Consider the following 71,245-nt stretch of genomic DNA (forward strand, 5'->3'; position numbering starts at 1 on the left):
TTAGGCCATATTTCTTTTCCCTAGGTCATCCCCAAGATAATGGGCAAGTGGAAGTCACCAATCGCTCTCTTTTGAAGATCATCAAAACTAAACTAGAAGCCGCTAAAGGACTCTGGGCTGAGGAATTACCGAACGTGCTTTGGGCTTATCGGACGACCGCCTGAACCCCTACTGGGGAGACCTCTTTCCGCCTAATATACGGTGCTGAGGCCGTCATCCTAGTGGAAATCGGCCTACCAACCTCCCGGATTTTACTTCCAAATCCAGAACTAAACGAAGAGTTGCGTCGGGCAGACTTGGACTTGATTGAAGAACTCCGAGACACAACTGCTGTCAAACAGGCGTCATATCAGCAGAAAATGAGAACATATTATAACCACAAGGTCCGACCTCGAGACTTCGCTGTGGGCGACCTAGTCTTGTGCGAAGCAACCCTTGCCACTAAAAATCTAACCAAGGGCAAGCTAGCAGCTAAATGGGAAGGACCCTATGTTGTTAAGGCCAAACCCCGCCCGGATACTTACCGTCTCCAAGATATAGAAGGCAGACACCTCTCCTATCCATGGAATGCCGAGCATTTAAAGCGTTACTTCCAGTGAAATGACGTTTCTTGCTTTTGTATTTTTCAATTATTGTATATGCTCTTTTCCTGCTCTGTACACTTCTTCATTTACGCCTTTTCCATACATGGTGTAAACTTGTGATTAACAGGCTGTGCCTTAAATGACAACAATTTGGCATCTCCATTATCTGTGTTGCGTTTCAATGACAACTTTTTGACCAAGCCTCAGCCAGGCTGAGCATGAAGAACTCAGCCAGATTGAGATAACTAAAGCCTCAGCCGGACTGAGCCCTTCAAGCCTTAGCCAGACTGAGCATGAAAAACTCAGCCAGAATGAGATAACTAAAGCCTCAGCCCGACTGAGCCCTTCAAGCCTCAGCTAAACTGAGCGTAAAGATCTTAGCCAGACTGAGATGACTAAAGCCTCAGTCCGACTAAGATAACTATAGCCCCAGCCCGACTGAGCCTTTCAAGCCTCAGCCAAACTGAGTATGAAGAACTCAGCTAGACTGAGATAACTAAAGCCTCAGCCCGACTGAGCCCTTCAAGCCTCAGCCAGACTGAGCATGAAGAACTCAGCTAGATTGAGATACCTAAAGCCTCAGCCCGACTGAGCCCTTTAAGCCTTAGCCAAATTGAGCACGAAGAACTCATCCAGACCAAGTATGCAATTACAATCAGTCGCTGCCAGACTTGGATAAAATCAGTCCATAATTATCCATTTTTACTATTTCGTACTATTTGTACAAGATAGCTTGCTTGTCCATTTTTACCAAATTTATCAAATTTCACATTCTCAAATTTTTCTTACCCATTTTTATCCAATTTTACTTAGCCATTTTTTCCATTAAAACTTTACAAATCCAAGCAATAACAACAATAAGAGAACTCGTTGTTTTATTAACACACTTGCACTTTTATACAATTCATTACAAAAATTACATGCACAAAAAAAATAAAAAATTACAACGATTAATCCCCCTCGCTAGATGCGAGATCTTCCTCTTCAATCCCCTCATCGAAGGGAGTCTGGGCAACATCGTATTCCCCTATCTTCACACAACTGAAGTTCACATCTGGGAACAGCTCTTGTGTCTTGTACTTGAAGATCATCCAGCCGCTGTCCCAGTACTGGCTTATCTCATGCTTGTAGAAGTCTGACCGTTGAAAGCTTTGGATCACTTCGTCTTCACTCTTACTTTCAGCGACCACTCTCGACGTCCTAGCACCCCCTTCCCCCTCCTTTGCCAAGCTCCACACGACTGTGGCGTCAATGGCCATCTGGAATTCGACAGACCCCTTAAATTGCTCCACAGCAGCCACACATAAATCGGGGTACGCCGCCCTCTCAAATGCCAATTTGGCTCTCTCTTTTGCTAAGGCCTTCTCAAAGTCTACAATTCACCCTTCTGCTTCTTCCTTCTCTTTAATCGCCTGGTCCCGCAGCTCTTCATTGTTAACCAGGGCTTCCTCTAATATTTCCTTGGGAGTGGTGCAGGCCTCCTGGATTTTGCCTACCTTCTTCTGCTCGCCCTATAACTCAAACTCCAGTGATACCGCCTTGTGGCGCACCACTTCCAGTTCTGATTTGGTCTGAGCGAGCTCGACAGCAGCACGATTTGCTAAGTAGTTTTGCACCACCGTTAGTACCTCCATCTTCCCTGTCCTCTGAGCATAGTCCAGCCCCTTGACACACACACTCTGCGTGGCTTTCCTCCAGCCCGCTATCTCCACCCTTAAATTTTATAATTGCGCCTTCACCCCTTCTGGCTGGGCCCTTAACGGCTCTCCCTCCATCTTCGCGCGCGCTGCCTTATTCATCAGGGCAGCCGCCAGGGTCATCGCCTCTATCTACGCTGAGTAGAACCTTCTCAGGAGGTCGACCTCTGTTAATCACGCCATCGATCGCACGACCGCATCCTCCACTACTCTAACGAGACGGTCGGTAGCGACCCTGGCTTCCCCCCCTTCTCCTACCGACCGACTTGCCAACGCGCGCGCACGGTATATAGCGGTCTTCAACGCGACACTCGTTCCTAGTTTGCTAACCCCAGTTTTTCCTTCACCAGGACTGGGGGATACTTCTGGCGCAAGCCCTATTGTCGTCACCACTTGGGCACTTGGGTCCATGTCTTCCTTCCCCACTTGGGCACTTGAGCTCATGTCTTTATTCAGCACTTAGGCACTTAGGCCCATGTCTTTTTTCACTACTTGGGCATTATTATTTTCTAGAGCTTCCTCCGTCCTCCCCTCCTTCATCTTCTTTAAAATAGGGACGCCCTTCCTCCCCTCTGCCGCCGCCCTATTTTTCTTCATCTTCTTTAACACTACCTCTACCTCTTGTTTTTTCCTCTCCTTCAGCAGGTCTACTGGGGGCGGCAGTGAGGCGAAGTCAGTTAGGTCTTCGTCTCCCAACGGTTTGGGCCATGGTCGGACCCGCTCCCTCATCACCAGTTTAGGCGTAGGCCCCAACTGTGTTTCCTTATACCTGTCCGACTTGGCGAACGCTCTCTGCTTTTCCGCCTCCTCCGCCTTCCTCCTTGCCTCCAATTCCTCCCACGCAAGATCCTCCTCCGTCGGCTGCAGCCCCAGGCTCAAGGCAAACAGGGTTGAAGGTCGGATCAGGTCGTCCTACTTCACACCCTCCTTCTCCCTCCACTCCTTCACCCGTTTCACTCTGTTCTCAGCCTCCACGTTTAGCCTTGGCTCCACTAACTTCGTGAGGACTTTCCACATTGTGCGAACCTCCCTCCCACCGTTCACCGATACATAGAACCATCTCGGCCTCCACCCCTTCACCGAAGATGGTAAGCCTACCACTAGACCTCGGCCCGCCACCGCATGTAAGGTCACACACGTTTCTTGTTAGCCGGAGGCCTTGGAGCAAGAGAAAAATTCCTCCACTGTCATAATCGCCCCCCGATCACCTATGGCCATATGATCGTGCAAGCCATTAATATTTTCCAAGCATTGGGCATCAGCTACCCTGGCGCTACCTCCAACCGGTTCAGTACGTCCACCACTATTTGGGAGAGCGGCAGTCTCAGCCCCCCCTCCGCAATGCCTCCTCATACAACGCAAATTCTGTTGGTCGTGCATCTGACGTCCTCTCCTTAGACGTGGGCAACATCAGCTCTATCTCTACCGGAACTTGATACTTCCTTCATACCTCCTCCAACTCCTCCGTCGTGAACGTAGACTTGTCGACCTTGGTATGCCAATGGTCCAGTTCCACTTGGCTAATTGGCCTAGTGGCTACGATCATCGTCGTCGGGCGAGCCTGCGTCGCTTGCCTAGCCCCTCTCTCCTCCTCTCAGCTGTGTATTGTTCAACCAACTCCACTGCGTTGTCCTCTCCCAATGCCTCTAGCCTCATGGCTGGCACTTCATCTCGAGTCATCCCTCCTACATGTCTGCGTATCGCTTCGGACGCTGGCACAAGGAAGTTCGCAAAGTGTTGTAGAGGCGTGTCACACGAAACAAATGAGTTCAACTCTAGGATGTGTTGGTTTTTCGTGAAAAGATAAGTAAAATGAATAACTCCAAATGCCCATGATTTGCTTATATTACAAGGATCAAGCTTAAATTTGGCCAGTTTGAAAATTTTCAAAAGCTTCCGCCCCCGCCTTTTCTACGCCCTATATTAATCCTACCTCTTCGTTTCCTGCCAACGCATCACCTCCTTTATTATGGGATCATGCCACGTGTAGGACCACGATTCACTACCCTCTTCCCCTTCCCTGTCTATTTCACTTCACATCACCACGTGCCCCCACCACTCCTCGAGCCCCGCACGCCGTCACTTTCTTCCTCGGCCCCCTTTACGGTCAGCCATTTTCTCGCTCGGTAACCCTTTGCGGCCGGCCCTCTTCTAAATTGGTTTTCTCATTCGGTAACCCTTTGTAGTCGGCCCTCCTCTCAGTCGATCTTCTCGCTAGGTAACTCTTTGCGGTCGACCCTCCTCTCAGTCGGTCTTCTCGCTCGGTAACCCTTTGGGGTCGGCCCTCCTCTCAGTCAGTCTTCTCGCCCGGTGACCCTTTGCAGTCGGCCCTCCTCTCGATCGGTCTTCTTTCCCGGTCGCCTTTCGCCGTCGACCTTCTGTCGCTCGGCCACCCACAATCCCCGTCTTCTTCCTTATTCCCTTCGTTGGACTGAAGCTGCACTTGGGAATAAGAGACTATTAACATTAGTGGGCCTATAGAGGTTTTTGGCCCACCACTTAGAGCCCAACATACGGTTCAAACACTAAAGCCCAACATTATTAGAACCCAACGTTACATCAAGAACTAATGGCATCTAAACACTTGTCAAGAGGAGAACCAGCTACGTAAGCAAACAAAGATCCTGCAGAGTTATTGCACCACACATCAGCCATTAATGAAGCCCCTGCAGCATTAAATGCAATAATCCCTTCACGTCGGAGCAGGCAGCCTCACCATGAACAAGGTAAGCTAAAGCGTAGACTTTCGGCCAACGTGACAGGTCAGAATGGACAAGGAAATGATGAACGAAGAATATAAGAAGGCCTCGAAGACACAAAAAGGTCAGGAGCCCTATCGTTATTCTCCTATCATTCGCCATAAACTCCTCTCTCTTCTAACTTGACCATCGGAGATTCCACTGGGGGACTCCCGTTCCCTGCTGGGCTTTTGTGCAGGTACCCCGATGGGCTCAGTGATCAGGGAATGACATTGGAAGCGTGGGCCTGCGATCTTTCAACACTATCACTTTCTTTCCTACATTATTTTTTATAATCACAACTCATGTGAAGAAAAATCTACACAAAAACGATACTCTTGAGGAACCTCTATAGTTTGGATTTACTGCTTGAGTTACTTTTTCAAGTGTTGAACAATAAGTTCTTCTATATTTTGACATCATATTATAAATAATTAATCACTTCACACACTGAGATATACCTATCATTTGAATGTTTTTAAATTATTATTATTTTTGGTTTAAATATTGTTATGTGATTCTTTATTAGTTAGTCGTTGTTAATTTTTTTTATATAGTTGATATTTTAATATAATTAAGAATATTTATTTTACAATCTTATAATTTAATATATATATATATATATATCATATAAAATCATTATATAATAATCCAACTATAACATATTTATATTTAATTTTTTTTAATAAATTTTATATAATTTCTATTTCTACATATTTTTATTTTCCAAACGAATATAAAAGAAAATTAAATAGTTAGAATTAATTTTAATTTTATGTTACTAATTCTTCTTCTATTTAAACTATTATTTTTAATATCAAAATGAGTATTTATTTTATTATTTTACAATTTAATATATATCATACAAAATTATTATATGATAATTACACTCTTATAATATGATAGAATTAAAATCATCAAAATACACAAATAATTTAACTAAAATTAATATATATAAGTATTCAAGTAATAATTTTCAGAATGATAGCGCCAATATTATCAAAACAAATAATTAAAATCATACTTTAATTTTAAATTAAAATTAAAATTATTTTTTTATAACACACATTATTCCATCAAATATTTTTTTAAAAAAATAGAACGCGTATTGCATGGGTTAAATCATAGTTTGTCATAAAAAAAAAGAATAGGCAATTCATCAATTTTTGTTTATCACAAATGCAATAAATTGAACCGACGATGAGTATCAAATCAGCCTAATTTTTGTATGAATGATATACATGAAATTTTTTATAAAATGAATGATTTAAATTATCAAAACGATATATTTGATGTATGAACTTAAACGACACCTTTTAATACAATCCAGTGAAACGAAGTATATCCTTATATTATATTATATTATAACCAAACCAAACCAATCCTTAAGTCCTATCAAATAGAGTCGGCTACTTGAATCTTTCTTCTCCACTCGACTTTATTCAAGGTCATTTCGTTAGTCAAATTAAGGAGACTCATATCTCTATTTACTGTACTAGTTTACGTCAATCTAGGTTTACTCCTTCCCCTAACTTTACTATCTACCGTCACTGTATCGCATCTCTTCATTATTACCTCTGTTGGTCTCCATTGTTTATGACTAAACTATCCAATGTATTACTCATACTCATTCTCGGATATATTTATTCTTAACTCTGTCTTTTCTAGTTTTGTCATACATCCACCTTTGCATCCTCATCTTAGCAACACCCATCTTATTTATAGGTTGTTTCTTAGTTGCCCATCATTCTGTCCCATATAACATTGTTGGTCTAATAGTCGTTCTATAGAATTTTTCTTTTAGTCTAATGGGTACTCGTTTATCGTACAATATTTCAAACGCACTCCTCCATTTAAACTACCTCACCTTAATTTTGTGGACCACATCTACTTCAATTTCTCAAATTATTGTGATAATCGATCTTAAATAACAAAAATATTTACTCTTAGATAATTCTAAATTCTCAATTTTCATTTATGCACTTTTGACTGTTATTAAAATGATTCAGAGGACCCTGACTCCATAACTATCTTAAAATACATCTCTATCATTCTATCACTTCAATTTTGAATTAGTTAATAGTTAGACCATTAAATTAAAAAAAGGGACAAATGTTTCTTGTATGGAAAGTTGAAAACAATTAATAGTTGGGGTTGGGGAATTTAATAACAAATTTGAAGTTGAGTGCTAAAATGACAGTGATAATTGAGCGGTGTTTGTGCAATTAATCATTTTACACAATTATTTAAAAATATTTGACAAAATATGTGTGTGTATGTGTGTTTTTTTTTTTAAAGCCATGTTGAAGTTGTAATTTTGATTTGGAGTCAACATTACACGTTCGACCTATGATTTTAATTTGGTCTACAAAGTTTTTTTTTTTTTTTTTTTATAACTCAGGGTGTTTGAACCAGTTTGCGCGCATCTCGACTAATTTCTAGGAGTCCAATCCCACCGTCCATAAGCGGGGGATTCATTTAAAGCCAAAACAAAACTCTGTATAGACTAACTCAACACATAGATTGATAGTACCTAGAGGTTTTTGAACTTGAAATCTAGAGAGGAGCAAACTCCTAAGTCCCAAACGTACACCACTAGGCCAACCTTGGGGGTTATTTGGTCTATAAAGTTGATGTTTGGTCAACTCAGTACAATTTTTTTTTTTTATCAATTTTATTTAATAAAAATAAATAAATAATTTAAATTTTTAAAAAATTATAAGATTATAATTTAAATTGATAATATTAAAAATTATTTTGTTACGCGATGGTCTCTTGATTTTTTTGTTTGAGAAAATAATCTACTAGTGGTCGTAAAAAAAAATGACAAATATTGTAAATATTAATAATTAAAATTATAATATTTTCATTAATGAGTAATAATTTTTAAAGGTTACTCTTGAATGATAATTTTCTCTGTTTTTTTGGGTAAAATTTTCAAAAATATATTTTGCCAAAAAGTCGTTTTTGTTGGGCACAAAATGTACAACATACGAACCAGGTAGGCACAAGCATTAAGCACACTCGAGGAGATAGGGCGATGAGCCCTCTTTTTTTTTTTTTTTTGATGGGGAAACTGATTTGCATTAACAAGAGAAGGCTAAAGCCTTGCACAAACCAACAGGGGGATTACAAACCCAACTGGGTGGAAGAACACTGCTAAGAAAGGCCCTCGCTACCCAATTGGCAGCTCTGTTAGCCTCACGAGGAGTCCAAAAAAAAGAAAAACTACACTGAATTGCCAAGCTTCGGATATCTGCAATGATGGAAGCACATTCCAATGGAGGGACCGCTTCGGAGACACACAGAGATATCACAGATTGGTTATCTCCAGCAATTTCCACCTGTGAAAGATTGAGAGACCTTGTCATGAGGCATGCCCATCGAATCGCTAGAGCTTCACCCTGCATTACTGACTGAACTTCCTCAAAACGAGCATCTCCGTCCACCAGCAGGCCACTGCTATCCCGAAAAACCACTGCTATGGATGCATTAGCAGCTCCGGGCGTCATAGCCACATCGCAATTAGCTTTCAATCTGCCATGCTGAGGGGGAATCCACACTGTCACCGCAGCTCGTAGAGAATTCCGTGGAGTAGGAGTGGTCATTCACCGAATCAGGTCAGGTAGACACTATCTAATAAGAAATTTTGTGTCTGTCCAAACTTGCTCAACCTGAACATCGGATCTATATAATCATTCCAAGCCCAACCGTAATATAAATTATAATTTTTAAATATATTCATCGAGCTGCATACATAAGTTACTAAAAAAAATTACCTATTATTTTTTCATAAATAAACAAAGGCCTATCGAACAAATAACAGTTAGATATTCAATACTATATCAATTAAAACATTATAAAAAAATTTAAACCAAACATACCCATGATTCTATAAGCTCCAAGTTTTTAGGACCAAATTGTTAGTAGTACATCAAATTAAAAAAAAAAATCATAGTTTAAATTTCAAACTTCTTCATTTGTTTTTAGTAATTTTTTTTTATTTCTTACAAAAAGATGCGTAGAAAAATAAAGATAATGATGTGACAATTTATAGTGACTTTTTGACTAAAATATATAATTTCCAAACGAGACTTTAGAATCACCATTAATTATTGTTTATTATCAACAAATAAATTATTAACATCAAATAAAAAATAAATTAAAAAATTATACAATTAAAAAGGTGTATATATATTTAATATATTATATAAGTTTATTTATTTATTAAATTAAATATGTAATGGGCGGACCAAAAATATAATTTTCAAACTCAATCAATTTATTAAGGAAAATGTTTAGTGGTTCAAATTTTTGTGGATCGAATGTGTCAAAACGATATCGTTTTATACTCAAAACGACATCATTTTTGATGTTTTGAACCATTTGAGATATGATTTTTCGGGACACCTGTCATGGTTGATTTATTAATCACATTGACAATATGAATCCAATCCAATTTTATATGTTAAAATTATTATAATTCTAATCCCTAAAAAAATAAAATTGGATTCAACGGGCAACAGGCCTATGCCCATCCCAAGCCACGGGTCATTTTCTTTTTCTAACAGATTCTCAAAATTTGGCTGGAAAACCATTTTCACACTCTATTGTAAAGGTAGCCCCCCTACTCTGATGTCTGCTAACATAAGCCTCTCCGCCGACACACCCGTCATTGCTAACCTAAGCCCCGTGCATATTTTTACCATGCTATTCCTCAAATTCTCAATCATTTCCTCTGTTTACGCCAAGCCCTATAAAATCCATGCGCACTCCAACAACCACCACCACCACCACCACCACCACATCCTCCTCCGCCGCCGCCGTAATAACAAAACAGAGGTGTTCGGCGGCCGGGTGGAGGATAACGCCGTGCGCACCCCTCAGCCTCCCGGCACACGATAAGGTCTTTCGTAGTCAGAGAATTTCCAAATCAGGAGGGTTTAGCGGTGTAGTGAGGGAGATGGGTTCCGAGAACAAACGCGATCACTGGCCGCCGGAGGAGACGCCGACAATGGCGGTGCACAACCACCATCGCCGCAGCCAATCACCACCACCACCACCACCAGAACAGCATCCACAGTCTGCAAAATTGCTCACATTGCCCACTGTCTTGACCATTGGCCGTGTCGCCGCCATTCCGCTTCTCGTCGGCAGTACGTTTTGTTCGATTATTCATTATTGATTTTCTATTTCTGTATTTTATGGATCTGTTTGATTTCCCGGGATTTTTTTTTTTTTTTGTGTCAAAGGGTATTGATTATTTCATATACAATTCGTTCACATTGTTCTCCCAAATTCTATTGACAATGTCTAGATTTATTTATTTTTATTTCTGTGGAGTTGATGCGCTTGAGTTTGGACGCACACAGAGGTGAAGCAAGTAATTTGATGCATTTGATTTCCAGGGAATCTTTATTTAGGGTGTGGGATCTACAATATCATGCTAAATATTCAATTTTTAAGGTGGTTATTCTGAACATTATGTAGCTGAAGTTTGACAGATATTCTGTTCGGTTGTGGGTCAATTATATGTGTTGTTTTTCATGGTTTAGTCACCAATTGTTCTAAAAGTACAAGCCGTATCAAGTTAATACTTCCCCTCGCGTGTTACCTTGTATCGCACATGGAAAGGAAAACAAACCGAGTGAATAAGGTGCATGAAGATAAATAGAACAAAGTGCACAATGATAAATAATGGGGCACACTGATATATGTTTTGTTTTTCATGGCCAAGTCACCAATTTTTCTAAAAGTTCAAGCTGTTTGGAAATGGGGACCAAGAATGTATATCAAGTTAATACTTCCCCACACGTGTGACTGTGTAACACACATGTAGTGGCAAACAAATTGAGAGAATAAGGTGCATGAAGATAAAAAGAACAAAGGGCACAATGATAGATAATTTTTTTTTTTTGGGGGGGGGGGGGTGGGTTTGGGGGAGGGGTTGACAAGGTTTCCAAGATTTCTTCATACTAGAGTTCTGATATCATGTTAAGTCACCAATTGTTTGAAAAGCTTAAGTTGTTGGGAAATGGGCCCAACAATGTATATCAAGCTAGTGCACCTCACGTGGAGCTAACAAAGATATGAGACACGGTAGAAAATAGATTCGGGTGAAGAACTAGCCCACTAGAGACTACCCAAGACTCAACTCTTATACCAATTATTGAAGGCATCCAATGGGCAATTGATAAGGGTGGGAAGCGTGTCGTGTTGTGTTTGGGTTGTGTTATATCGGATTTGTGTGTTGAAAGTGTGAACATGAACACGACTTGTTTAATAAACGCGTCATATATGCAAACATTAACATGACCTGTTAATAATCGTGTCAACCTGTGGGTGACACGATTGACGCATTTAATTTCTAAACCTATTTATTTACAATGATACGATTGATCCAATAAAAAACATGTTTGAGAGAGAGAGAAGCAAATATGAAAAATCTTGTTTGGAAGAAAAAGAAAAGAAAAAATCTTATATATATCAATTAATTAATATAAATATCTATCTATATATATACCTACACTTTATATATAAAGTTACACAGGTCGTAAACATGCAATTTTTGGGTCGTGAGTCGTGCTCATGTTAACGGGTTACACGCTAAAATAAACGGGTTAGATGTCATTTTCGGGTTTTATGGGTTCAACCTGAACACGACCTGTTTATTATATGGATTCACGAGTCATGTCATATACGTGTTCGTGTCGAAAAATACTCAACCCTAACCCGCTAATTTCGTGTACGGTTCGAGTCGTGTTATCATGTCATGTCAGGAATTCCCACCCCTAGCAATTGATAATGGGTAGAGGAGTCTCTAGATTATATGAACTGAACTCAAGTGATTTAGAAAAGCAATGTTTGATAAGTCTCTAACACTCGTAGGCTAAATCCAATTGGTTCTTTGTTGGATGCCAATAATTCTAATATGATAAGTTGGGTTTTGCATGGTCTCCTGTGGGCTAAGTTGCTCGCTTGAGTCTATTTCTCGTCTCTCATCTCCATGTTATCTCTTCTTGTGTGACCGGGCGCATGTGCAAGAGAGTGTTAGATACGTGTTCCACATTGTTTTTCTATGCCACCCAAGTTCAATTTATATAATCTACAGGCCCTTGCACCTATTGTCAATTAGTTTTGAGTTAGATGCCTCCAATAATTTTAATAGTAATTGCAAACTTTAGATTTTGATATGCATGTTTTATCTATATCTTCTTAAGTTCTTGTTGGTTATGTGTTGTCTTCAACAGTCTTCACTTCATTTATTAAAAAAAAAATTCTTGTGGGGACTGCCCAAAGATTTGTGATGTTCAGGGGGTAGTTTGGTTGCTTTATTTGTTTCCTGTTTTTTGTTCTTTTTTAGAAAAATTTACCATGAGAGTTTGAAGCGGTAATGGCCTTCCATTTACTATGCATCTGCAGCGAAACAACTCTTTTGAGTCTCATTTTTTGATACGTTTTGAGAATAGTTATCAGAAAGTTAGAACTAAAAATGTGCACCAAACATGTTTTTGTTTTGTTTTCGAAATTTGTTAAAATAAAAACACAAAATGTGAACCAAATGCGCCCTAACTTTATGTTACACGGGGACAAAACTTTGTGGCTATGCTAAATTAAGGAAAAAGATTGTTAATGTTAACTTATAGAAGATATGTTTGATGTATATCTGTTACATCGTGACTGGATTCTTATCGCTATTGATTGACATCAGCAGTGAGATCAGTAGGTGGAGGCAATATTCAAGTATAAAGTAGAATAAAATAAGCACTCCCGTTTTACTTATAATGATAAGATTCTATAATTGGTAGCTGATTTGTGTTGAACAAATTATTGTGCAAGTAGAATAAAATAGCCTTCATTTACCAATGCATAGTTGCATCTATTCTGCTTTGTGTCTGACCTATGTTTCTGGAAAAATATATCATTCTACTTCTTCAATTGCTCTACTACGTTTAATGGCCATGGCACAGGCCTCGTTTGGCAAGAGGCTATTTTAGCCAATTAGCCAAAAAGTTACTAAATTAGCCAAAAAGCCAACAACTTATACCAAAAAGTCAAAGATTCTCTTTTCTCTCTACTTTTTGCACATCTTTTCGTAATTAGCCAAAAAGTCATCCCAAACATACAAGTTTTTTTTACCTACCTTTTTAGCCAAATAGCCAAAAAGTTACTAAATTAGCCTGTTCCCAAACGAGGCCTAACATACTGCTCTTGTTTTCGATAGCTTTTTACATGGATGGTTGGTGGGGAACAACTTCTACAACAAGTATTTTTATTGTTGCAGCAATTACAGACTGGCTTGATGGGTACATTGCTCGGAAGGTGAGCAATACCTTTGTCTTTAAAACTGAATGAGAATTGGTGGGACCTTTCTTATATACATAATACACACATTATTCTACAAACTTATCAGTTTTGCATGCTTTAATGTGTTCCAGATGAGGTTAGGAAGTGCATTTGGTGCATTTTTAGATCCAGTGGCTGATAAGGTACATAATCTCTTATTTGATGTACTTTATGAGTTGTTAATTTGAACTGGTTGAGTTTATGAAGTTTTCTAGACTTGCAAGAGAAAACAAAGATTTTGATTTTTACTTTAGGAGTCATGTAAAGAGCTCCTTATATGATTATCATGCATTCATGCTTACTGATTGCAGCTTATGGTTGCTGCCACCTTGGTCCTGTTGTGTACCAGACCCTTCGATGTTGCTATGTTTGGACAAGTGTCATGGCTACTGACTGTACCTGCAATTGCAATAATTGGTAGAGAGGTCAGTACTTATCCTGTACTCATTTGTTATTGTTATGGATCTTGAGTACTCATTGGATGCTACTCTGTAAGTATTTAAAGTCAGAAGAGTGCACATCTGTATTATTTGTCTTCAATGTTTGCCCCTTTCATCTGGTTCTTTTCTCTTCGTTGCTGTTCTGCTGCTGCTGCTCCTCTCTCTCTCTCTCTGTGTTTTACTGGTTGATTTAGAATATAAGTAGAAGTGCTTATGAAGAAGAGAATGCTTTCAGTCATACTAGCTTACCTGTAGTGTGATATGTATGATCCTTGATGTCATCCAAATAACTTTTTTTTAGCCATTGACTTTCTAAAATAGTTAGTATACTGTGGAATTGTCAGCATTAGATTCTATCATGTTTATTTGTTTCAGACATCAACACAAAAACCGGTCTGGGACTACTGCTTAGGCATTGCGGTTCACGGAGTGCATACCAAAAATTTCTCTCTAAAGGGAATTTTTTATTGAAAATGAAACATAATCAGTTTGGTCAAATAAAGTTTTCGTAATACTGAAGTATGCCAGTGCCCATTGTGGGTCCCTCCGATGAAGGGTGCTGGGCTGGGAGGGCTGGATGCATGTAGATCTGGCCTTTGACATCATTTGCACAAAGTGGTTGCACTTGGATTTGTCCACTCCACATCCTTTGCATCCTTAGCTTTTACCATTGCACGAAACTACAAGCCAATAGGTGCCCATAATATTACCAAACCAAGCCAAGCCTTAAAGTCCCATCAAATGGAGTCGGCTACATGAATCTTTCTTCTCCACTTGACTCTATCAATGGCCATTTGGTTAGTCAAATTAACGAGATTCATATCTCTATTTATTACACTTGCCCACGTCAATTTAGGTCTGTCTTTTCCCTTAACACTTCCATTTACCGTCACTGTAACATCTCTTCACAACTGCCTCCATTGGCCTCCTTTGTATATAGTCAAACTATCTCAATTTAGCCTCTCTCAACTTATCTTCTATCGGTGCAACTCTTACCCATTCATAAATAGACTCATTCCTAATTCTATTTTTTCTAGTCTTACCACACATCCACCTTGGCATCCTTATCTCAGTAACACTCATCTTATCTACATGTTGTTTTGACATTCCGTCTCATACAACATCATTGATCTAATAGCCGTTCTATAGAACTTTCATTTTAATCTAGTGGGTATTCGTTTATCATACGGTACCCCAGATGCACTCCTCTACTTAAGCCACCCTACCTTAATTCTATGGATTACATCAATTCCAAACTCCTTTACTATTGTAATAATCAATCATAAATAATGAAAATGCTCAATGTTAGGTAGTGATTAGTTCTCAATATTCATTTATCCTCTACTTTTATTGTTACTGTTACTAAAATTACACTCCATGTACTGTGCCTTTGTTCTGCATCATAAATCTTTTAGATTCAAGTGTTTCTCTCCATGTCTCTAGCTTAGCTTAATGTTAAGTCATTCTCCAGTCTGATCCACTAACACGATATCATCTGCAAAAAGCATACACCATGGCACATCATTTTGAATATTTTTCGTCAACTCATAATATTATAAATGAAAAATTATTTCTATAAAACAAATGATTATGCCCGCCTCATGAATATTTTCTTGTGTCTTATACCTCAGCTGGATTCTCATGGCTTCTTGTGGCTCAGGACTTGTCATGTCCTGGTGAATCTTTTTTCTTTTTTTTTTTCGTTGAATTTTAAGTCTGGCTTGTATTATGCTTCCACTCTTTCCAGTTTTGAAATGCTGGATACGATGCTACTTGATTGGCTTGTCTATGTAGCTCTGAGTACCATTAGTTGTGGATCTGAGCTGGTCAGCTCCCACGTTTTAGTCGGCGAATATGAGGTCATGGTACTCAGTGCTATTTATATCTACTTATTTGTATACAGATTAAGTTTTTGGTTGTGAATTGTACATTGAACACACTAGTGAGAGCTTTTCACAAATTATTTTTCCACGAGAATTTATCTCACATGGCATGTTTGTTACTGCTTTAATTATTATTATTTTTGGTTCATATTTTGTCTGATTTTATGTGTTACTGTGTGCTCTGATCTGGATGTCTTACAAATCAACTCGTGACCTAATTGCAGATAACTATGTCTGCAGTTAGAGAATGGGCTGCTTCTCAAAATGGTCGACTTTCAGAGGTTTGTGTTTGCTTCAATACTTCTCTACCACCTATGCCTCTTCGCAGGCGATAATAGCTTCTAGCTTCATTTAATGAGACAATCGTTATAACCGTTTTCAGGCTGTTGCCGTGAATAATTTGGGGAAGTGGAAAACAGCCACACAGATGACTGCACTAACCATCCTCCTGGCAACCCGTGACAGCAGGTTTGTCTCTGGCGCTTTTCTTCTACTGGAAAAAATTGCCAAGAAATTTGTCCCAGAATGTCTTGTGTGGTTTAGATTCAATTTTTGTATACTGGGACCCATACCACTTGAAATGAATCTCCACCACACATTATTTTTCTGGATAAATTTTCCAGCATTGCTGTTCTTATACAGGATTCTCATTTTCTATCCTGGTCAATGTAAATGACTGTTCTTTTGTTGTTGTTCATCTCTCTCTCTCTCTCTCTCTCTCATTTTACAGTCTTTCAGGGGCAGCCACTTTAGTAGCTTCTGGTGTTGTTTTGCTTTATATCTCGGCATGGCTTGCTGTGTGGTCACTAGTGGTGTATATGAGGAAGATATGGAAAGTGTTGCTGAAGTAGCAATGGTGGCCTTCCAATTCGGTTAGGCTTTCTAGTCACCGAGGTTTTGTATCAGACGGTTTCTTAGAGGTACCTGGTATACTTAAAGTACCTTATTAACAACTGATCAACTTCATAGTAAGACAAAATTTCATATGCGTGGATAGAGGACGAAGCTGCCTGGAAATGTCCTATCCAAATTAGTTTGGAAAAATCAGTTTCACTATTTTGTCCTGGGCCTGTTCTAGTGTCTTCTAAATCTCATGACCTTGAGGTTGGTTTGTTTCACCTAGGGAACAACCAAATATAGATATATACATGAACAATGGTTGGTTTCGTTGTCTTTTTATTTCTTCATTATTTTTCTTAGGGAAGTTGGTGGGCTTGAAGACCAACCTCAGAGGATGCTGGATCTTTAATGCTGTAGTCGACTCAACATAGTTGTTATTGCAGTCTTGTGAGGAGACTGGGATTTGAAGTTGGGAAATGTTTATACAATGACTAACAGACTTTCAGACGGTGATATATAAATTTTGCATTTACTTTACTGTACGGATTGTGATTCAATTGAACCCACATCGGGTTTCTTTGCTGCCAAACAGGTTCTCTACCTATGCTTGTGGCGAAAAATAGTTTTGTGATTAATCTGTTGTATTTATTTTTGTTATGCCTGCAATTTTACATTTTGTTGAAACAACTTGGTTGGTTGAGTGGTGTGGAGTTGAACACATGCCAGGTTTATATAGAGCTAGGAAAATTAATCTTCTACAACCAACTCCAACTCTAACTCTATGTAGCCCAACAACTAGCCTCATGAGTTAGCCCTTTTTGGGCTCTAATCCAAAAGATGACTCAATGGAGGTGTCGTGCACCATTTTATAAGTCCATTCTAAACATCGGCTGCAATTGATGTGAGATGCTTACATAGAATATTTTAGTATTAGATTGTTTTGTTTTTGGAAAGGAGAGGCAAAAAATATTCCACGATGTTTTTAAAAACATTGTCAAAAGTCATTTTTTATATTAAAAAAAAAAAACCTAAAAATTTGGTAGAAGATCACAGAAGAATTGTGTTAGCAAGTGAGAGAGGTCCGACTTGTGCACTTTTTTGCCCCACCTAAGCCTCTTTTCACATTTGAATAGTGAAAAACATTTTTTTACCTAAATTTAATTTTTTATTGATTACTTATAAATATTTTTTGTTGATTTTTATTTTTCGTCATGATAAACATTAAAAAATACAGAACATGTTTTTCACAAAAATAAATGGAATTTTATATATATATATATATATATAAATTTTGAAATTTCATTTAAGGTGGCAGAATTCCAATGAAACTGGTATTAGTAAAACCTAATCTAAAAGGCTTACTAAATTATCCTTTATTTGCACCAATACAGTGTCGAACCACTAATAATTTTTAAGAAAACAAATAATCATGTCTTGAATCATTATAAAAATGTCACTAACAGGAAGAAAAATTATTAATTGACAACTTTATACTTTTTTTTAATATATAAATTATATTGTTTAGACCAATAACAATGGCACATAGATTTTTAATAATTTCTCATGTAGCCAAACATAAAATAACTTTGGGAGAGTATTATTTACAAGCAACAATATATAACTCTAAATTTGGAGTTTTAACCAGGGCTCTAATAAGATAGCAAGGTATAAAAAAAAATAATGGTGATTAAGAGTTCTAATAATAGAGCTCTAATAAAAGCACTAGTAACATGGTAGCCTAAAAAAAACAAAAACAAAAACAAAACAAAAGCCAAAACATCAAATCACATACTGGGACCCACAAGTTAGAGTTCTTTTAGAGCTGGTCTAAAACATTTTTCTAAAAAAAATATTCTAAACATCAAATCAATGAATAAGTCCCATCCATTAGAGTTTCTTAAGAGCTCTTACTTTCGATCTCTCAAACATTTTCTATTACAAAATGAATAAAAATGAAGGTTCAATTTCAATGTAAAATAAATGAATAAAATTAATGTCTGTTTTAACCCAATTCATTTACCAATCTAAGAATAAGACCATGAGCTCGCTCGTGCCAAAAGCGCAAATGGCGTTTTGTCTGTATTCGCAACCAAACAGCCCTCCTCTACTACTCAGGGTGAGCCCAAAGTACACCACCCGCCCAATATTAATCAACTCCAGTTCCAGGTCCCTACAGTTACGCGCCGTCGCCGCCGAGTCAGCCATGGCCAACTCAGTCCGAGTCGCCGCCGCTCAGATGACCTCCATCAACGATCTCGCCGCCAATTTCGCCACCTGCTCTCGCCTTGTCAAGGTTCTCTCTCTCTCTCTCTCTCTCTCTCTCTCTCTCTGTGTTGTAAATAATTGTGTGATCTCAGTTTGGAATCATCTATGGTGGTATGTTAAAGTAGCACGGGCAAATGATTGATGTGTCGTTGACTATTTTGTATGTGCATTTTCAAGTAACTTTGATTCTATGTCCTGTTTGGCTGATGAGAAAACTAAGGAAAATAAGACAATTTGAGATTTCCTAGTTTTACATTTCTTTTTAGTATGTTACTAAATGATTGTAGTGTTAGTATGTTTCCAACTCCTAGTGCTCAATTTACAGGAATCTGTGTTTAATCAGTTAAAATAGTGTGTGTTTTATTATAATCAGTTCTTTGATGTTGTTTTGAACACAATCAAACAACATTTAAATGTAGCTTTGTTTGTTGATTGAGTTTGAGCCCAAGTATATTGATCAGTTAGATAAATGGATGATACTTTTTGTGTGTTTAAACATTTCTTAATTTATTTGTTGGAATTGCATTTGCAAAGGAAGCTGCCGCTGCCGGTGCAAAGATGCTCTGTTTTCCTGAAAATTTTTCCTATGTGGGTGCCAAGGATGGGGACAGTCTTAAGATCGCAGAACCTCTAGATGGAACTATTATGAAAGGGTATTGTTCTCTTGCAAGGTGAGACTACTGTGGTAAATTTACCACTCTCTCTCTCATTTTATTGCTTCTAGATGTAAATACCTTAGGTTTATGACTCGAACATGCTAAGATTAATATTGATTGATTTCTAGCTCAATCAAATTTATAAGATTATTTTAAGATTTCTGTGTTTCGCTTTCATTGTTAACTATGAATATCCCCTGCTAGTCCTTTAATTTTTTTTTCAGCAATGCATTTTTGTAATAGTGACCTGTGCAGTGTTTTATAAGCTTCCATGAATGTTATGTCATGACTTCTTTAGTTACATAACATACTAGCTTCCATAATTTGCAGGGAGTCAAGCATTTGGTTGTCACTTGGAGGATTCCAAGAAAAAGGATTTGATGATGCACACTTGCGTAACACTCATGTTTTGATTGATGATGCTGGGAATATTAGGAGCACTTATTCAAAAATGTTCTTGTAAGACATTTGATCTTTGCTTTTCCTTACTCATCCCATCTTTTCTCACATGTTTCAGCTAATAAAAAATGTTCATCGGACCAAGTTGCTTTGTGCTTGTCATGATTCTTATATAGTTTAATTGACATGATACTTCAAGAAATATATATATATTTTTTAATTTTTGAAGATTTGATGTGGATGTTCCTGGAGGTACTTCATACAAGGAAAGCAGCTTTACAGAAGCAGGTATGCATTACTTTACTTGTATAGCTGATATGCACACTGGTTAAATGTGTTTTCTCTCTTCTCAAATCCTCCTTTTTTGAAACACAATCGGAACTAAAAACCAATTAATTTGGTTTGCTGCACCGTTGAATGTGATTCATATGTAACTTGTTTTCTTAGTTTGTTTGCAAATCTCTTGGAAAACACGAAGGAACTGAAAGTTGCTTCCTCCTACCTATGACATAGATACGGCATAACTGCTGGAATAAAGGTGTTCTGATACTTTCTTTTTCTTAGATCTATTCACACTTCACGCTTCTAGTTTATATGGTTGATACCTTTAGAGTTCTAATAAGATGTCTACTGATTAGTATATAATAGAACCAATCAAGTCAGCATGTATGGAGTACCAAGGTCTTTTTTTTTTTTTTTTTTGAAGTTTGCCTTGTTTAATTATATTGACACATGTAATTTGTGTTTTGTTTTGTGCTTCTCCACGTAAAATTTTCAATTCAATATAGTGATTGGAATAATTTATATCCACCATTTGAGCAATTCAAAGTGGTAAACTTTTTTAGGGAAGAAAATTGTTGCGGTAGACAGCCCCGTTGGACGTTTGGGTCTGACAGTTTGCTATGATTTGAGGTTCCCTGAGATTTATCAGCAGTTGAGATTCAATCATGAAGCACAGGTACAAGCAAAGCAATTTCCTCATCTTTATAGAGTAGAGGGTTCTTTTGTGCCTAACATGTACATATTGTGATCCAATCTGTAGGTATTGTTGATACCTGCGGCTTTCACAAAAGTTACTGGCCAGGCACACTGGGAAATTCTTCTCCGTGCTCGTGCCATAGAAACTCAATGTTATGTACGAAATCTGAATCATCCCATGCTGTTATAATAACAAATGATTATGATATTTATTACTATTATTAGTATTTATAAAGTGTAGTATGACTGGAATTAATGTGATATAGGACAGATTTATTTCAATATGCATGGCTTTGATTGTAAACTTTTATGAACTGAATTGACATCAAATTATATATCTCATGAAATAATCATGCATGCCCAACAAGAACTCAAATTTTCAATGTCATATATTGCTAAACATTTTAACTTCGTTTCTTGTTTTAGGATTTTCACAATTTTTTCTAATTGCAACAAATCATCCCTTATTTGTGAAACTTCGAATTTTATTGATTTAACACTTTCAATGCGATTTTTTCAACATGTTTGTGATAAAAGTTTAAGAATTAATCCTGAGTGGGACCTTGTTTCTTTAAGAGAGAGAGTAAAACAAAAAACTGTATGAGGCTGTTTTTCTGGGGAATCAAGTTAGCCTTGTTTCTTTAATTATGCTGCAGCTACAAATTTTTTTTTTGGGGGGGGGGGGGGGGGGATAGTTGATGAAAAGTCAAAAGCATTATTTATATATATATAGAGAGAGAGAGAGAGAATGGGACCATAGGCAATGAATATGAAGCACGGACACGCCGACACGCAAATTTTCAAAAAATTGGGGACACAACACGCTGAGGACATGTTCAATATATATAATTAAATTTATTTATTATATTTCGTAAAATTATAATTAAATTTATTTATTATATGTCATCAAGTATGTCATTAGAACTACCACCCACAGTAGCCATTGCTATATTTCAGAATTAGAAAATGGTTCCTATAATAAAATTAACAAACATTTATCATTAAAATTAACAAAACTAATTTGTTCTTATAAATTAATCAACCTAAAAAAATATAAATAAATAACAGAGATAGAGACAGAGAAAAGCAAAAAAAAAAAAAAAAAAAGATAACATAAAAATAAAAATAAAAAGTCGAAGAGAGTGGTTACTTCAGCATAAAAAGAAAAAAAAAAAAAAAAAGACGAAGAAGAAAGTCGAAGAAACAGCGAGAGCGACTGAGAGAGAAGGAGAACGAAAAAGAAAGTGAGAGAGAGTGACTAAGAGAGAGTGATCGAAAAGCAGAGAGAAAAGATCGAAAGAAGAAGAAGATCAAACGAAGAAGAAGATGATCGAAGAACATACCTTCGATAACAACAAGAGCAAAGAGAAAAGAGCAACCTTCTCTCAGTCTCTTCTCTTCTTTATGTTCGACATCTAAGTTAGAAATTGGTTTAATTGCTTCAATTTTTGTTTTTTACAAATTGACCCCTACTTGAAGTTTTAGAAATTATGTTTTTGATCCCGTGATGTCTGAAACGTGTCCCTCACGTGTTTGGCTGCAAAAAAAAAAATTTTGGGACACCTTCTGGGACGTGTCTGTATCTGACACGTGTCCGACACGTGTCTGTATCTGACACGTGTCCAACACTGATACGTAGCTCTCGGAGAGGTATCCGTGCTTCATAGCAATGACTTAATGTATGAGTAGGGTTGCAAACGAGCTGAGCCGAGCTTAGATGTTTTAGTCTATTTATTAAGAGTTTAATGAGCTTGAGCTCGAGCCCGAACGCAATAAAAATTTAACGAACCGAGTTCGATCCAAGTTAGCTTAGGCTTGACTTGAACTCGAGCCTAATCACAAGCCTTAATGAGCCAAATAAATTATAAATCCATACTTGTGTATTAGACTAAAATTACAATCGAAACTTTGATTATACAATTATATATGCATTATATATATATATAAACATACTAAAAAAAAAGTCAATATCTTAGCAAAATAATAATATCTATCACTACTATTATATAAATGTATTATCTATAGTTAACTATTATTTACATTTATATTATTTAATTATATAAATAACATATTTATCCTATTTTTTTATACATATTTTTATATTATTTAATATATAAATAATATATTTATTTTATTATTTAAATAAATGTTAAACGAGCCAGCTAACAAGCTGAACTTTAGTATGTTTGGGCTTATCTTTATTAAGATTTTAAAGAGCTCGAGCTCAAACGCAATAAAAATTTAACGAACCTAGTTCGAATGAGCCTTTACCAAGCCAAGCTCGAGTCTATTTACGAACAACTCTATTTATTTGCAGCCCTATGCATGAGCCAGCCTTGTGTTCATTGGGTGTCACTCTTGGATTATAGTATGATGATTTGTTGGTCTTCTAACCATGAGATTTATTACTTTTGAAGCTTTGTTACCTGGCCACTCTTCTTCTTTAACATCACCATCACGTTCTTCTTTCAGCTGAGGTAATTAGGAGACTCATTTTTACATTTTCTCACTACATCACACATACTGACGTGGTTGCATAACAGGCACATATGAGTTTTCAATCCCATGTTGTGGCCACTGTTTTTATCTCTTTGTACTTATGGCAAGACTGTGTGACAGAGCTAGTGTTCATGTGTGCTTTCTTATGTATAGGTAATTTTAGGGAAATAACAATGGTAAATGCATAATCAGGTTATAGCTGCTGCACAAGCTGGAAACCATAATGAGAAAAGAGAGAGCTATGGTGACACCTTAATAATTGATCCATGGGGGACTGTAGTTGGTCGGCTACTTGGTGAGAACTATTTCCCTTTGCATATTTTGGTGCTTCATTTATGATTGCTTGCCTCTCTTCTTAGAATTGTAATTTTAATTCTCTCTCTCTCTCTCTCTCTCTGATGAGCTAGGATCATATTTGCAAATTGCAGTAAATGAACTTAAATTTTGAGCAATTTTTTTGCTGTTTATAGTATTTATTTTTATCCTTTTTGTAATGCAATGTGTTATGTTGTCTTTATTGATAAAATGCTGAATCTGAAGTAGGGAAGAAACTATGGTTGTGTTGACATGTAATTACTGTATCCGCGGAAAACATTTCTTTCAATACTGGGAATAGTCTTCTTCATCTTCTATTATTTCCTCAAGTTTTCCCCTCATGACACTCTTGCACCTGAGTAGTACTTGGATTTGCTTTAAGAGCCCTTATTAATTGGAGCTGCCCCTTTTGTGTGGTTCATTTGTGGACTTTGGACCCAAAAAATATTAGTGGTTTACTTCTAAAAACAAGCTAAATTCGGCCCTGAGGAAGTGATATGATTGATAAAGTTACCAGTAGGTCTGCATAGTCACAACACTTAAACAAGTATACAACTTCCCAATTTTGCAGCTCAAGAGCATACCAATGGATCAAACTATATTTTATTGACTGGTTTTCAATTATTTTTTATATTATTATTATTATTATTTTTTATCTCTGTCAAACATTTACAGTAGTTGAGCTACCAAATAATTACAGTAGACTAGTGATCTGAATCATTTAAGGTTGGATTAAACATAACCACAATTAAGTCTCTGACAGTGAAGATGGGTTGTTCTGTTGCTTCTTAGAAGAAAGTGTTTTTCTTCCTATTAATTGGAATTTTTTGGGTGTCTGTATTAATGCTATGCCATTTTTTAGTAGAATGTCATTTCTAACACTCAAGGTGGGTGTAAGAAGAATTTAAGCATATCCTCTTTGCCCATATTCATGCTTTATTTTTCCGTTTCAGATCGACTATCAACAGGCATTACTGTTGCAGATATTGATTTTTCATTGATTGATTCAGTTAGAGCAAAGATGCCAATTTCCAAGGTAAAATTCTGTAAAACTGTTTCCTGAACACAATGGACAAAGCTCTATTTGTCTTTACTATTCCTACATTATGTTATCTTAGTCCTATTTCCTAATACATTTATCCTATAAAAAGAGCCTGATAGTCAATGTGTAGTTAATTCTTCTATATTGGTGGTTTTTTTAGCCCTAATTTCCTAATTTTGTATCAACCAACCAAATTTATAAGGCTCTCACAGGAGAAGATGGTTTATTGAGTATATATCATATATGTATAATCTAAATGATGATGTTCGATTTTGATGAATCTTCTAGTTGTATTTCCTTGGTGTTTGGGACGTTACCCATTGTTGGTTCCTATAATCATGGGCATTGGGAGGGGTAAGATTGAGGACAAACATAACCTTTGCCAATGACTTGAACCTGCATTCTTACACTTGGCAGCCTGTGCTTTTACCATTGTACCTAGTAATGCCCCTCGTATGAGTTCAAAATTATTTGTATATTCTTCTGCAACACTATAATATCTATTTTCCAATCACTATAAGAGGACTGGCCTCTGCCTCTTCCTTGTTTCTTTCTAGTATTGATATGGCGGTTTCTCAGGATTGTGGCTGGTTGCATTCTGTTTAATTGAGTTGTAACAGGAGAGACTATGGATACTAGGCCTTCACATGTGCTGAGATTTTTTTTATTTTTTATTATTTATTTTTTTTTCGGTGAATCGCTGCAGCCACTTTTGCTTTATTTCAACTGTCATATACATTCTTTTTCAGCATCAGAAGCCTGATGAATTCTGGAAGTCAGCTTCTTTGTGAAACTAGAAGGTTGGTGTTATATGATTACCTCCTGTTACCTAGATGGATGGTCAAAAACTGGGTTAAATGTGTCAAATTTGCATGAAAATTACAGTAATTGTGGTGGCTGCCATTCCCCGCGCATTCTTATTTTTCCGTTGACAGTTGTTGTAATGTGTTGTCAGAATAAAAATGTATGCTATCACATGCTTTCTCACAATGTTGAATAATTTGCATTAGTGATTCATGCAAGCATGGGGTGACCATTCTTGGCACTCTTACAGATCTTAGTGTGGACTAGTAATGCCCATTATGGAATAAATTGTTTGTCTATTGTTGTAATATCTTCATCTTCATCTTCAACTACTGCTATTTATTTATTTATTTTTAATGAAGAAAGCAAATTCTGATGCAATATTTTTTCTTTTTCTTTTTTTCTTTTTCTTTTTATTCTTGTAATTTTTTGAAAACACAATATGTACATAAATATTATTTAATGAATTATTTTTGAATAATTTTTTTTTGCAAACATTAGTTTCTAAGAAACTTTAAAAAGTTGATTTTGTACAAAAAAAAATAGAAGGATACAATTAAGAAAAAGCGTGTTTTCAAACCTTCTATTTCAGGAAGAAAAATGTTTGGGAGCACTAATTAGTGCTCCCACTAATTAGGTGGCAGTGGGTCCCGCCATTAATGATGTGATGTTTTAATCTTGGAGTTGTATTTTTTTATTTTTTTATTTTACTTTTTTAATGCATTAGTGTTATTAATGGTGATGTTTTTAGTGAGATGAATCATTGTTGTTTCAGGAAATAGGAAAAAAAAAAAATCAAAGCAAAAGCAAAGCAACCAAATAGCTAAGCAAAATTTGTGCTAAATGCGTGCCAATTTCAACTTTTACTAACCACTAATGTTCCGTTTGTTTGGGTGAAATATTTTTGGATGAGAAATATTTATAATGAGAGAGAGAGAGAAGCAGTACTAGAGAAAATTCGCAAGTCCATACAACTCAACGAAAAAAGGAAAACTATTTTCCTTGCTTCAGCAAACCGGGAAAACCAAACAATTATGACAACTGCTTAGGTATATTACAAAAGAATTACCATATATTTCTTCACTCTTCCTCAACAAAATATCAACATCGAAAAAAAGAAACAAACAAAAAATTATATTAAGTATAAACAGTCATTACTATTTAGTCAAGCCAAAGTGTCCTAACTCTTCGTAAATCATCACCACCGAAATTCTTGCATAGAATCTGGACTGCCAAGAAGGTCAAAAGGTTTGGCTAGGGTGTCTTTCAAGATCGAGATCTGACCTTCTTTAAGAAGTACATCTTCATCAAGTACCTCTATCTTCTTCTTCAATACGTTAACCTCAGAGTTCAACAACATGTTTCTCTCGCTGTATTGCTTTACCTCTTCCCACATCAAATCTCTCTCCTCCGATACTTTTGGTAGTATGCCTTTCAAAATAGCTAATTCCTTTGTACATTCTTGGAGTTCACTTTGAAGCCGATGTACGTTCTCGTCCTTCTTAATCATCTACTCAACAGGAGCAAAAACAAAATAATAGATTTAATAAGGCAAGCCTCAAACAGCTGAAGCAATTGTTTCGAGCAACACTTACAATATTTAGTACTTTGTAATCCATCATTAGTTCAATCAAAGAAGAAAAAGGAAAGTAAAAGATTTAAGAGAATCCCATTATGAAAATTGATAGGCCACTTTGAAACAAGTCAGGCAGAAAATATATTATAAAACACAACCAGCTCCAGTAGAATACACCACAGAGAAACATATAGAATAGAAACATTTGTATCATCATCCATTTGTAAAGAATGTATGGTCATCCTCTAAACCTACCATGCCAATGAAATAGCAGAGATTCATGACAAATTTTTGCTTTGCCAAAATAGTTCAAAATGTCATCTCTCAAATCATTGTACTTTTTAACTCTCTCAGTGTCACTTGACATAGTGTTGTTACCAAAAATTGTTAATATGCTAACAACTTACAATTTGGAACGCACTTTCCAAAACATGGTATGTTTTTGTTCTAAAACAATAAATCTAGTAATCCAAATATATATATTATTTATCTAAACATTTTCCTTAGAAGAAAAAAAAATCAACTATACTAAATTAAAATTCAACAAAAAAGGAGTTTTGGAAAGATACAATGCGAGATAACAGGGCCATGATGCTCCTAGAAATGTGCTTTTACCAATGATAAAATTACTTAAATTATTAATTGAAACATATTTTTAACATCATTAAAAACTGTTAATTGACTTGATAATTTATTAATAAAATGAGCGATTTGTTATGAAATTAAAAATCTCAGAGGGTGGAATGTAATTTTCAAAACCACAGGAGGTGATTCGTATTTTAATCAAATCTCAGGGAGTGTATTTGTAATTTACCCATTTGATTTTGTAACATCCTCCTTCAGACCTTCATAATAGTTTACATTTTACCCCAAACTAATCTTCTTAAGGAAAAGTAGACTAAAGTCAAATAACATATTACAAAGGTCCTCTTCCTAAATATGCCCAACAACAATTCATCAACCATTACAAATTCAAATTTATTTGTGTTTATATATTGGTTGGAAATAAATTTGAATTTGTAATGGTTGATGAATTGTTGTTGGGCATATTTAGGAAGAGGACCTTTGTAATATGTTATTTGACTCTAGTCTACTTTTCCTTAAGAAGATTAGTTTGGGGTAAAATGTAAACTATTATGAAGGTCTGAAGGAGGATGTTACAAATAAAATGATAAGAGATTCAACATTAGCTTTTTAAAGAAGACAAGATAATGACATTGTACACATACCTGAAGTTCAAGATCTTTCATCTTATGGATCATACAGGAAAGATTATCCATTGCATTTTGGACTTCACACCTGAGCATGTCATTACCTCTAACACCAGCTGCCAGCTCAGCTTGCAGTTGCTCCACCTCTACCTCTTTGGAATATAGCTTTTCTCGCAATAAACTTGTTAGTAAAGTTTCTGCTTTAAGCTCTGATCTTACAATGTCCTATATAAGTAAAATTTAAATGTCAAACCCCACATTGAAATTTGAAATGAAAAACCATGTATTGAGCAGATATTCAGTTCTACAAATAAATATTACCTCTGAGCTCTGATCAACAAGATGGCCTGATCCATCACCCAAGCAATGTGAATGAGATTCCACGACTAGCTTGGACTTCTCATTCAGCACAACAGAAATTGTCTGTAAACTCCGTGTTAGGCTTTCCGTTCCCCTCTTGAAGCTCTGGACCTTCATATCGGATTCAACAACAAGTTGTCCATCTAAACCATTCTTCATATATTCAATACCCTGCTTAGTTTCTTGATTTTGGCTTGCTTTCACTTTGATGTATTCTAGTAGCTTTGTACAAAGCTGGGTGCTCTCATTAAGCAATGGCAGCGCTTGATTTTGCATGCAGCAAACACGGTTCAACAGTTCCTGATCTAGCTTGAAAGCCAAAAAGCCACCGTCCTTTCTGCTGGCTTTTAGACGGTGCAATAGGTTTATGTTTTCATGCCGCAAAGAATCAACTTCAAGCCTATGAGATTCCACCTCCTTCCTCAAAGCCTGCTCCACTCCAGTCAACCTTATTTGCTCCATCTGCAATTTCCCCAACTGCTTATCAAAGTTCTCTTGAGAAGCCTTCCTCTCAACTTCCTCACTAAGCCCTTTTTGCAACCCATCAATCGTCTTCTCTTGTTCACTGCATGTTCTTATCAATCTAGCTATAGATCTGTGCAACTCCTTGCACTCTTTCTCTTTCTCTTGCTGGTTTCTTCTGATGCAATCTTGATCTTCTCCTGCTGCTCTATACTTCTCCTGTAACTCAAAAAGATTTTGTCGCAAATTTTGATTCTCCTTGTCTGTTTCCTCCACTCTTGTAGTCAGGTCCTTAAGTTGCTTCTCTGAATCTGCAAATCTGCTTCTACTTTCCGTTTCCCTCTCACTTAAGGAAGAGAAATCCCTTTGGAGTGAGACGTTCTGCTCTGCGAGCTCCCTAACTCGCCCACGAAGCCTATGTTCTTCTGTCTGGTATTTCTCAAGCTTGAATGACCAATCACTTGATCTTCTATCCAACTCCTTCTCTAGTGCTGATTGCAACTCCTTCTTTTCCTTTTCCAGTCTTCGGGTCTGTGAGTCCAATTCTGCCCTCGACAGTCCGAGTTCTTCCCTGGCTAAAGCCCTCTGAGCAATTTGGGCCTGTAGGACAGCTGAAATCTCATGTGCCGTGCTTACCCTCTCCTTGGTTATGTTTCTAATTTTCTGGATCAGAGCCGGCTCACCGAAACTGAACCCACTGTCCTCAAGAAAGTCCTCTTCCTCAAGCTCTTCTGAAAGTAACAAGAACCGCTCCTCAGCTTCCTTCAATTTTCTAAGTAGTTCTGCATCTACGTCCTCTTGAGCCTCGACAGAGTTCACAACTCCAAAATTATCACGAGGGAAAACTGAAATCAGCCCACGAAGCCTATGCTCTTCTGCCTGGTATTTCTCAAGCTTGAATGACCAATCACTTGATCTTCTATCCAACTCCTTCTCTAGTGCTGATTGCAACTCCTTCTTTTCCTTTTCCAGTCTTCGGGTCTGTGAGTCCAATTCTGCCCTCGACAATCTGAGTTCTTCCCTGGCTGAAGCCCTCTGAGCAATTTGGGCCTGTAGGACAGCTGAAATCTCATGTGCCATGCTTACCCTCTCCTCGGTTATGTTTCTAATTTTCTGGATCAGAGCCGGCTCACCGAAACTGAACCCACTGTCCTCAAGAAAGTCCTCTTCCTCAAGCTCTTCTGAAAGTAACAAGAACCGCTCCTCAGCTTCCTTCGATTTTCTAAGCAGTTCTGCATCTACATCCTCTTGAGCCTCAACAGAGTTCACAACTCCATAATTATCACGAGGGAAAACAGAAATCAGCCCACGAAGCCTATGCTCTTCTGTCTGGTATTTCTCAAGCTTGAATGACCAATCAATTGATCTTCTATCCAACTCCTTCTCTAGTGCTGATTGCAACTCCTTCTTTTCCTTTTCCAGTCTTCGGGTCTGTGAGTCCAATTCTGCCCTCGACAATCTGAGTTCTTCCCTGGCTGAAGCCCTCTGAGCAATTTGGGCCTGTAGGACAGCTGAAATCTCATGTGCCATGCTTACCCTCTCCTCGGTTATGTTTCTAATTTTCTGGATCAGAGCCGGCTCACCGAAACTGAACCCACTGTCCTCAAGAAAGTCCTCTTCCTCAAGCTCTTCTGAAAGTAACAAGAACCGCTCCTCAGCTTCCTTCGATTTTCTAAGCAGTTCTGCATCTACGTCCTCTTCAGCCTCAACAGAGTTCACAACTCCATAATTATCACGAGCGAAAACTGAAATTTCGTTGTGGTGATATCCATTGGTGGTTTCATCAGACCCATCCGGTGGACAACCCTTTTGGGAAACCTCATCTGCATTTAAACTAGGGCATCGGTTCAAGGATACACCATAGATATCTTCAATTGTGATTGGAACATCAGGGCCAAATTCCTTTGAACTTGTTTTGGGCAAAACATGGGATTGAGTAAGTCTTTCAATCACATGCTTTGCAATTCTCCGAGGAGATTCATGCATGTATCCATTCTCGACACAATCTCTGGACAAAAAATAAGGTTGAGTTCCCTTTGTTTCCCTAAATGAATGAGATCTTGGTTTCTCTTTCATACAATCAGTTGGTGAAGCAGGTGCTGTATACTGAACTCGTGGGGGACGCTTTCCCGCTCCATTTCCGATGTGATTTCTCTGGGATGGATCACTCTTTGGTGAACTCCTTTCCTGCTCTTCTTCCCCATCAATGTAACGGTCCACGACTTTATTTGAGACATTACTAGAGCAATTTGAAGAGCTTTCCAAGTAATCATAGTAACCTCTTGAAGAAGAGGAAGAACCGGGCTTCTCTACCACGTTTGCATTTTGGACAACAGCTGTTTCAAAGCATTTTGGCCTGGATTGTCTCTCAGAAGTAAGCGCACGACAACTAACACAAATCACAGCAGGTAAAATTAGTTCAAGAAGCAATTCCACATGTACATAGATAATTTACTAAACAGGTTAGATTAGAAGATGAGATAAGCCAATCGAATGCCTCACCGAGATGCACGGTGATCTGATCGTTTGTGTGAAATAGTACTGCTATTACAAGGAGACCCATTTTGGTCGCCGAAGCGAGATAAATTTTTCTGTCCTAGACCATCTTCATGAAACACTGCTGACGAGAATGAAAGGCTCCTTCTAAGACATGGACTGGTACCAGACGCCTGGCTTGCAAATACTTGATTTCGAGTTTTGGAAGAGCCCCTGGGACTTCGGAAAGTATTCTCAGCCTTGTCAGTAGATTGATTATTCAGTCTACTGTCTGATGGATTGTTGTTTCCATTGCTAGAAGCAGAAGATCTAAAAAAGAAGAACTTCTTCATCTCTATGAGTTCAACTGGGATTGCTGACCAAAGCTCATAAGATAGTCTTGCAAGAGCCGCCTTGCAGTTCTGATCAGCTGTGCCTAGTTCTAGTGGAAAGAGGGAAAAATTAAAAAAATCAAAGAAATACCAACACCAATGGGATTGGTAAGATGAAGAGAAAACCAAATGGTTGAACATAAGTAAATAATAAATCATGTTTCAGATCATATTACATTTATCACATACATAGTTTTGGGTATTAAAATATTGAATAGATGCTGTGGAAACATTAAGAAAAAGGGCAAATTTTGGAATGATAAAATTGAGAACCTGAATAACAGGACTAAAGAAAATGTGTTGCAACTTCCAAAAATTTATAACAAGATGAATGGCCTGGCCTGAAAATAGTAACCACAAGGAGCCTAAGGAAAAAGAAAATAAAAACCTTGAAAGAAGATTTACATGTAATAACAAACATACTTGAATTCAACATAGTTAACAACAACAACAAAAAGACCAACCACCTAAACAATGCTCACCAATCAGCCATTTCACAATCTTCAATGCCAAAAAATAAGAGAGATGAACAAGCTCCCCACATGTACAAGCAAGGCCATATATCATGTACATGTGGGGAGCTTGTTCATCTTTCTTATTTTTTGGCATTGAAGATTGTGAAATGGCTGATTGGTGAGCATTGTTTAGGTGGTTGGTCTTCTACTAGCTTTTTGTTGTTGTTGTTAACTATGTTGAATTCAAGTATTCATACCTTTATTCCGAGATAAATTCTTGAAGCAAATCTGAATGGTAAAGCAGCAGAGCACCAAGCAAGAAGATTATCAAACCTGACCAACAGCCATAAATAAATAAGTACTAAAAACAATTATATATATTAAATATAAAATAAAATAAAAAAAGAGCCTTTCGAGAATTAAACAATAGAGCAAAGACTTAACAATGCTGATAGCTTTACAACCCTAATCCTTCCTTCCCCAAATAACAATAATTATACCAACAAATAAAAAATCAAAGTAGATAGAATAGATATAAATACAAGCATATATGTCAGTGTACTGTACTGTACATACATTTATTATTGATTTCAGTGAGTGAGAAGAGAGTGAAGCATTGATTTCAGCAACCTATTTTTCTGTTGCAGAAATCATGAACCCTCAAAAAGAATCAATCAATGTGTTTCTGACCCATTATTGAAAAATAATCATAGTGTCAGCCTTTCTGATTAAGATCAAGTTAATCAAGCCGGACCAAGACCATGTGACCCCTCACCCATCTAATCCCCTTGTTTCTCTAAACCCTAAAAAACCCTTTTTCTCTCCTACCCTATCTGCCTTAAAATAAACAAATCAAAGCTTTTTCCCCACCAAAAAAGCAGTAAATTTCATGGATACCTAAATTCAAGAAAACCAATTTGATATTCCAAGCGATTTCTGCAATCTAATAAAACAATTCTCAACAAATTCACAAAACCCAGTTCGATTCTCTCTCTCTCTCTCTCTCTCTCTCTCTCATCACCTGAACTACTCTCTCACGAACACAATCTAACAAACAATTTATCAAACAAATAGAGTGCACCCATTTCTCTTCGATTTTCCCTGGAAACGAAATAGAACAAACAAGATTTACCTACAATTTGACGCGCCTGCCTCTCTCTCTCTCTGTAACTTCAATCAATGCAAGACGACCGTTGCACTACAGTCTCTTGTAAGACACAGAACCCAGAAAAAACAGGTTCCGAGGAATTCAAAGAAACTCCCAAAAAATTCATGAATTCATTCCATGTTCGGCAAGATCATAATTTCTTTGAACATCGAATCAAGTAATCACTGTGTAGTAATAAATTGTCAAATTCCAAGTCAAAGATTTTCCAATGATTCAAAATTCAAAATATACAAATTCAACTAAAAGCAAAGCATCCCGAAATTACAGGAACACATATACTCCTCAAGTCAAGATGCGTCCCCACACATAGAAGAATGCTCTTCATTACAAACCAACACATACATACGTATATACCTATACCATATATACACAATTATACATCAACAATATACACATTATAGCCTTGTTTTGGGAATTAAAAGCTTACATTTTGATTTTTTTTTAAAAAACATATAAAAAAAAATAAAAATCATGCGACTCAAAAAATTAAAAAGCGACTTTTAATCGAGTTCTCAAAAGAAGCCATAGAGATAGGCTTACTGAGTCGGAAGTAGTTGACGGCGTCAGAGGCCGGCGACTAGAAAGGTTCGAAATCTAGAGAGAGAGAGAGAGAGAGAGGCAGAGTCGTTCGTTTTTATCGACTCTTCTGTGTGTTGTGGTGGAAGAGTATAAGAGAGAGAAGAGAGAGAGAGAGGGGGGGTAGTTTCGTCCGAAAAAATAAGTTTAAAATTTCGATGCCCGCGTATAAAGCGGTGGGGAGCGTACTTCTCTCTTGAGAGGGTGAGGAAAAATCAGAAGCGCTGTGATTAGGCCTTGGTTTGTTTTTTTAAAAAAAGTTTGAGAAAAATTATCTACAAATAAATTTTTAAGAGTAATTAAATTAAATATATTTTTTCAAAAAAAATTTTAAAATTTTGTTTAGTTATCTACTTTTCAAAAACACTCTCTCTCTCATACACATCAAATCAATTATTTTTTTTAAAATTTTCTCTCCAAAACAATTTTTCAAAACCATTTCTAAAAAAAAAAAAGTAAACCAAACAAGTTTTCATACTTTCTATTTCAAAAATTACTTTACAAGCACAACCAAACACACCCGTTTGGTTTGTTTTTCAAAAAAAAAATTTGGAAAAAATTCTCTACAAACAAATTTTCAAGAGTAATCAAACTAAACAAATTTTTCTAAAAAAAATCTCAAAATTTTGTTTGGTTACCTACTTTCCAAAATCACTCTCTCATACACATCAAATAAATCACTTTTTTTAAAACCCTCTCCCCAAAATAATTTTTTAATATAATTTTTAAAAAAAAAACAAACCAAACAAATTTTTATACTTTTTATCTCAAAAATTACTTTACAAGTACAAACCAAACATACCCTAAACTCCCGTAGTTAATATTTTAATTGAAATCTGTCCAAAATTTTGTTGCACTTGAAGCTATTAAATACTACTAAGAGAAACATTTATGAAAAATATGAATTGATTCTTATATTTTAGTGTATCCAAATTTAAATTTTGAAATTAATTATTTTTTTCTCAAATTCTTAAATTTGAATTTTCAAATAAATTTGTTACGTTTCCTTTTCAAATCCGCGAGAGCCAATGCATTTAGGAAGATTAGGGAGATTAGGAAAGGGGTTTTTTTTTTCCATTTATTTATCATTCTTTTTTGAAAATCATAAATTATGGGATTATTTATATTTTTAAAATTGATAATTTAATAGATTAGTATTTTTATAATTTATTTTTAATTATAAAATATTCAAAAATTTACTATGAAAAATTAGAGCACTCACAAGGCCCTTTTTTTTTTTAGGTGGGTATATGGCTCTTAGTTAGAAAAATTCTTTGACTTTATATATAGATAGGTGACAGATAAGTAATTAAATTTTAGTGAATGGTTTATCATATCAAATTTTGAAATGGAAAAATATATCTTCTTTTTAAGAAGTGATAAATTAGGGAACAATTACATTCTAAGGGATTGCTTCCATATAGTGTCACAAATTTAAATTTTGAAATAGTTACACAAACTTTCCATTTAAAAGTCATAATTTATGGGATAATTAGAATTTTATTTATATGATTAAATGAGAATTAAAAAATAAATGATGAGTTCGCCAATAGTATGTTTTTCATATAAATAATTTTAAAATTAAAAAAAGTTAATTAGCTAGGTAATATATATATATATATATAGTTTTTATATATATATATATATATATTATGGAAAACAATTCCTTAAATCATATGTATTTTGTTAGGTGTCAAATTTTGAAATTTGAATTCCTAAATCATAGGTGAATATTCATTAAGTGCTTTGTTAACTATGATTTAAATTTTTAAATTTCAATTTTTAGTAGCCAATTAATGTTTTCTTTTTAAAAAAATAGCCAAAAATCAACATAATTAGTTTGGAGTTTTAAAGCTCCCACGACTCTAGTGGTTAAAGCCCCTCTTTTCTTATATAATATATATAGATAGATAGGAAATGATTTTGCAAGCATTGGACCACCTTGATTTATTTTTTTTTATAGGGAAAATAATAATTATATGCTTTTAATAAATTGATGATTTATGACCAATATAGCTCTGACTAGTTGGGATAACACAACTTTTCAAGACAATATGAGCCAGTTTGATATTGATTTTTGTAGGGACATAATTTTTTAAATGTCTATGTGGCATGACTTCGAATTAAGGTGTCACATGGCGAAATGTGATAAGTTGATATATAGATAGAAACGATTCATGCCTAAGTTGAGGTATTTAATGAAGAATGTGAGTTTTAATGAATGAATGACTCCTGGGTTTAATAATGTGTTTATGACTCTTCTGATAGGTTAATTCTAACCAACTAAGAGAAATGAATTAATACTAAGCCAACTAGGGAAGAGAATTAACCCAATTAGGAGAGAAAAATCCTAGATAGTATGTATCAAGCAACCGAATTAGTACAGATCTGTGTCTTACCAGCGTAAAAGGTCTCAACAACAGCTGCATGCTCATCGACTTTGTTCTAGAAAGATTAAAGTTGGTTGTATGGTTAGATTACACACTTTTTTTAGTACTGTTATATTTTTTTGTATAAAGTTGCTAAACAGAGTATTTTTTGTAAGTAAAAACATTAATGTGGCATTTGATATTTTTAATCAATGACAAACAGTTTGATGAATTTTTATAGTAAAAATCGACAATTTTAGTAGGTTACTAAACATCCACTAAATTAGACTATCCTAAATATATTTTGATAATTTTAAATAGATTACCAAAATTGGACTCTTAAAGGGACTTTCTACATGCATACTATTTTTTCTTTTCAGTTTTACATTATTTATCTGTTTGGATATCAATTACATAAAAAATAATTTCAAAAAAGAAAAAAAAAAAGAAGTGGGCTTCCGTTCAATAATTAATATTTGAATCATTAAATTTTATTCAATAATTGATTTTTAAACAAAAAAAATTGTACAAATTGATAAGTTTTTTTATGTGGTAATAGAACATCCCAAGTCCTAAGCATATCTTCTTTTAAAATTCAAATATGAAATGGAAAAAAAAAAGTATGCCAAAAAATGAATGTATAATTTAAAGTTAAATTAAAATTAGAAATAGAAAATATACCTTACATCGTCAACGAAAAAAATTTAAACACAAACATATCCATTTTGGCACCCCCCAAAAAAAAAAAAAGTCACATTTTTTCTAAATTTTTTTGCTTTTAGTATTTTTTTTTTAAAATTATGTCAATTGTTTTTTTTACTTTTTCAGCCTGTCTTGTCGAGATGAATTTAAAAAGTATTTTTTTTGAAAAATTTCAAAAAAAATCATTAAAGGCTAAAATAAGCAAAAAAAAAAATTACTTATTTTTTGTTTTTTTTGAATTTTTAAAAAAAATTATAATTTTTCGGTTCGTCTCGTCGAGCTAATGTAGAAATCTAAAATTGTTTAAAAAAAATTTAAAAATATTCATTAAAAACGAAAATATAAAAATTAATAATAATAATTAAAAAAAAAAAGGTCATTCCCAAAACACCCCGAAGTACATTACATAATATTCAAGCGGCGATATAATTAGAATAAGATTCGCCGTTTTTGATTAGACACCATTACATAATTTGACAATAGACAATAATATTGATAGCTTTTATTTATTTTATTTTTTTGATATTTATAAATATGTTGATACTAATTAAAAAAATATATAATATTTAATCTGAAAATTATTCCTGACATATATGAATAAAAATTAAATTAATTACTACCGCAATTATGGAATCATTAATAATAAACCATTTATTTATTTTTTAAAATTATATTACATTTTTCTTTTCTTTTCTTTTCTTTTCTTTTTTTTTTTTTTTACACAAATTACCGGGCTATTAAAAAGGATCTATCTATTTCATGCTGAAAAAAATTCAAATTCAAATTTCTTAATGTGAAATAATGGTGTTTGGCCTTTTTGTCATGCATCATGATGCATAGCATTAATGTATTATATTCATTAGTGATTTGGTCCAATATGAATCTCATATTAGAATATGAGTCATGAAATGAATGGTGTAATAATTGCTTATTCTCAATGCGAAAGGTACACAATGATTATTAGGCTTGGTTTGGGTAAGGGTTGATTTTTTGATTTTTTGATTTTTTTAGCTATTTTATTCTGGGTTAAAAAGTTTGATTTGGGAAGAGTTTTTTGGCTTTTTGACTTTTTTTGTGAGAGAAGAGTGTAATGATTATGGGTTGGATGTGATGTTTTGTTTTTTGTGGTTAAAATAGCCTATTTTGTCTTTTGTGACTAAAATAGCCAAAAAAACCCCAACCCAACTTGCCAAACGGAGCCTTAATGATTTTGGTTTCGTTTGGGAAGCAAAAGTTGAGGTGCTTTTAGCTATTTTTTAGTAACAAAAAAAAAAATTAATTCAATAAGACAAAATATCACATCTAATTCATAATCATTATATTATTTTTTTCACAAAAAAGTCAAAAAATCCTAAAATCCTTTCCAAACCAAGCTTTTTAGCCCAGGCTAAAAAAGTCAAAAAGTCAACTTACTTCCCAAACGAATCCTGTGAAAAAATACAAACCAACAACAACATTATAAGCCAATCAAGACAAAGAATAATGATATATGTATCAATTAATATATTAATTAGTATATTAATAGATAATATGACATAATTTTAGAAGTTTTAAATATTTGTAATTTGTATAATAGGTAGGTTCAGTAATACATAACACTAGTATGTGCATTAATTAGTACATGTAACACCACCGTAAAACAAAACAATGGCTATGATAAATTGTATTAAATATTTTAAATTTTCTTTATTGTTTGCTATTTTTGTTTGAAAAAAAATATATATGAATTATGAATTAGAAACAAAAGCACATTTAGTGATTTTTTTTTTTTTGGTTTAAAAAAAAAAGGTAGCAATTTGGTTGGTTTTGAATTTTCAAAAATAGCTTTTGAATATTTAAATTTTTTGTTTTCTTGTTTTGCTATTTTTAATATTTTTCTCCATAATTTAGTCATTTTTTTTAGAGGCATTTATATACAAGTCCCCTTTTGTGAACTTATACTCCATTAAGTCCTAAATAAAATTATTTGCTCCTTCAAGTCCCATTAATTTTTAATAGCCCAATTTAATCCACTCATTTTATCCCAACTCTCTCTCATAGTCAGTAGTCTTCTTCAATGAAGAAGTCATTGCAGCAGCCGCAGCAATACCAGTGAGAGAGAACTCCCCAGATGTCCCTCATCTTCCTTATCTTTCTCTCTCTACAACTCCATTTTTCTCCTCATCCTCCTCCACTACTACCTCCGCTGCCCGCTACCTCTACGCCACCACCTCATCATGTCCTCTCGATTTCGACATCCTTCACCAACTCATTCAATCCTCCAATCATCCAAAACTCGACTCTGATTCCATCTCTTGCCACTACATCAAGGCCGGTCTCCGACTCGTTCAGTTCGATTATCTCTCTCTACCGAATCCTTTGGTCAGAAGGTCGGTTTTTCTTGGGCTGCAAAAAAGGAAGAAATGAACAATCCTACGGTGGATCGCAAGGGAGTTTCGTCTCTGGAAAGTCAGATGAAGAAAAAGTACATTGTTCTTTTGAATTCTAATTTGAAATTGATAACATTCTCAATTTATAATATTCTCAATTTTAATCATGAAAAAAATGAGAAATTTCTCAAAATTAATAATTATAAATTTCTTAGTTCTGATAATATTCTTAGTTCATACTAGAAAAAATTGAGAAAATTCATAGTTTTGATAATTATAAATTAAGAACATTCTCAATTTTGAGATTAAAGGGCAAAACGTCTTTTTACCTATAAATGAGACTTAATGGTTCAAAAACTTTTTGACAGGACCTAAACTACCACCAAATATGTAGATAAAACTTTTTGGTAATTAATCATTTTTTTTATGTACATAATTTAAATATACTTAAAAAGTAAAATATTTGTGAATAAAAGCTAAAAATAATTCAATGAATATACAAATGTACATAATTTTATTTTTTTTGTTTTTTATATATAGTAATTTTTTTTCTTTTAAAAAAAGTTCATATGTTTTATACGTTTTAAGTATATCTAAATAAAGTAAATCTAAAAATTAAAAAAAAAAATGATTAAAATATTGAAAAATTCACTAAAAATTAAAAGAAACAAATTCAAAAAATTTGAAATAAAAAAATTAGGCTCTGTTTGGTTGTTAATTCAAATCAATTTTCAACACGTGAGCTCGCGCATGACGTTTGGATACGACGTTCAAAAATTGATTCTGTGTGTTAATTCAAATTACATTTTGAAAATCTGTTTGGTAGCTTGTATCTCCCTTTCAACGTTTTTGCCTTCTTCATCGTCTCTGCAACTTTCACGTGAACCTCATCTACATCAGTCCTTCAGATTCATCACGGGTGGTTTCTCTGTATCAAACATCCGTACTTCAGATTCATCACGGCTGGGTTTCAGACTCATTTTATAAATAATGAATCCACCCAACCCGCTCTGTACTGGTATTATATTTCACAAATCGACTGAGTTACGATTTGTGCGTTGCGGACGATTCTTATTACGGGCAACCAAACAACGACGACTGCGAGGTGAAATTACTCACAAATTTATTTACATATTTTGTTATAGGGAAATAATTTGAGAAATTCATCTTAATTTATTTTTAATTTTTTTTCAGGTCAAATTTATCAAATTTGTTGTCGAATCCGACGAGCAAACAGTGGCACATTCAATCAGTATACACATTCCATCATCGGCAATAACTATTCAACTCCCACTAATCTGGTAAATAAATCCTTCATCCTTCATCTGTTATCTGAAAATGATTTCAGACGAGTCGATAAATGATTTCATTCTTCATTCTTCATCCTGAACTGTTTCAACTTTTTTGTTCTTCAAGAATAGTCAGTAAATCAATCTTCATCTGTTATGTATAAATGATTTCGGAGAAGTTGAAATCAGTTCCTAAATGGTTTATGAGAATTTGTAGAGGCGTATTTTCCATTTCAGATCGGTTGTTATTTTAAATTATGAACTGTTTGAACCTTTCATCGATCAGAACCTGAAGCGGCAGTGCCTGGGACACCCGGTCGGTCATCCCCCAGGTCATCCGGCTAGTCGACCGGCCGGTCAACCACCCGGTCCTCCCACCTCTTCTGCTTTTGTCTTCCGATTTTTCATTTCTTCATTAATGGTTTGAACCTACCGGTCTGTTTAAACCTACCGGGCTTTTTTACTGATTTTTTTTCCTTAATTTTTCTTTTACTGATTTGTTTCCTCCTATTTAAACACAATGTTTACTGATTTTTTTATTATTATTTGTGGTTATATTTTTTTTATCTGAATTTTTTTTTGTGGTTATATTTCTGCTATTTAAATTCAATTAATCTGCTACGTATTTTTTTCCTCGAAATAAAATCATCTGTTCTTTTTCTTTTATCCGTGTTCTCCTTCAAACCATTTTGACGTTGTTATTCTTGTATATCCATCGCAGACTACTTTAAAATACTCTGTTATGCTTGTATATCCATCCCAAACTAGTTTAAATATAATTAGTATGCTTATAGATAGATGGAAATAATTCCGATGACAATGAGAACACCAAAATGTGGATGCCCAGAATTGAAACGAAATTAATAAATATGTTGAGAGCTGAGGTTAGAAACAATCAAACAACGGGCCGTACTATTTCGTGGACAATTAGACATTGGAATCATTATGTAAATCAGTTGCACAACATATATGGATTTCGGTATACAGGTGTCAAGGTGCGCCAAAAATATCAGCGATTGAAAGTTGATTACCAGACATTTAAGCGACTGCAGGCACAGACTGGTCTGGGATGGGATCCTATTATAGGCACAGTTGTTGCACCTGATGAATTTTGGGATAAGATTTTCTATTAATCTGTACTATTTTCTAATTTTATTTTAAATATTTCATGATATATACAGTGCTTAATTCTTGTTGTGTAATTGTTGTAGGCTAGCAGAAATGTGAAGAAGTTTAGGACAAAAGGGTTTGAATATTTTCAAGAAATGACAGAAATTTTTGAAAATTGTTGTGCCACAGGGGCCCTGTCTTGTGCATCCACACAAGGACCCCTTGACTCAGAAGAAGAAGATGACATGTTAAATAAATTTTGGAACGCTGATGCTGGTGGAAGTAACGCAGGTGAGAGTAATGCTGCTGAGGCCATTCCTGTTGACTTATTCGGGGATGAGTATATGGATCTAGCAAAGGGAAAAGGTCACGAGAGGGGCCCTACAACCAGCCAGACTGACAGTGATCGTTCCAAAAAGTCATGGTCAAGTGGGTTTGATGATGTGTGCACAGCTTTCACATCCTATGTACAAGCCAAAACAGGACATTCACGTGCACGAGAAAATGAGACTGAGGCTATAAGTGCAGGTGGTGATGATTATTCCCTTGATGCATGTCAAGATGCATTGCTTGAGCTTGGGGACATACCATCGTTGCAGTATGTTAGGGCACTGACACTGTTCAAGGATAAGGAATGGCGAAGGTTTTTTATGTGCACTCCTACCCATTTGCACTTAGCCATGATCCTCGCTTTGCAGTGAATTGAGAAGTTCTATTTTGCTTGTGTTAGCAAATCTTCTTGGCTGAACTGTTTGATGATTTCATTATTCCTGATTTGGTTTTTATTATTTTTTTTTCATTCCATCATATCCTCTTTCCTTTTCTATGTTCGTATGTTTTTTTTTTTTTTTTGAACTTTTAAGTGTTTTCTGTTATATTAAAACTATGTTCTGTTATTATAATATGACTATGTGTTAAATAAATTTTGTTCTCCTCTGAATTTTACTATTTCACCAATAACGCTAACTGTTACAGCGTGAATAACATATTTTATAATTATGCTTTTACTGTGATGTAGACAAAGACATATGTCATCCAACAGAGAAAACAATACAATGGAGCTCTCATCAGAGAAGGATGAGGTTGTTGATGATTTTATGGATTTTTTGATGATTGTCTTAATGCATGACCATATCAACGCGTCAAGTAGTCGCCGACCGCTGCGAACGTGTCCATTCAGAGGTGATGATTACATCTTTGACCTATTAAATGGCCATCCAGAAACAATGATGAACGTTATGCGAATAGATGCACAAACATTCATTTTATTGAAAGACACTTTACTCCATAATGGCTTTATCGATACTAAACATATGCATATCAGTGTGGAGGAATCGCTTTGAATTTTTTTATACACTTTTACACAAAATGATCACCATCGAATAATGGTAGATAGATTTCAACACTCCACGGAAACAATTTGTCGGCACATAAAAATTGTTATGCGGGCATTGTGCAAGCTTTCATCATCGGTTATCAAACCACGTAACCTAGAGGACATACCGGGAAAAATTTTAAATGACTGGAGGTTTTTTCCCTGGTTCAAGGTACGAACAATATGACTGTCCTGTAAGTTTGTTCATATCAATAAGTGTTAATAAATATTATTATTTCTTTATTATGAAAGTAATATCAAAGTTTGTTTCGCTTTTAATATCAAACAAATATCTGTCAATTAAGATTGTGTCGGTGTTATCGATGGCACATTGGTGGATACATGGGTCCCAGCTTCAAGACAAAATATATTTCGCGGTCGAAAAGCAACGGTATCGCAAAATGTACTCGCAGCTTGCGACATCGATATGTTGTTCACATTTATTAATTTTGGATGGGAAGGTAGCGCTCACGACAACGCTATTCTGGTTGACTCTATTACACGAGCTGATCTACAGTTCCCACACCCACCCAATGGTGACTGTCCCTGAATAACATACGGTACACTTTTTTCCTTGTCTGTTTTTGTACATATCAATTGACAGAACTGTGTATTCATTATTTACATGTAGGCAAGTACTATTTAGTTGATGCTGGTTTCACGAACATGCCTGGATTTCTTGTCCCATTTCGGTCTCAACTGTATCACTTGCAAGAGTTTTGTGGCCATCGTTATGCAGGACCTAAGGAATTGTTTAACCATCGACATTCGTCATTACGCAATGTCATAGAAAGAACATTTGGTGTTTTGAAGAAGCGCTTCCCAATATTGCGGTCCATGCCAAATTACAAGTCTACACGACAAGGGCCTCTCGTGATTGCATGTTGTGTAGTGCACAATTAGATCCGTTTGCATGCAGTTATGGATCTATTATTTATGGAAGCTGATAATGAAATGGCCGCAGAAGCAGACGGGCTTGTTGGAGACCAAGCTGACTACGTTTGTAGAGACCCTAAATTTTTTTATTACACTTGAAAACCCTGAGCCTTAGGTTAATAGCATTTTAACCCTAGTTCCGTAAAAATCGGTGTAAGGGCCCAAGTAAAGAATAATTTCTCCGTGTGTTACCATAATTAAATCATAGAACACCACTTTATGATTGGAATTATCCTAAAACTTGGTTTTATTTATTTACCTCATAATTTCTAAATTAATTCACACATTTATTCTTATTTCTAATTTTTTTTTATTATTGTTCTTTCATTAATTATTTATTTGAATGGAATATTATTGTGTACTTGAATATATACATAGTTTATATATATATATATAATATTGGTGGAAGAGTGGGTTGATAACAACAAAGAAGTAAATAAAATAAATAGATAAATAAATAAATATCTAGATATTTTGTCCCTTAGCCATTAAGCTACCTATATTATATAAATTGAGAGTTGGTCCCAATCCACACCCACGTTTTTCATCAGCTCAAAGAGAGGGTGAGAGAGGGAGAGTTTGCTCAAGGGAAGTCAAGGGGAGTAGAGAAGTAAGAAGAAGAAGGAAAAAAAAAAAGACTTCTTGAAGGTAAAAATACACCTCTCCCTTGTCTTCTCAAAATTTTCTTTCTTTACCCATCTCATCCTATTGTCTAGATGCTCCCTTGGGTTATGTATTAATGGTAAATTGAGTTTTTGGTGTGTATGCATGTGTGGGTGTGAATTGGTGATATTGTCTTACAATTTTATTCAAAATATGCACTGCTGCAATTTCTAATATTTAAAAGAAATATCAAACCTATCTATTTCTCAAATCTGAATTTATTGTAAGATAATTGGTGTGTTTAGAGCTTGTGACAATTTTATTAGCCCCTAATTGTGTGTTTTTAGGGCTTGGATAATTTGTTGAAAAATCTGGTCCTGAATCTCTAAAAAATAGTCCACTTTTAGTAATTTTATAAAATTCTAGAAAAATCATCTCGTGTTGGTTCTTTTGTCAAAATTTAGAAATCCACTTTCCAATAGATTTTATTTGAGTGAAAACCATCAGGTAGATTGAGAGAAACGCTAGTTTTCCCAATGGGTGACAAATCTGGACAGGTTTTTGAATATAGCTTGTGGATGAATTTCTGGAGGTGCTATGCACATTCTGTGAACTGGAATTAAAACTAGACAGGTTAATTATTATTTCTGTGCAATTTTAGCCCCTAATTTGACCTAGAAGTATTTTTACCAAAGCGTTCTTGTTAGCCCTGCAGAACCGACCGGTGCTAGAAATTGTGTTCTACTATGTGATTTGTCTCTAAGTGTTTCAGGCCTTTTTTTAATGTTATTTCTTGCTTAACTATACTTCTGTACTTATGTATGATGATCATGGACTATATTTCCTCTAGTATGTTTTTCCCATACTCGTTTAATTGACCAAATTACCGAATGTGACTAAATCACCTAGCAAAAGATCTAATAAACGGGAAATGATAAGGGGTTGGCAATGGCTGACGTTTATCTTAGTGTTTTAGAACAATTTTATACATATGCGTGACATGAATTATGATGGGGTTAATACCAAATGAGTTAAGTCTTGCGTAAACAGTTTAAGCGATGTATTCAGACTCTGTGCGGCGGTTTCAGGGTGTAAGCGAGCCCTTTAGTATGGTATGTGCAGGGTGTAAGCGAGCCCGAGGCACGATTTGGGTGTAAGCGAGCCCACTTGTTGGCCGTCCCTTTTGAGGTCCATCAATGTGTAGACACTCCATTTTTGATCGTCCTCAAGACTTGGACGTCACCGCTTGAACACTCGGTAATCATCCATGTTTGTGTTCGTCTTGAGTTCCCGGAGGTCTCGGCTACGCGCCTTGCCTCAGGACCTCTCGACTTGACTGTTTCGTGTTTGGTTTTGCACCAAACACTTATGCTTTGCCTTGGAGGGGCAGAGAATGGCTTGTGGGCCATCCCTACACATCACCGGCCATGGCTTGAGGCCACCGGCTGTGTTTTGCTTCTACCGGCTAAATTGTTGGCCGGCCGGCACTATAGATGGCCGGCCGACTATCTTTTTTTGGTCAATTACATTTTTGGCCGGCCGACTACTGTGCATCTGCTTTTACAGATATTTTTGTGCAGCTGGCATACACTTTCACCCCCTCCATACACGTGTATGGAGGGATTGCCCTCTTGTTAGCTTCCTTTGGAAGCTTTACAAGACCATTTTGTCTACAAAAGAGAGGCTCTTCTCTCTTGTTGAAGGGTTAGACAAGTTAGACAAGTTAGGCATTATTTTTCAGAGCTTTGAGTTCTAGGGTTAGGGTTTGTATATATCCTATCTCTATATCTCTCTTTCTTGGTGTATTTGTGTGTGTTTTAGGCCTTAGTATTGCACACAAACACCCACTACTACACCATTATCTTGGAACTGAGGTTCTAGAGGGTTGTTTTTGAAGTTCTGAAGCTGGTTTGGACCTAAGGAGACTGCTGGTCCACCATTTGTGAAGAGGGTCTACAAGGGTAAGAAACTTGTCCCTTTTTTCCCATTTTTTGCATAGCTTATGTACCTATCTTGCATCTATTTTTCAGCTTAGTGTATAACATATAAAAGTTGTGTTTTTACTTGCTCTAAGTAGTTGCCTAAGGGTGTTTCAAGCTTTGGGGTTGTTTGACCCCTCTTAAGCCTTGAAAGGCTCCATTTTGTGTCATTTTGGTTGAGCTCCGGGACCATTGTGTTTGGGCCTCCTCACCACTGAAATCTTGAGGGATTTCAGAGGTGAGGATGGTGCCTTGAGGTCCCAAGAAGGAGAGGGCCACCCCCTCTCCTTGTTGTCCTTGAAAAGGGCCATTTTTAGCCTCTTGAGGGAGCATATAGTTTGAGTATGTATTGACCATGCCTTGGCTGATTTTCAGGCTCATTATGTCATAACATAGCATTGTTGTATGTTGGTTTTGGTACACCATGCTTGTCTAGCATACATACCTTGGAATGCCATGATTTGCCTCAATACGTGCATAGCATTTAGACTACCATGCTTTTGTGTTTTGGCCAAGCTTTGTGAAGCTTATATGCATATTTTGATGTGTTAAAGGACTGTTTTAAGTCATTTGAGTCATCCATGCCTTGCTTTGTATAGCTACCATGTAATCCCTCTTGTATGCCTTAAGCTTTGGCCCTTCTAGCATGCCATCCTTGCTTTGTTTCAGTGGTTTGGAACCACTTGACATGTTATTTCAAACCTCATGATGTGCCCATATGCTTGCATTTGATCCCCCTTCAATGTGTGTAAAGGTTGTTGCCTTATGCCCCTTGTTTAGGCCGTGGAGTATGCTTGTACTTTTAGACCACTTAGATGCCATCTAAGTACATCCTTAGCTTTGTTTAGATCTGCATTAGACCTATTTTAAGTCCCTTTGGCCTTGTGAGGCTTGGTTGACCTAGCCTTGGTTTACCTCCCCTTTGGCTTGCCTTAAGTCTTGGACCATTGTTGCATGTTTGGCTTGCCTTATTTACTTGGTTTGGCACTTTTATAACATGTTTTTCCGAGCTTTATGTGCATGCCATTAATCCATGTTTTGTCACTTTTAAGTGTGCTTAAAGGTTGCATGTTTGATGCTTGAGTGTTGGCCCATTAGCATGTGCATGTGTGTGTATGTGTGTTGGCCCTCATTTCCATAGCATTGGCTACTGTTTTGGACCTAGTTTAGGGCTGTCCAATTAGTGTAAGTCCCTTCCTTGCATGCCATTCAAATGTCATTACATTATTCCATGGTTGCATGTGTTGCATGCTTAAAAATCATTTGCATTAGGTATGCATCCTCTTGGTCAAGTTGTTAGCATATTTGTATGACTTGCATGTTTGCATGGTTGAGTTGCACATTGCATACTTGATTAGCTTGCATGGATTGCATGCCCAGTGAGCATTGTGCATTGCATCTCCATGTTATACACTTAGGCTCACATGCTTAGGTTGCATTGTACTAGAATGCATGCTTGGCCTCTTGAATTGCTTGTGATAGAGGTTGAGTTCAATTTGTTTGTTTATGTGCATTGCATGACATTTGAAATGAAAATGCACAACTTGGTCTCTTGGGCCATCACGCATTAAAATGCGCGATTGGTGGTCCGAGAACCAAAGGTCGTATCCCTTTGAGTCACAAACATGACAAGGGATGTGCCGGTGCACACATTCGCTTGAATTGCATTGCCATGCAAAGCTTTGCCCTCTGCTGTTGTCAAATAGGTCCTGCAGGAATTTTCGGCCGATCGACTACACAAAGTGCCGACCGGCCATCTGTCGGTGGCCGATGGATTCATATTTAGCCGGTGACCACCAAATCACAGCCGGTGATGATCCCATTTGGCCGGTGGCATTCCCCAGCATCCAGTGAGAACATCTTGGGACTTTGGCAGTTTTCAGAGGAGTATAGTAGGGAAAACAGAGGCAGCTTGCGCATGGCATTGGACTTTCGAGCAAGACCGAGCATGCATTGCATTGGGCTCTTTTCCCGAGGCCGTTTATCGCTTTCTTAGATTAGTTGATTTGCTTAACTAATTTAGTTGGTCTGTAATGATTAATTAGCTAGGATAGTTGGTTTGTTATTCGGGCTGTATTATTCTTTCGGGCCCTCTGAGTGAGGGCAATTGTGTAATAAATGTGGTTGCGTGTGTGCATGTCTTCCAACCCCCGCTTCTTTCTCCCTTTTACTTACCTGCTTTGATGGTTAGTATTAGGACATGTTTACTTTAGTATAACTTATGCTATGCATGCGTGCATCATTCATCAGTATTGTATGCACCGGGCTCGGCACATCATGCTAACTGCATCGTATTGCAAATCTAACTTGAATACATGCTACTTGCCGCACTTTACATGCCATTTTAGGATTAGCCGAGCCTATCCTAATTGTATTCTGTATGCGTTGCATTAGCCACTTTAACATGAACTAGGATCACGCATGTTTGCTAACTAGTTTATTGTTTTGGCACGGAGTACATTGTAAGTATTTATGCTTTAGCATCTCACATGCGTGTAAATGTTAACATAATTGCACGATTACCATAAGGCTAGATGCTTATGTGGTATAACTGCTTGAATGCCTGTGGATGAAGGTTGAATTGCTTAAGTTGGGATGATGCATTAAAACTGTGAGTTTTAAGCCCACTAGATAGTGGCAAAACCATCTTTTCTAAAAACCCACTCAAGGGTGGCAAAATCTGCATTTTAGCCTACTTGCGAGTAGCAAACCATTTTTCAAAACAAACGTGCTATGTTTTGTTCCAATTTAGGCAATTTGGTCTATACTTGTTTGCTGTGCGTATAACATAGTAATTCTACGCTAATAACCGGAATAAGAACACATAACGTTTTCAAAAACGGATATCACGGTTAGTAGAGGCCGATCTTCGGATCGGGCGAGAGGGGGTGCTCATAGCTGACCTTCCCTAATCGTACCCTAGCTCCCGAGCCGAGGCAACTTTGGTGATGACGGACACGTGGCCTTTGGCACCGAGTCAGGGTTTCCTAAATTCCCCCATAAAAAATATTTAGGTGGCGACTCTGTATCTAGCAAAGCAGTCCATGTTTGGCACTTCTTTCAAAAAATCTATTTTCTCAAAACGATTTGCCGGATTTGGATTCTTTGGTTCAGATTAAGAACCGTGACAATTTGAGAGTCCTGAACTGTAGTGAACCCAATATGAACAGAACGGGACTCGTCCTCCCGGGGCGTTCGGGGGACGTCTACACAATGCCACTGACAGGTAAATAATCGGAAGGTGGGCATAGGTGGTAAGGTCTGCAAAGCAGCAAAAGGGGGAGTTCTGAATAGTCTGGTGTTCAATCCTTGTGGTTGGGTGGAAGGATCTCTTTGGGGGGTCCTAAATGCCTAGTCTAACTACTGATTTATAAAACCTTAATGTAAGTATGTTATGTTACTTGATTTGTTTTGTGTATGATTGATTGATAGAAGATATGGGGGGGTGTGTGTTTTTACTGGGCATTCCAAGCTCATGGCGTGTCATGCCAGGTGAAGAAGCAGCTTACGACGGGGAAGGTTGTCCCGAAGACAATCAAGATGAAGTTTTAGAGCCGTGGTTCACTTGAAAATTAGACTAGTAGTTGTTTTTGTGTTCTCTCTTCTTTTACCTTTTGGTTTGACAATATTTGTAAACCTCTAGTGGAACTCAAATTCGTTATCCATGTTATAACTCCGCTTGTATGTGTATATTAACGTATTGTGGTTATCTATTTTGCTTGAGTTGTACTTTATATGTTTCTCTTGCGGTCTCAAATTTTGGGGCGTGACAAATTGGTATCAGAGCCCTAGGTTCAACCCTTAACCCACGCATGTTGACTTGTGATTTTAGATATCCTTGCCTTTCACATTACTATTTTCTGTTACCATTATACTATATCATATTAAGGGTGGACAAAAAAAAAAATTGTTTACCTACCATAGGATGGATTCTACATCAGAAAGCATTGATAACTGGGGAGTTTTTCAGTTCCAGAACAGACGGGTAGTAGCTGTTAGCCCACAAAGACTTAACCAACGGTGTCAATTAGGGGCGGAGTGCGTGATAAAGAAAGCTATTCGGAAAACAGAAGAGGATTTTTCATACTACACCGCGCAAGCAAGACAAGCGTTGGTACGTCGACGCCTCCAGTGCAAATACAGGGAGCTTAGGTTCGCTCTTCAGATAGAGCGGAATGATCAGACTTTTGCTGAGCTTAGGCAAGAGGTATTGACTGAGGATCCGCGCCCAGTGATACGTCGCGTTGGACCCGAGAGCTGTGGCTCTCATCACCCTGAGTTAGAGGTTCCGTTTGTCTCAGTACTTCCTGGAGCTTCCCCTGCATTCCCTATAGAGGTGTCGTCAGAGTACACCTCTACATCGGCTCAGCAATTTCCGGCCTTCCCGACATATGCTCCTTTACCACCGGAGGATCCCGAGGAAGATCCCGAAGAAGACCCAGAGAAATCATTTGACTTAGGGCTATAGTAGTTGTGGGACGAACCCTTTTGTGTACCTTTGTAAATAGTGTTTTTGTGTGGTTGAAGCGTGTTTTGTTTTGGTGTATACACGCTACACGCTAACCTAGATAATGTATCCTTTTGTAAGAAGAAGTTATATGCGTATATATAAAATATCTAGTTGGTTAATCTAGTGTGTTGTATGTATTTTATTTTATTTTGCTTGGTTTAATTGCATCATCCATTTAGAAAAATACATAAATTTCATACACCTCGGACCACATTAAATTAGACTATTTATTGAACACCTCTTCGCCTTCACAACAACCCTAAGCTTATATTACCCACAAACTTGAAGATGGCGGACAATGTGGAAGCAAACGATCAAGTCAGATGCCGACGAGGACGTCCAGCTTGCAATCAAGGCGTTAATTACGGTAGACCTATACCTGCGGAGGAGTTGCCAAGACCAGTCGGAAACCAGATTCTTGAAGAGTTAGGAAGGCTTAGAAGAACACAACCAAATGAGCGGATATATTTGTTATCTGAGTTCAGAAAGCAAAGACCGCCGGTGTTCATAGGTGAGCCTGACCCGAGAGTCGCTGAGAGTTGGATTCGTCAAATAGAAAAGATGTTAGAAACCATGGGTATTACTGTACATACAGACAAGATCGCCCTGGCAAGTTATCAGCTAGAAGGAGAAGCGAATCATTGGTGGTCCTTGATGAAAAATTCTCGGGACACGACAAGCATGACTTGGGGTCAGTTCAAAGAATTGTTTCTAAGAAAATATTTCCCAAACACAGTTAGACAAGAGCGGATTTGGCAATTTCAAACTTTGAAACAGGGTGAGATGTCAGTGACTCAGTATGTAGCCAAGTTTGAAGAGCTAGCGCGATACGCAGCCCAATACGTCGCAGATGAGGGAGAGAAAGCACGAAAATTCGAGTGGGGTTTAGACCCTATTATTAGAGGTAAAGTGTTACCCTTGCGCCTCCCTACTTTTGCTAATGTGGTGGATACAGCATTGGATGCAGAAAAGAGAGTGAGCAGACTCAAAAAGGATTTGGATGATGAAAACGAAGAAAGGGGGTCAGTCCTTTGTAGGGCCAAGAAGAAATGACCGAAGGAATGTGGTACGGACACCATACATCAGACCATCGCAACAGCTGCAACAGCAAAGCCAGAAAGGAAGTTTACAAACCAAGCCTATTACACAAATCCAGTGTTTTCACTGTTATCAGATAGGGCACAAGAAGTCGGAACGTCCCCAACTTTCTGGGATGGGAAATCAAGTAGGGGGTTCAAGCGCGAATGCTCAAGTTATTGGCGGGCAAAGGCCATGGACGAACAAGTCAGGAGGAAACCGAAAGGTTGGACCAACCGGTAATCAAAAAGGCATAGGTGGAGTTTTTGCCCTCCAAGAGGAAGGTAATGAAGATCCATCAGTAATTAGAGGTAACCTTGTACTCTATAATTCCTGGGTTCACGTTCTATTCGATTCTGGCGCATCACATTCTTTTATATCAACCTCGTGTGTTAAATCATTAGGTCTTACATGTGAACCTTTAGAAACTACTTTACGTGTTGCATCACCCTTGGGAGGAAGTATTAGGGTAGGATTAATCTGTCGAGGGTGTGAATTAGAAGTGTCAGGGTTACACTTGAGTTGTGACCTTCGGGTCATGAACATGTCCGATTTTGACATAATCTTGGGAATGGATTGGTTATCCGCCCACCAAGTAGTGATTGATTGGTACCGCAAGAGGGTGACGGTTTGCACACCTAGTGGAACGTGTTTCCAATTTAAGGGGGATAGAGAGGATTCCTTGAGCACAACAAATCGTAAAATGCAGTGGCATCGACAATTGGCTGGATGGTTAGCAAGTTTGATCATTAATGAAGAAGCTCAATCAGAATTAAATCTTCCGCGTGTAGTTTGTGAATACACTGATGTTTTTCCTGAGGAGTTGCCAGGATTACCGCCACATCGTGAGGTAGATTTTAGTATCGAGTTACAAGCGGGTACTGCACCAATATCCCTGACACCCCACCGTATGGCTCCTGCTGAACTTCGGGAGTTGAAGACGCAACTGCAGGAATTACTGGACAAGGGATTTATCCAACCAAGTACCTCACCATGGGGCGCACCAGTTCTATTTGCAAAGAAAAAGGACGGAACACTAAGATTGTGCATAGATTATCGACAACTCAATCGGGTGACGATCAAGAACCGATATCCACTTCCACGGATTGATGACCTTTTTGACCAACTTTAAGGCTCAAAGTGTTATTCAAAGATTGATCTTAGATCTGGCTATCATCAATTGCGGGTCACTGATGATGACATACCAAAAACTGCTTTCCGAACCCGATATGGCCATTACGAATTTGTGGTAATGCCCTTTGGATTAACCAATGCACCAGCCGTGTTTATGAGCTTGATGAATAAGATTTTTACTCCGTACTTGGACCAGTTCGTGGTGGTGTTTATTGACGATATTCTAGCCTATTCACCGTCGGAAGAGGAACATGAGCAACACCTGAGAGTAGTTCTCCAAGTTTTAAGAGACAACCAGTTGTACGCAAAAGCAAGTAAATGCGAGTTCTGGTTGAAGGAAGTCACATTTTTGGGACACGTCGTGTCGGAGCATGGAATCGCTGTAGACCCGGCCAAGGTGGAAGCAGTATTAGATTGGAAACAGCCAACCTCAGTATTCGAAGTTCGTAGTTTCTTAGGGTTGGCCGGCTATTACCGACGGTTTATTCAAGACTTTTCTAAACTAGCCAAGCCGATGACTCATCTAACGCAAAAAGGGGTAAAATACGATTGGAACGAAGCATGTGAACAATCCTTTCAAGAACTCAAGAGGAGATTGACTAGTGCCCCAATACTCATCATTCCGGAGCGAGACATAGGATATACGGTATATTGCGACGCGTCCAAGGATGGGCTAGGCTGTGTGCTAATGCAAAAAGGGAAGGTGGTAGCTTACGGCTCCAGGCAACTGAAACCGCATGAAAAGAATTATCCGACACACGATCTAGAGTTGGCAGCAATGGTTTTTGCATTAAAGCAGTGGTGTCATTATTTGTATGGTGAACAATTTGAGATTTTCACGGACCATAAGAGCTTGAAATATTTGTTCACGCAGAAGGACTTGAACATGAGACAAAGACGGTGGCTAGAATACCTCGAAGATTACCATTTTACTCTATCCTATCATCCTGGCAAAGCTAACGTGGTGGCGGATGCCCTGAGTCGCAAGAACCGGGGAATTATTGCTAGCTTGGCATTCAAGGAATGGAACATGGTCGGAACACTTAATGAGTTTGGAGTACAGATAAAAGCTCAGGACGAGAAAGTATACCTTGGCGCTCAAATCGCTACACCCAAATTACTGAACGAGGTAATAGAGTCACAGAAGTATGATCAAGAGGTGGCATTCATAAAAGCGCGAATAACATCCGGCGATCCTATACCTGATTGGACGATTCATTCAGATGGAAGTTTGAGACATCAGGGTAGAGAGTTAGTACCACAAGATGAGTCACTTAGAGAAAAAGTTTTAAAGGAGTTCCACCATTCAGTGTTCGCAGTGCACCTAGGAGGGACGAAAATGTACCAAAACTTAAAACGTCAATATTGGTGGAGGGGAATAAAGAAAGATGTGGCTCAATTCATAGCCAGATGCCTTACATGTCAGCAAGTAAATGCAGAACACCAGCGACCTGGAGGGATGCTTCAGCCCTTGCCGATATCAGAATGGAAATGTGAGCATGTAATAATGGACTTCGTCACTGGACTACCCAGGTCACCGAGAGGATATGACGCTATATGGGTTATAGTTGATCATTTGACGAAAACTGCGCACTTTTTGCCATATAAAATCTCCGACACTTTGACATCGCTGAGTCATCTCTACATTAAAGAAATTATCCGATTACACGGAATTCCTGTATCAATTGTGTCCGACCGGGACCCGCGTTTCACCTCCCGATTCTGGGGCAGCTTACAGGAAGCGTTAGGGACCGAATTATGTTTTAGTACCGCATTTCATTCTCAAATTGACGGATAGTCGGAACGTACCATTCAAACTTTGGAGGACATGTTAAGAGCTTGTGTGATGGATTTTAAAGGGAGTTGGGAGCGACACCTACCGCTGGTGGAGTTCACATACAACAATAGTTTCCAGGCTAGTATTGGCATGGCTCCATTCGAAGCACTGTGTGGTCGACCTTGCAGATCACCAGTTTGTTGGACTGAAGTTGGAGAAGTGAGTCTATTGGGCCCAGAGATCGTGCAAGAAACTACAGAAAAGGTGAAACTTATTCGACAAAGATTAATGGCAGCCCAAGATCGTCAGAAGAGTTATGCAGATAAAAGGAAAAGACCGCTAACCTTCGCTGCCGGTGATTATGTTTTCCTGAAAGTTCAGCCCCGCCGAGGGATTATTCGTTTTGGAAAGAAAGGAAAATTATCACCTTGATATATTGGACCCTTCGAGATACTTCAGAAAATCGGAGAGGTTGCGTATAAGTTGGCTTTACCCCCACAGTTGGCTGGAGTACATGATGTTTTCCATGTATCTATGCTGCGAAAATACATAATGCACCCTTCTCACATCATCAACTGGGAAGAAATCCAACTCAATGAGGACGCTACATTTGAAGAGGGACCTGTAGCAATTATAGACAGACAAGAAAAGAACTTGCGAGGGAAGACAATTCCCCTTCTTAAGATACTCTGGCGTCACCATGGTATTGAAGAGTTCACCTGGGAACGTGAAGATGCGATGCGGGCAAATTATCCACAACTATTTGGGACGTAAGGTATGATCTAATTTCGAGGACGAAATTTGTTTAAGGGGGATAGGTTGTAGAGACCCTAAATTTTTTTATTACACTTGAAAACCTTGAGCCTTAGGTTAATAGCATTTTAATCCTAGTTCCGTAAAAATCTGTGTAAGGGCCCAAGTAAAGAATAATTTCTCCGTGTGTTACCATAATTAAATCATAGAACACCACTTTATGATTGGAACTATCCTAAAACTTGGTTTTATTTATTTACCTCATAATTTCTAAATTAATTCACACATTTATTCTTATTTCTAATTTTGTTTTATTATTGTTCTTTCATTAATTATTTATTTGAATGGAATATTATTGTGTACTTGAATATATACATAGTTTATATATATATAATAGTAGTGGAAGAGTGGGTTGATAACAACAAAGAAGTAAATAAAATAAATAGATAAATAAATAAATATCTAGATATTTAGTCCCTTAGCCATTAAGCTACCTATATTATATAAATTGAGAGTTGGTCCCAATCCACACCCACGTTTTTCATCAGCTCAAGGAGAGGGTGAGAGAGGGAGAGTTTGCTCAAGGGAAGTCAAGGGGAGTAGAGAAGTGAGAAGAAGAAAAAAAAAAAAAAAAAGACTTCTTGAAGGTAAAAATACACCTCTCCCTTGTCTTCTCAAAATTTTCTTTCTTTACCCATCTCATCCTATTGTCCAGATGCTCCCTTGGGTTATGTATTAATGGTAAATTGAGTTTTTGGTGTGTATGCATGTGTGGGTGTGAATTGGTGACATTGTCTTACAATTTTATTCAAAATATGCACTACTGCAATTTCTAATATTTAAAAGAAATATCAAACCTGTCTATTTCTCAAATCTGAATTTATTGTAAGATAATTGGTGTGTTTAGAGCTTATGACAATTTTATTAGCCCCTAATTGTGTGTTTTTAGGGCTTGGATAATTTGTTGAAAAATCTGGTCCTGAATCTCTGAAAAACAGTCCACTTTTAGTAATTTTATAAAATTCTAGAAAAATCATCTCGTGTTGGTTCTTTTGTCAAAATTTAGAAATCTGAGTCCACTTTCCAACAGATTTTATTTGAGTGAAAACCATCGGGTAGATTGAGAGAAACGCTAGTTTTCCCAATGGGTGACAAATCTGGACAGGTTTTTGAATATAGCTTGTGGATGAATTTCTGGAGGTGCTATGCACATTCTGTGAATTGGAATTGAAACTAGACAGGTTAATTATTATTTCTGTGCAATTTTAGCCCCTAATTTGACCTAGAAGTATTTTTACCAAAGCGTTCTTGTTAGCCCTGCAGAACCGACCGGTGCTGGAAATTGTGTTCTACTATGTGATTTGTCTCTAAGTGTTTCAGGCCTTTTTTTAATGTTATTTCTTGCTTAACTATACTTCTGTACTTATGTATGATGATCATGGACTATATTTCCTCTAGTATGTTTTTCCCATACTCATTTAATTGACCAAATTACCGAATGTGACTAATTCACCTAGCAAAAGATCTAATAAACGGGAAATGATAAGGGGTTGGCAATGGGTGACGTTTATCTTAGTGTTTTAGAACAATTTTATACATATGCGTGACATGAATTATGATGGGGTTAATACCAAATGAGTTAAGTCTTGCGTAAACAGTTTAAGCGAGCCCCTAGGTTGACCTGGATGTATTCAGACTCTATGCGGCGGTTTCAGGGTGTAAGCGAGCCCTTTGGTATGGTATGTGCAGGGTGTAAGCGAGCCCAAGGCACGATTTGGGTGTAAGCGAGCCCACTTGTTGGCCGTCCCTTTTGAGGTCCATCAATGCCACTGACAGGCAAATAATCGGAAGGTGGGCATAGGTGGTAAGGTCTGCAAAGCAGCAAAAGGGGGAGTTCTGAATAGTCTGGTGTTCAATCCTTGTGGTTGGGTGGAAGGATCTCTTTGGGGGATCCTAAATGCCTAGTCTAACTACTGATTTATAAAACCTTAATGTAAGTATGTTATGTTACTTGATTTGTTTTGTGTATGATTGATTGGTAGAAGATATGGGGGTGTGTGTGTTTTTACTGGGCATTCCAAGCTCATGGCGTGTCATGCCAGGTGAAGAAGCAGCTTACGACAGGGAAGGTTATCCCGAAGACAATCAAGATGAAGTTTTAGAGCCGTGGTTCACTTGAAAATTAGACTAGTAGTTGTTTTTGTGTTCTCTCTTCTTTTACCTTTTGGTTTGACAATATTTGTAAATCTCTAGTGGAACTCAAATCCGTTATCCATGTTATAACTCCGCTTGTATGTGTATATTAACGTATTGTGGTTATCTATTTTGTTTGAGTTGTACTTTATATATTTCTCTTGTGATCTCAAATTTTGGGGCGTGATAACGTTGACATGTCACAACATGGGTTAATGTCCTAATCGAACGTTAGGGATGCAATTGCTACTGCTATGTGGCAAAATCATGTTCACCATGCATAGAAAAGGGATGTGAACAAGGCAAGTGAATATCGTACTGACTACTGGTTGTGAATGCGTAATTATTTGGTAAATTATTTCAATCATTATGACACCGTTACTACATAACTTCGCCCTTCCTTGTTTGTTTCTGTGATTTACTGACTTCTTTTATCTTCTTGTAGGATAACTAATACTGAGGACAATGATTGGGCTAAATGGCAATGAAACGAAATAAAACACGAACATCATCGCATGGGCAATGAAGATAATGGTTTTCGCATATCAGTGTGTATTTAAATATGTTGTTCATGCAATGTGTAATATGCAATTTTATGTATAGTCTAGCAAAGACAATTTAATATGTTGTTATTAATATGCAATGTGTTTCTTAGTAACTTTTATAAATAAATATATTGTCATTAAATTAAATGTGGTGGTGGCAAATGGGTGGTGGGTGGTGGGTGGTGGCGATGGGTGATAGGTGGTGGTGGGTGGCAGACGGGTGGTGGGTGGTGGTGGTGGGTGGATGGGTGGGTGGTGAGTGGTGGTAGGTGGCAGATGGATGGTGGGTGGTGGTGGTAGATGGGTGGTGCTGGCTGGTGGGTGGTAGATGGGTGGTGCTGGCTGGTGGGTGGTGCTAGCAGGTGGGTTGTTGGTAGTGGTAGGTGGTGGTGGTGATAAGTTCACCATTTAAAAGTGTAACAAATAAAAAATAATAATAATAATAATAACAATAATAATAATAATAATAATAAAATAAAATAAAATAAAAAAGTAAATTATATTTTGTTGTTTTATATCACCCGATTTTATAGCAAAATATTATTTTATATGAAGAATGTGTAAAAATTCGTTGGGTGCATCTTCAAGTAAGGGTGTATAATTTGTGTAAACGTTAGGGTATTCTTTTTAATTTTCTGTACAGAAGCTTATATTAACTTTTTTTTTCCTTTTCATTAAAAAAAAGAATGTTTATTATTAAATATTATTAAACTGTAACTTGTTTTATTTAATTTCATAACATTAATTTAATTTTATATTATAATTGATGCAGACAAATTATTTAATAATTGTGTAATTTTTATTCATTTTATTCAAATGAAGGATTTCGTAGACATTTATGAATTACTATTTATTAAGTTTTGTACTAATAATTTTTTCAATGCATAATCTTTTTGCACAGATTGTTATAACATTATAACTATGTAATTAAATGATTCCAAAAAAAACCCCTCGTTGTTATTCATTACGTGAATAGAAAAGTTTATAACAAAAGTAAAACAATCACAACAAAACTCACCAAATAGATAACCAAAACAAAAAAAGAAAAAAAAATATAATCACCATATCTGTGAACCATTTTACTTGATTTTTAAACAAGTTAAGCATCCTTATCAGGTAGTGTTGGAGGTGGAGGGAAATGCTGATAGTACAGCTGAATGACTCGATGGTCAATCAGATTAATGCGGTTCCTTGTCAGTTCAGTGCGTCTCTCTGAGTCTACACGAAACTCACCAAATTGATGAATTAGTGAGTTCTGAGCGGTGGCAATTTCATCGAACTGAGTACCCAATGTATTGAGCTGATTAGCCATTTGTTGTTTCCATTGTAGGCGCTGATTGTACCGTTCTTGTTCCAAGGCTAAATAATCAGTCCAGTAATGAGGTTGTTCATTTGGTGGCATGGCATTGTCATTGGGTTCTTCCTCATCAGGTATTGGTTCATTTTCAAGATTAATAGAGCCCATTAAGGTGTCAGCACCACCAGCTCGGGTCAGTGTATACTCAGAAATTGGTGAAGTAATTCTGATCCATGCTTCACCTTCAAGGTTCACATCATGGGCCTTGAAAATTATGGTTAACAAAGCTCCATAAGGTAGTGACTGGCCACTCAGAGTATCCAATTTTGTAAGCATCATTTCTTTTAGTAATATAAAGCATAAATCTAATTTTTGTCTAATTTCAAAACAATATAACAAGTAAACTTGAAAACATGAAATACTATTATAATGTCCTTTTTTGGGAGTGATATTTTCAACTATTCATCGATGGAGAATACGAATGTGAGGTTTTAAACAGCTAACTTGTAAATTAGTGCCGCTAAATCGGTTGTCACAAATTGTGGTATAAATCTGAGTGACATCATCAACAATTTTTTCTAATGCGGCCTCATTTTGAAAATAATATTGTAAATCTCCTATTTCGACTCCAATAATTTGTGCAAAACGACGGAGGGAGAGTGTGATTTTTTTCCCCTTAACATAAGAGGTAATAATGAACGGCTCATTTTGTTGGTCACCCGGTGTCAAGTGAACATAAAATAATCGTAGAAGACGGGGATATATCTTATTTGGCAAATTATTTAATGGTAACCATCCCATTGTATCTAATTTGCCAAGTAAGAGTGAATCATATTGAGAAGGTAGTTTTACGTTTCTCCCTGTAACAATTGGTCGAGTAATAAAATGTTCATAGGCTTGTTCATAATGATATGTTGCAAAATCATTAGTTGGATAGCCATCATGTTGTTGTTGTGGTGGTGGTGGTACAGGGTTTGAGGATTCACCATGGCATGATTGTTCTTGGCATGATGACTGCAAAAGTGAAATAAAACTGTATATTAAAACATATGAGAGGTAAGAAAAATATATCAACCATTAGTATATTTTTGTGCATACAAACTTATTTTTATGTAAAAAATAAATATAAAAAAATTTGGTGACAAAATTTAATTAGGCAGATGCCATAGAAACATATTTTTATACAAAAAAAAAAAAAACATAAGGAATAATATTTCTCATTTATATTGGGTTTGTTTCATTCAGTTTATTATAACTTAGAAACTAATAATCAGAAAAATAAATGATAGTGTGACAAAATTAGAACAGAAATCAGAAAATATAACAGATGAAAATGAAACAAATATGAAACAAAGCCAACAGATACGGAGGTGGAATAGTGACTGGGCCAGGATGACCGGCCGGTAGACCGGTGGGATGACCGCCCGGTTGTCCTCCTCTTCCCCTCCCTCACTCCCTCTGAAGCTAATGTCTGAAGCTAATATCTGAAGCTAATATGAAGATGAACTGGCATTAAAACTAACCTGTAAATTATGGAAGTGAAGAAGGAGGACCGAATGAGATGGTGGATATGCTCTATTTCTCTAATTTTTGTTTTCTGATGTAACTGGAGAAGGTGTTTCTAAGATGGTGAAGTTGCTGTGGTAAACGAAATGATATTCAAATTTAATAGAAAGGGTGAGGTTCAAAAGGTTCATGTTGTATTTTTTTTTTATTTACTTTTTATTTGTTAAATATTATTTGTTTTTAATATTATTACTTTTTATATATATATCACATCCGTATACTGAGTACACAGCTGCAGCCTCTCCTTTTTCTTTACCTCAGTGTTAAACACACAGCTATGAAACAATAGGGGGTAGGTAGTAAGTAAGTGAAATTATTATCTTACCCTTTATATTTTGTTCAATGCAACTACTTTTAATTTAAGTCAAGAGAGGCATAATAGTCATTGTAACAACCCTCACCTTACTCTTGCCATACTTGCATACTTTTTTTTTTGCATGGTCTAGCTTATTATGTTAATTTGAAGGTTTTGCCTTGTCTTGATTTGCTTAAAGTTTGCTTGCATGATTTTGTTCTTTGCTTAGTGTGTGTGTGCATAGCCGAGGTCATCTTGAGCTTAGTCCGCCTTTGACCCTTTGTACTTAGGACTATCTTGAGGTCTTGTTTAACCCCATCTTCACCTCGGGCATTCTTTGCCGAGATGTTTCGTACTTGAACCTTGTCCGCAGGCAGGTATGGCCTAGGCCGAGATGTGGCGCACCCCGGCCAAGGTGTGGCACAGCTTAGTCAAGTGTCGTCCTCCCTAGCCGATGTTTTTCTATTCCGTTACTGGATCCATGTTTTGAGCCGATGTCATCTCTTTGCCGATGTGTATTACCCGAGCTTGCTGCATACGATTTGTCAGAGACCTGTCTTGTCTATCAATCACCTTTTGGAGCTGAACCAACCCGATTATGCCACGTGTCCGAGCTGTTTGTTAAGGCAGCCGACAGACCTTGAAACAAATCATTTTCTTGTCTCAAATCTTTGTTTTAGAGAGAGAAGCTCTAGAAAGGGAGGAAGAAGAGTTCTTGAGTGAGAGTAGTCTTCCAAGCTTGATCTTTGTGGCTTGAGCCGTTAGATCCGAGTTTTGAGGTTAGAATCTTGATCTCCTTCGGTTGTTCTTGCTGATCATCTAGTTGCATTGCATGATCGGATTTGTTTTGCATGTCATGCATCGTTTTGAAGTTGGTTTGGAAAGAGAAAATGGTTTTTCATGTGTTCTTGAACAAAGTCTCATTTTGATTGAAGAGTTTGGAACGAAAACCATGTTTTTGTGTTTGTTCTTGCATGACCTTCTTGAATGGGTACTTAAGCCCATATGTTTTGAACTCTTGGCATGAAAACTCAGATTTTGTAACAAGTTGTGAACTTGCATCCATCTTTCAAATGATCATGTTCTTCATATTCTCCAAAGGAAAACCCAGGTTTCTCCTGACTTTGTTTAGCGGGACCTCGGCCTAGCCCTGGTCAGTACCGGTGTGTTTTTATGAAACGGGAGCAGTGATTAAGCTCCCAGCTTGTTTTGTTTTGTCCTTGACTTAGATCTGGCATGAATGCCGAGATCATTTGCATGTATACATAGAGCTTGCTTTGAGAATGTGACTTGCCATGTGATTGTAGGTCCTTGATATTGCTTGAGTTTGCACCGGAAGAACTAGGTGAGTGGTATTATTGATAAAGCTATGTTATACTTGTTTGATAAATCTTGTTGCCTTGTTTGACAAAGTATTTTGTTAGCATGAATAAATAGCCCTCGTTTTGATGTGCCAAGTATACTCCTCGTTTCGATACCATCTTTGGAAAGGATACGGTCCTTGTTAAATCGGGCTACGGGCCTAATTAACACAAGTCCCTTGTGCTGGAGGACTCTAAACTTTCGCAGTACTAAGTATAAAAGGATACGGTCCTTGTTAAATCAGGCTACGGGCCTAAGTAACACAAGTCCCTTGTATTGGAGGACTCTAAACTTTCGCAATACTTTTGACCAAACGATTACGGATCGTACATGTTTTGTTACTTGACTGATGAATACGGTTCATCTCTTGCTCCGCCGATGATGAATACGGTTCATCCCTTGCTTCGCCGATGTTATGATACTTGTAATACTTGATGATGAATACGGTTCATCCCTTGCTTTGCCGATGTTATGATATTTGATTGATGAATACGGTTCATCCTTTGTCTTGATAAAGTTTCGATATGTTCTGTTTTGAAAGACCTCGGCTTTATTCATGCAAAACCTTTATTTTTAGTACCATTCACTGAGTTTTGTACTCACCCCTCTATATATATGTAGGTGATGAGCAGGATGGCGGTGACGCCTAGACCGTTTTGGATGCTTGTTTTGGATTTGTGCTTACATCGGCTTTACTGTTGTAATTACGTCGGCGATGCCCTGTTTTGCATGTCGGCAGATCTTGAAAATCATGCTTCTTGACTTATATTAGCTGTATTTTGTATATGTCGGCTCGAGAAGCCTTTTGATCAAGATGTAACCTGTATATTTTATCTTGATGTATCTAAGTTGCAAGTTAATTGGAATGTTTGGCATTGCTTTAATCTACGCACAGCTCTTATGGACCACTTGTATTTGACTTATTGCTTCCGCATTTGTGAGCCCCCTATATCCATACTCTGATTGTGTTGAGTTTTGAAAAGTTGGCCTTCGGTAATTACGGATTACTGGCCATCGCGGCACCAAACTACTAGGGGCGGTTTGGGGTCGTGACAGTCATTTTGTATGTCAATCCTCACAATTATATGAGCTCAATGGGTACAATAATGCATTACATTTCTGTTGCCACATCTGGACGAAATTCATAACATGTAATAAATGGAAAAAAAATTGATAATGTTTTGTAAGATTTACGTTATGATTTGTATTTTAAAATATTAAATTTAGTGTATTTATTCCTTCTTTATTAATATGTATTTTCAAAAGTTGTTGACTTTAACAAAATGTTAGAAAAAAATTAAAAACGTATTTCACAAATGAATTGATAGAAAAATTAATTGGCAGAAAATAATTGACATATGTTTATTTTAAAATGAAAAAATTATTTCAAAAAAACAATTATTCAAAAAAATTACAAAAAAAAAATTTGACAAAAAAAATAATTTTTAATTTCAGTATTTTAAAATTAGTTTAGTTATTATTGTTGATAAAAAATATGGATATCGATATATGAGTTGTGTGTTTGATGATAAATTATTGGTTGAATTAAGTTTTGAAAACTATTTTCAAAACACATCACCAAACAAATTTCACCTTTCACATGTCACATCAAGCTTTCAAAACTTAATTCAAAATACATATTCAAAACACAATTCAACACTCTATTTAAAAACCATAACCAAACAAATTTTCTACACTTAAATCATAATTCTACAACTCACAAACTCAAAATAGAACTAATACTCTCAAATCACATTTACAAAACACAACCAAACGCAGGCTTATATTTTCAAAATAAAATTATATTTCTCTCTCGCTGCCTACCACCTCCTATCACTCCTTAGAAGTGTTTTGAAAAATTAGTAAAAAGTTAATGTTTTATTTTTTTATATATTTTATCTTTTATGAATAAAAAAATGTGAAAAATAATATGATCCAAAATGAATAAAAAATTAAAAATTAAGCTTTTATTTTCTTCCCAAAAGACCCTTATTGTTATACACAATGCCTTCCCCTACCTCTAGCTACCAACCTTCCCGAATCCGGATCACCCGTCGCCTTCCCCTGTCGCCCCCAAAACGACGTCGTTTTGGGGGCAAATTTTCCCAAAAAAAAAAATGCAGAGAAGAGGAAGGAAGGAGAGGAAGAGGGAGAGGAAGGAAGGAGGGAGGAGGAGGAGGAGGAGGAGGCTGCGAGCTCGCCGTCGTCGCAGCCGCCGTCGCAGGTCGCAGCAGTCGAAACACCTGCGACCGCCGTCGCCTCCGCCTTCTGACCCGTCTCCACCTCCTCCTCCTCCTCCCCTGTATTTATGGCCCCCTCCAGTCCGGCCCTTCCCCTCCTCCTCCTCCTCCTCCTCCTCCTCCTCCCTCCTTCCTCCCTCTCCCTCTTCCTCTCCTTCCTCCCTCTTCTCTGCGTTTTTTTTTTTTGAAAATTTGCCCCCAAAATGACGTCGTTTTGGGGGCGACAGGGAAGGGCGACCGACGATCCGGATTCCAACCTTCCCCTCTCCCTCCCTTCCTAAGGTGACCTATTGTCGCCTCTGACAACCACTTCTGACAAAGTGTATGAAAAGTGATTAATTAATTGTTTGTTTTATTTTTTTATAAAAATATATATATATATATATATATATATAAAATAAAAAGAATAATATGATTAGTGTTCAAAATTTTTAATTATTAGCACTCCAAACGGGACCTAAGTTATCCACCACTTCTGATAACTCCCAAACAAGTTTTCTTTTTCCTTATTTCCTTCTTTCTTTCTTTTTATTTATTTATTTATTTATTTTGTGCATATGTGTTTAAAATATTTATGTGCATCAAATATTAAAAATGTCTATTTAGATATTAAAAAAAATAAAAAAATATATAACCACTTATAAAATATTACTTTGATAATACAGCATAAAATAATTTATTTATATTTTCTTATATGTAATTTAACTAAATAAGATATGAGATAAATTATTGGGCGCTCAAGTGATGAATCCAATTTTGAATTTTTCTTACCCAAAGGTCCAGGCGCTACTTTTTTCTATCCATAAGGACAAGCCTTTGCAAAATGACAAAAATATCCCTGTATATATATATATATATATGTGTGTGTATGGTTCCACAACCAAACGCTAGCCCTTAAATCATTCTCTATCTTTATCTTTCTCACTCTTACTCTTGCTCTCGTACGCAGTGCTCTCTCTCTACTCCCCTTTTCTCTCTTTCCACCACTTCCTTTCAATTAACGATCGTTGAAATCGTAGATTTACTAGTTTTCACATTCTCCAAAGCCATAAATAGAGGAAGCTCACTCAGTCAAGTCAAACGCTGAAACACTGATTTGAAGATCAAGGTCGATCAAGCTTTTTTGGTTATCGATTATTGAGAGAGAGAGGCTACGAATCAACTTTGGATCTTCTAGGTTTCGGACTCGAGTTTGTACTGCAACTAGGGCTACAAATCGAAGTCAGATATTTGATTATGGCTTTAGATCGAAATCAAAATCGAAGATGAGTCTTCATCAGGTGGTGAAAATCCACAGGTCGCCATTGAAACTCTTATAAGATATCTTTCTATCTTAACCAAAGCTTTGTTTTAGATCTACTTGCACAAATATGAATTAATGTTTCTTTAAAACATCATTCAATAGTCACATTCTCCAAAGGCTTATGCTCTGGTTGCAAGACAGTCACAAAATGTGATTTGACATATGCAATATAGATCTGTAACAAATTTGAACAGATAATGGATAAATTTAGTCTATTAACTCAGATTTGAGATTTTTTTATTTTTTATTTTTTGTAGTTGTTGTTCTTGATTAGTATTGTTGTTGTTAATGATGATGAAACATATTGTTGTTGTTGTTGTTGTTGTTGATGAAACAAATAAAGTTTTTGTTTTTGTTTTTGTTTTCAACGGATAAGGATGAGAGAGACGAAAGATTTGAATTGAGAGAAAAAAAAATTAGAACAGATAGGGTTTGGTTTGGATTACAATAGATAGGTGTTGGTGTATGTATGTATATCTGTGAGTGTATGTATCTATATCTGTGAGTGTGCGTATGTATGAGACAGGTTTGGAAAAAAATTAATGTTAATAATGAAGATGATTACAATAGATAAACAAAAAAGTTAACATAGATTTTCGAAAGATAGGGGAAAAAAAAAAAGAAGCAGCAGATAAATAGAATTTAGGCAAAAAATTGAACATATAGTCAAAATTTTTTGAACAGATATATATAATTTAAGAGAAAAATAGATAAGGAAAAAAATTGAATAGATAGTCAATAAATTTGAACAGATTGTCAAAAAAAGTCAATATATAAATTCAGGGATAAAATTAGAAATAAAATGTCCTCTACAATTAACAAAAGGAATTCTCACCAAATTATTTCACAAAAAGTGGACCTATCACCAACCAAAAAATAATAAATAAAAAATCACTGGACCTAATGTCTTATACCTTCCTTATATTGGATTTATAATCAATTTTCTCTAAATTATTATTTTTTAAATCATTTTCTCTCTTATTTATTTAAACTTAAAATGTTAACACATATTACATGTGTCAATCAATTAGATTCATAATTACCAAGTAAAATAATTAAATAAAATAAGAAATCAATTTCATCTTTACAAATTTAAGAGTTAGCTTTATGTGCAGGGGTAGTTTTCACACTGTAATGAACGGTAGAAATTCATAGAAGAACAATGTGCTCTGTGAAAGGAAGATATGCACAGAGTAACAAATGATGAGACTGCCTGATCGAGGTTTGATTGGAAACTCCTTCGATAGTAAAGTCAGAGACTATGAGAGAATAACAAGAGAAAATGCAAAGAGTGTATATATGTTGAGTGTGTGGATTTCGAATGCCTTGAGAGTGCATAGTGTTCATCTTTTATAGGAGAATGTTGTTTGTTCTCCAAGTCTTGTTCTATTCGCCATTTGTCCCATTTGTCTTATTCGTGGTCATCTCTCGTTGAAGAATGACAGCCACTCCGCCTAACACTCAGGTGCAAATCTATTCTATTTGTCTCATTCATGATTGTATCGAACTGGAGAAGGATGACCATTTCGCTTGACAATCAGGTACAGGTCTCGTGTGTGCGCCTTTTCTTTCTGCGTCTTTATGTCTCCACATTCTGTTCAGACAGAATGAGAAAAGCAGAGCTGTTTGTTTTTTGTGAGCACAAGAAAGGCCTTCGGTGTATTAGTTTTCTCCAAGTTAGTTCATTTCGAAATGGTTGTCAAACTTGGAAGTACAATTTGTTACTCAGTGAGCAAGCCTTGCACGTTAGGGTGAGCTTCTCAGTATCCACTTTAGAGTAACGCTCATACACTGGGTCAAACTTCAATGATTGTCTTGTTTCGGAGCAACTGTTGGCCACAAGGTCAAGCTCCAACTTAGCCCAACCTCATAGTGACCCTAACATTGGGTCGAGCACCATGACTTAATTTAATTAATTTTTACCCACTTCACTTCATATATTTTATCCAAATGAAACAAAAGCTTTGTTTTATTTTCTTTCTAGCTTATAGAATAATTTCATTTATTTTCTACGTTGCCAAACAAAGGGTGAAGAACACGGTGAGAAACCGCACCTCGTGATCCAAACGGAAGATTAATAAGGAAAATGGACCCCGATCTGATTCTCTATCTCCAAACAATGGAAATGGAAACGTTCCCCAACGGCAACTCCGCTGCCGCCCCCGCCCCAACCACGGCGGTGATCACCGCCGTTTCCAATTCCCCGGCCGTAACCGCAACCGCAACTCCGTCGTCGAAGCTGACTCAGTTGGCGGAGTCACTGAAACTGGAGCACCAGTTCCTGAGAGTCCCGTTCGAGCATTACAAGAAGACGATCCGCGGCAACCACCGCATCGTCGAGAAGGAGATCTCCGCCGTCATCTCCGGCGTCTCCGAGGCCGCCGACGGCGGCGAATTGTCAACGGACGACGCCGTTCAACACCTCAATTCTCTCGTCTACAGATTACAAGGCCTCAAAAGAAAGGTATATACGTATACACCACGCCAGTCCCTAACGTTCTGTTTGGTTGCTGAGCATTTTAAAATTTGAATTAGAGTTTGATACAAGTACTAGCGTGGTTTGTTGGAAATTGAAACAACTCGGAAGTTGAGATTCAAATTGCATTTCTTCTGTTTTTGTCAGCTTTCAGAGGTAATGTTAAAACACACAGAATTGAAATCGAATTTGAGCAATACATAATCTGATTTGGTTCGGAACTTTGTCTAGAACAGTAGTTACAATAATTGGAGAACTTGATGTTTTGATTATTTATTGGTGTTTATAATTAATTGGAGAACTTCATGTTTTTAAATAGACTTGTTTGGTTTATAACTCAAAATTTGTTTTTGAGTTTTCTTCTTCTTCATATTTTAGTTATTTATTGAATTTTTTACCGTTTAGATGCAATTAAACTAGAAACCTGAATTATTAATTTTTGTCGGATTTGTTCACAATTTTTTACTTTTTAGGTCCATATAGAAAAAAATGGACTAAAATATGAAAAAAGTTCATTAAAAAATAAATAAATAAAAAATTAGGAAACAATTTTCAAAAGTTAAACCAAACAAGACTAGTCCAAAATTAAAACAAAACTATCCTGCATTGCATAAGTTCATCTTAAATCATGATGCGTAGCTTTGCATTGCTATTATTTTTTCTACTTCCATTACAACAACAACCTAGATAATTTGATTGTTATCTATCAGTTGGAAGAAGGGAGCCATACAGAGCACTTGCAAGCTCAGAGGTGCCGGGCTCGGGTTGATCATTTAGAATCAGCAGATGCTGATAATTTGTCAGAATGGAACAATACACGTTTGAAGCGGATATTAGTGGACTACATGTTGCGAATGTCTTATTATGACACTGCAATAAAGCTGGCAGAAAGCTGCAATATACAGGTAATTTTTAAGGAAAATGAGTGAGAGCACTAATTAGTGCTATCACTAATGATGTGGCAGTGGGTCTCACCAGGAATGATTTGATGTTTTGGCCTTGGTGTTGTATTTTTTTATTTTTTTTATTGAGTGCCATGTCATTAGTGGTCTTTTAGAGTTCTAAAATTAGTGGTCTCTATCATTGTTGAATTTTTAAACCTATCACATTTTATGTGCTATAATATCCGCAGGGTGCCTTGTATTAATTATTTTTGGGGTGAATGAATTTAGGTATTGCGTTTTTTTATTATGTAATTAAGGATTTCAGCTGAATAGGTCCCTAATGATAATGAGGCATAATCCTTATATACATGTAATCTACCATAACTTCAAAGGCTAATTGCCATTAGCAAAAGTCATATCCCTGTTAAAATCAATAAAAGAAAAGACTCGGGGGCTTTTCTTGACATGCAAAACTAAAAGATGCTTATAGTGCAGCATGGGCCTCTTTTTTTCTTAGACTGGCCTTTGAATCTCCACAATGTGTACCTATTTCTTTCCCTATATTTCACATGACACAAATTAGCGCCACTTTCCAAGCAAGCTTGGCACTTTTTCAACAATGACATGCATGGCAGCATTTGAGAAGCTCCATAACAGATCTCGGCACGTCCCACTGAATCCTGAAAATGGCATAAAGAATGCTGCACTGCTCCCTAGTCCCCTTGCCATGACCAAAAATGCCTCATCATCTCTTCAAGTTCTGCCATTCTACACTTGCAATACCAATATGGGATCATTTTGTCCCTCTGGGCAAATAATCAATAGTCAAGAATCAAGATTACTTGCAAATCACCCTGCAAACAAAAAATGGGACATATTGGGAGGCACTTTGACCTTTCAAATGCTCTTTCAAGGGAGATCCACTTGGCAATTATTACAA

General features: G+C 36.6%; 5 protein-coding genes and 1 long non-coding RNA gene across 19 annotated transcripts in view; 5 read left to right on the plus strand and 1 right to left on the minus strand.

Annotated features, from left to right (window-relative positions):
* The first annotated feature begins 9,568 nt into the window (after window positions 1-9,568).
* On the plus strand, window positions 9,569-17,163 carry PGPS2 (phosphatidylglycerolphosphate synthase 2). Of its 2 annotated transcripts, XR_003651066.2 has the most exons (8): window positions 9,617-10,175; window positions 13,244-13,341; window positions 13,458-13,508; window positions 13,677-13,790; window positions 15,913-15,969; window positions 16,071-16,156; window positions 16,419-16,608; window positions 16,889-17,163. XR_003651066.2 is itself a non-coding variant. In XM_028270821.2 (7 exons), exons 1-7 carry the CDS (start codon window positions 9,785-9,787, stop codon window positions 16,537-16,539), a joined length of 918 nt encoding a protein of 305 aa, XP_028126622.2. In that variant the 5' UTR covers window positions 9,569-9,784; the 3' UTR covers window positions 16,540-17,163. The 2 variants fall into 2 exon arrangements, 1 of the variants encoding a protein (XP_028126622.2); XM_028270821.2 differs by having other exon boundaries at window positions 9,569-10,175; window positions 16,419-17,163.
* Window positions 17,164-17,393: 230 nt separating this feature from the next.
* On the plus strand, window positions 17,394-25,794 carry LOC114323265 (deaminated glutathione amidase, chloroplastic/cytosolic). Of its 2 annotated transcripts, none has more exons than XM_028270819.2 (9): window positions 17,394-18,821; window positions 19,328-19,464; window positions 19,780-19,908; window positions 20,078-20,136; window positions 20,694-20,806; window positions 20,891-20,983; window positions 23,518-23,620; window positions 24,594-24,676; window positions 25,432-25,794. In XM_028270819.2, exons 1-9 carry the CDS (start codon window positions 18,522-18,524, stop codon window positions 25,471-25,473), a joined length of 1,059 nt encoding a protein of 352 aa, XP_028126620.2. In that variant the 5' UTR covers window positions 17,394-18,521; the 3' UTR covers window positions 25,474-25,794. The 2 variants fall into 2 exon arrangements, with proteins under 2 accessions (XP_028126620.2, XP_082730451.1); XM_082874325.1 differs by having other exon boundaries at window positions 24,594-24,675; window positions 25,375-25,549.
* A 676-nt stretch (window positions 25,795-26,470) lies between these two features.
* On the minus strand, window positions 26,471-34,253 carry LOC114323267 (CAP-gly domain linker). 11 transcript variants are annotated; one of them, XM_028270824.2, is made up of 8 exons: window positions 34,126-34,232; window positions 33,550-33,749; window positions 32,675-32,750; window positions 32,236-32,303; window positions 31,598-32,012; window positions 28,595-31,484; window positions 28,292-28,498; window positions 26,471-26,996 (listed from the first exon to the last, which is right to left on the minus strand). In XM_028270824.2, the coding sequence occupies exons 5-8, from the start codon at window positions 31,921-31,923 to the stop codon at window positions 26,685-26,687; spliced, it is 3,735 nt and encodes a 1,244-aa protein (XP_028126625.2). In that variant the 5' UTR covers window positions 31,924-32,012; window positions 32,236-32,303; window positions 32,675-32,750; window positions 33,550-33,749; window positions 34,126-34,232; the 3' UTR covers window positions 26,471-26,684. The 11 variants fall into 11 exon arrangements, with proteins under 11 accessions (XP_028126625.2, XP_028126623.2, XP_082730491.1 ...); XM_028270822.2 differs by lacking the exon at window positions 33,550-33,749 and having other exon boundaries at window positions 34,126-34,253; XM_082874365.1 differs by lacking the exon at window positions 32,236-32,303.
* Window positions 34,254-55,442: 21,189 nt separating this feature from the next.
* On the plus strand, window positions 55,443-56,165 carry LOC145823589 (uncharacterized). The gene is made up of 2 exons (XM_082923086.1): window positions 55,443-55,754; window positions 55,851-56,165. The coding sequence occupies exons 1-2, from the start codon at window positions 55,443-55,445 to the stop codon at window positions 56,163-56,165; spliced, it is 627 nt and encodes a 208-aa protein (XP_082779212.1).
* A 513-nt stretch (window positions 56,166-56,678) lies between these two features.
* Window positions 56,679-58,467, plus strand: LOC145789597 (uncharacterized). Its single transcript, XR_014327692.1, has 2 exons — window positions 56,679-56,791; window positions 58,247-58,467. It is a non-coding gene; the product is annotated as an uncharacterized LOC145789597 (long non-coding RNA).
* A 10,309-nt stretch (window positions 58,468-68,776) lies between these two features.
* Window positions 68,777-71,245, plus strand: part of LOC114323268 (protein MAEA homolog) — a 5,813-nt gene continuing 3,344 nt past the window's right edge. Inside the window, exons 1-2 of one of the 2 annotated variants that reach the window (XM_028270830.2) lie at window positions 68,777-69,409; window positions 70,132-70,326. In XM_028270830.2, coding sequence (XP_028126631.2) covers window positions 69,032-69,409; window positions 70,132-70,326 — 573 coding nt within the window. In that variant the 5' untranslated portion in view covers window positions 68,777-69,031. The remainder of the gene's footprint in view (window positions 69,410-70,131; window positions 70,327-71,245) is intronic. The other variant, XM_082874389.1, reaches the window with a different exon arrangement.

Source organism: Camellia sinensis, chromosome 1, assembly GCF_055761805.1.
Source record: "Camellia sinensis isolate YWXY chromosome 1, ASM5576180v1, whole genome shotgun sequence".
Taxonomy (NCBI): domain Eukaryota; kingdom Viridiplantae; phylum Streptophyta; class Magnoliopsida; order Ericales; family Theaceae; genus Camellia; species Camellia sinensis.

Bases quoted from the DNA above. Each gene is read 5' to 3' on its own strand.
- LOC114323267 (XM_028270825.2), bottom strand. From the start codon at position 32,121: ATGATTTATTATTTACTTATGTTCAACCATTTGGTTTTCTCTTCATCT. The intron at 31,485-31,597 runs GTGAGGCATTCG...GATTTGTGTTAG, and splicing joins TCAGATCACCGTGCATCTCG to TTGTCGTGCGCTTACTTCTG. The intron at 26,997-28,291 runs GTATGTGTACAA...CCTGTTGAGTAG, and splicing joins TGAAAGATCTTGAACTTCAG to ATGATTAAGAAGGACGAGAA.
- LOC114323265 (XM_028270819.2), top strand. From the start codon at position 18,522: ATGTCTGTTTTAACCCAATTCATTTACCAATCTAAGAATAAGACCATG. The intron at 20,137-20,693 runs GTATGCATTACT...AAACTTTTTTAG, and splicing joins AAGCAGCTTTACAGAAGCAG to GGAAGAAAATTGTTGCGGTA. The intron at 20,807-20,890 runs GTACAAGCAAAG...TCCAATCTGTAG, and splicing joins GATTCAATCATGAAGCACAG to GTATTGTTGATACCTGCGGC.
- LOC145823589 (XM_082923086.1), top strand. From the start codon at position 55,443: ATGTTAAGAGCTTGTGTGATGGATTTTAAAGGGAGTTGGGAGCGACAC. The intron at 55,755-55,850 runs GTTTTCCTGAAA...GAGATACTTCAG, and splicing joins CCTTCGCTGCCGGTGATTAT to AAAATCGGAGAGGTTGCGTA.
- PGPS2 (XM_028270821.2), top strand. From the start codon at position 9,785: ATGCGCACTCCAACAACCACCACCACCACCACCACCACCACATCCTCC. The intron at 13,791-15,912 runs GTCAGTACTTAT...ACCTAATTGCAG, and splicing joins TTGCAATAATTGGTAGAGAG to ATAACTATGTCTGCAGTTAG. The intron at 15,970-16,070 runs GTTTGTGTTTGC...AACCGTTTTCAG, and splicing joins AAAATGGTCGACTTTCAGAG to GCTGTTGCCGTGAATAATTT.